This window comes from Triticum aestivum, chromosome 4A, assembly GCF_018294505.1.
Source record: "Triticum aestivum cultivar Chinese Spring chromosome 4A, IWGSC CS RefSeq v2.1, whole genome shotgun sequence".
Taxonomy (NCBI): domain Eukaryota; kingdom Viridiplantae; phylum Streptophyta; class Magnoliopsida; order Poales; family Poaceae; genus Triticum; species Triticum aestivum.
The window spans coordinates 521,403,332-521,475,420 of record NC_057803.1 but is presented as its reverse complement, the minus strand read 5'-3'; positions in this window follow the sequence as shown (position 1 = coordinate 521,475,420).

The window sequence follows — 72,089 nt, the reverse complement described above, 5'->3', positions numbered from 1 at the left end:
TGTGAAGGACCGCGTAGTATAGCTAGGCTTTCCAAGCCTCTTTTATTTTCCTAGTTGTCTGTACTCAGACAAGTTACTTCCGCTGCTGGTTTGTATGACTGTATGACTTGAATGCTGGGTCGTGTGACCCGTACCTTTGTGTATGTTATGTATGGCTCTCTGAGCCTTAAATGAAGTACTTGTGTCATAGAGTCATGTTGTGATGCCTTGTTGTGTTTGCACATATCGAGCATATTGTGTGTATGATTGAAATGCTTGGTATGTGTGGGATCTGACTACCTAGTTGTTTATCCTTAGTAGCCTCTCTTACCGGGAAATGTCTCCTAGTGTTACCACTGAGCCATGGTAGCTTGCTACTGCTCTGGAACACTTAGGCTGGCCGGCATGTGTCCTTCTTCGTTCCTGTGTCTGTCCCTTCGGGGAAATGTCACGCATTGAGTACCGGAGTCCTGTTAGCCCGCTACAGCCCGGTCTGCTAGCCCAGTGCTACAGCCCGGACCCACTTGCTGATGACCGACACGTTCGTTGCTGGGTCATGGATGCCTGTCCCTGTAAGCACTGTGCCACTTTGGGTTCACGACTAGTCATGTCAGCCCGGGCTCTTTATCATATGGATGCTAGCGACACTATCATATACGTGAGCCAAAAGGCGCAAACGGTCCCGGGCAAAGGTAAGGCGACACCCGTGGGGATACCGTGCGTGAGGCCGCAAAGTGATATGGGGTGTTACAAGCTAGATCGATGTGACATCGAGTCGGGGTCCTGACAGCGTTGGCATCAGAGCCGGACTGCCTGTAGGTTCTCCAAGCCAAACTGGTCGATGTTGAGTCTAGAAATTCTTTAGTTATATGTAGGGGAATTGTTTGTGGGTTGGAACGTAAGGCTCTTTTTACTCCTTTATCTTATGACATTCTGATCTGAGTCAGTCTATTCTTCCACCGGGGGTTAAGGAATTAGGATCTATTCTCTCTATCAGGATCACGTGTTACTAATCAGTAGTACCTTATAGGTTTGATGGATACAAGCCTAGTTAAATTCTACTACCACATTATGTTGCTAGGATGGACTCAGAACTTTGATATGATGATGTTGAGTGTGTATGAAATCCTTTGTCAAATGTCTCAAAATCCTTCTTGAGCATTTACAGCTGTTATGCTGCCGAAATTTTGTTAGAAATTCTAATGCCTTTGCATTATGATTGTGTTTTCAGATGGCCACTCGCGACCTCAATCAAGTGGTTCGCCTGACTCGATGCCTAGATGTACCCGGCCATACTGCCATGTTGGTCAGGGTAATGACTGAGGCTGGATACCGTTGGTATCCTGAGTACACGGTCGAAGAGCAATTCCGAGACTTTAATCAAAGCCAGTATCTCTGCACTGTCAGGATATTTCCATCTTATCCTGGGTCCACCGAGCCCCTTCACTGCTCCTATGGACTCGGGGTTACTATTGAGATGGCTGTGCAGGACGCCGCCTACTCTATGATGACCATCATGCGAGTCAGGTCTGGCCTATTTCGGGACTCTGATTTCCGGTATATGCCAGGATCACTTCCGGGAGCACAAGGGTATCTCCAGGCTATCTATGCTGACCCCACCCAGGAGGATTCACGGACTCGCACTACTGCTGAGATGCTCGAGGATAAGGACCGTGAAAATCGGGCCTTGAGGTTAGAGCTCTTCAATACCCGTGCTGACCACTGGGCCACATTGACTCGGTTTGCACCGGCGGTGCAAGCTGGATATTCAGATATGCGCGATCTCTATCCTGTGAGATCTGCTCTGCCAGACGTGATGGGTTAGCGTGATGTAGGAGGCATCGCCCCACCTCGCGGTCCCCGCAGGCCACCGTCTGTTGGTCCAAGACCTCATCCTAGTCCCTATGGTCCACAAGCTCCGCGAGATCGTCTGTTTCCGGATGATCATGTTGAGCTTCCAGGCTATGGAGGTGACTTCTACGAGGACTACTACGGATCGGTCTGAGTTAGTGGTAGTATCACTAGTTCGTGTTAGCTGTGTCGTCTATCGTCCTGCGTGACTCGTGGGATATGACCTAGTTGTGTCGCATTCCGGAGGTGTAGAAAAATAATGTATAGGAGCTTGGAATGCCTCCGATGAGATGTAATCCTCTTTTCACCGTAATAGTACCTTGTTTGGTCTTGTACTAAACCCTGTATGGTGTGTATGACGATGGAATAAAGAAGCAGTTTCTGTATCTACCATGTCATACGGATGATCATCTTGCATTCCGAGTTATTCCTTACATTCTGTATTCCATGTCGGAATTTTATCATTCTGACTAAATCATTGTCTTGTTTACCTAGGATGGTCAACACGCGCACTAACCCTGCTCCTCAAGAGCAGGCCGAAGGCAGTGAAGTCAGGAATGCAAATCTGCCTCATCCTCCTTCCCTAGCCGAGGTTATGATGGAAGCCGAAAGAAACAAGCGGGAGACCAACCGTTTGTTGGAGCGTATTGAACAGAACACAGCACACCATCAGAGGACTAACGTGGTGTCACTCAGTGATTTCATCAAGTTACATCCACCCACGTTCCACCACTCCGTCGAGCCTCTCGACGCTGATGACTGGCTTCGCAGTATCTCTCACAAGCTGCGTTCCGCGCTAGTAGCTGAGGCCGACAAGGTCACCTTTGCTGCATATCATCTTGAAGGCCCCGCCAGTCTGTGGTGGGAGAATTATGGAGCTATGCGTCCAGCGGGCCATGTCACTACTTGGGCTGAATTCAGCGAGGCTTTCCGTGAACATCACATTCCGGAGGGTCTCATGGACCGTAAACGTGAGGAATTTTGCAGTTTCACTCAGGGCCGACTCTCTGTGGATGCTTACAGCAGGGAGTTCGGTAACCTCGCACGATATGCAACTGAGGAAGTTTCTACTGATGCCAAGAAGCAAGCAAGGTTCCGTAAGGGACTTAGTCCTGAGCTTTGCCGCGACCTCCGTCTGCATGAGTGCACATCTTTTCAGAAACTTGTTAACAAGGCCATCAGTGCTGAGACTGGTCAGACTGATTATGACGCAACACGCAAGCATGGCCGTGACATGGGTTCCTCATCCGGTGCTGGTCCTCAGAAGCGCCGCGTGTGGGTGCCCAACACCGCCCTGCCACCCAGGTTCACACCGAGGCCATCTTTCCAGGCGCCTCGCCCTGTTCAACAGTCTGCACCAGCCAAGCCCTATGGGGGTCCAACCAACAGTGCTCCTCCATGCACCAGTTCCGTGACTTGTTTCAAGTGTGGGGAATCTGGCCACTATATGCGTGAGTGTCCCCAGACCAACCCCAACCATTCTGCTAAAGCTGTTGGCCGTGGCAAGCCGACAGGGAAAGTGTTCCACGCCAAGCCGGCCACCGCTACACGTGGCCACGTCAACTGTATCTCTGCCGAAGAAGCTCAAGAGGATCCCAACGTCGTTCTCGGTACGCTCCTTGTTAATTGCCACCCGACATCTGTTCTTTTCGATACAGGAGCCTCTCATTCATTTATCCGAGAACTATGCTCGTTTGCATAGCACCGCATTATGTGACATGCCATCCACTATGGAAATTTCTACTCCCGGTTCTAGATGGCAGACCTCCAGGGTAAGTTATGGAAATGAAATCCAAGTCGACAGACTTGTTTTCCTTGCATCTTTGATAGCTCTCAAATTTCAGATATTAATATCATTTTGGGTATGGACTGGATGTCAGCTCATCATGCCAAAATTGATTGCTTCTCTAGGACTGTCCAACTCACTCATCCTTCGGGCAAGATAGTCAATGTCTTGACCCGGTTAGCCGAGCGACAATTATATTCTCTTAACGCCAGCCCTTTGCCAGACCTTGAGGATGTTCCGGTAGTCCGTGACTTCCCGGATGTCTTCCTAGAGGAATTGCCAGGTGTTCCACCTGACAGGGATGTTGAGTTCGTAATAGACCTCATTCCAGGAACCGTTCCGATTGCTAGAAGACCCTATAAGATGGCACCACTAGAACTAGCCGAGCTTAAGAAACAACTCGATGAGTCCTTGAAAAAGGGTTTCATCCGACCTAGTTCATCTCCGTGGGCTTGCCCCATCCTCTTCGTCAAGAAGAAGGATGGTACGGACCGGATGGTTGTAGATTACCGACCTGTCAATTTGGTCACAATCAAGAACAAATATCCACTCCCTAGGATCAACGACCTGTATGATCAGCTCGCTGGATCCTCAATCTTCTCCAAAATGGATTTGAGGTTGGGCTACCATCAAATCAAAATCAGAAACGGGGACATTCCTAAAACGACCTTTGTTACTCGTTATGGCCAATACGAGTACACCGTCATGTCCTTCGGTTTAACCAACGCTCCAGCCACCTTTTCTCGGTTAATGAACTCAATCTTCATGGAGTATTTGGATAAATTCGTCGTAGTTTATCTCGATGATATACTCATCTACTCCAAGAACGAGGAGGAACATGCCGAACATCTAAGGCTAGTGTTGAAGAAACTTCGAGAGCATCGCCTTTATGCCAAATTTTCTAAATGTGAATTCTGGTTGTCAGAAGTGACCTATCTGGGTCATGTAATATCTGGTAAAGGTATTGCTGTTAACCCTGAGCGAGTTCAAGCCGTCCTTAATTGGACTCCACCTGAATCGGTCAAGCAAGTTCGGAGTTTTCTAGGCTTAGCGAGTTATTGCCGTCGCTTTGTCGAAAACTTCTCCAAAGTTGCTAAACCTCTAACCGAACTCCTCAAGAAAGATAAAAAGTTCGAATGGACTCCACAATGTGAGCACAGCTTTCAGGAACTGAAAAGACGCCTGACTTCTGCTCCCGTACTGGTACCGCCAGACTTCTCTAAGGACTTTGTTATCTACTGCGACGCCTCGCGACAAGGATTAGGTTGCATTCTCATGCAAGATCGACATGTAATTGCTTACGCTTCACGGCAACTGCACCCACATGAGGAGAATTATCCTACTCATGATCTAGAGCTTACAGCCGTAGTCTATGCACTTAAGACCTGGCGACATTACCTCCTCGGCAACCGTTGCGAAATATTCACTGACCACCAAAGTCTGAAGTACATTTTCACCCAACCGGATTTGAATCTCAGGCAAAGACGTTGGGTTGAGTTGATCACATATTTCGACTTAGGAATAACTTACACCCCAGGGAAAGCCAACGTCATGGCTGATGCGCTAAGTCGTAAATCTTATTGTAACAACCTGATGTTACAACAAGGTCAACCGCTTCTCCATGAGGAATTTCGGAAGCTTAACCTTCACATTGTTCCTCAAGGATTTCTTTCCACCTTGGTAGCGAAACCTACTCTTACGGATCAAATCATCGCTGCCCAAAAGCGAGATAAGGGAATATCTAAAATCAAAGAGAACATTGCTAGCGGAGGTGCTAGTTGTTTCTCCACAAATGATCATGGTGTTGTGTACTTTGAGAACCGTCTAGTGGTTCCCAAGAACCAGCATCTACGACAGTTGATCCTTAAGGAGGCTCATGAATCTCCTCTCACCATTCATCCCGGTAGTACCAAGATGTATCAGGACCTACGTCAGAGGTTCTGGTGGACTAGGATGAAGAGAGAAATTGCTCAGTATATTGCTAATTGCGACGTATGTCGTCGTGTAAAAGCAGAGCATCAACGGCCTGCTGGCACCCTTCAACCCTTAGCTATTCCTGAATGGAAATGGGATAAAATTGGTATGGATTTCATTACCGGTTTTCCCAGGACCAAGAGAGGGAATAATGCTATTTTCGTCGTTGTCGATCGTCTTTCCAAAGTAGCCCATTTCCTACCTGTCCGTGAGAATATAACCGCTAGTCAATTGGCAGACTTATACATCTCCCGGATAGTGTCTCTCCATGGTGTTCCTTTGGAAATTAACTCGGATCGAGGAAGTCTTTTCACCTCTCGATTTTGGGAAAGTTTCCAAAATGCTATGGGAACCCGCCTTTCCTTTAGCACCGCTTTTCACCCTCAATCGAGTGGTCAAGTGGAACGCGTCAACCAGATCCTAGAAGACATGCTTCGAGCCTCTGTTATCTCATTCGGAATGGATTGGGAGAAGTGCCTTCCATTTGCCGAATTCGCTTACAACAACAGCTATCAATCTAGCTTGGGTAAAGCCCCTTTTGAAGTTCTCTATGGACGACGGTGTCGAACACCCCTTAACTGGTCAGAGACCGGGGAAAGACAATTCTTTGGCCCGGATATGATTCAGGAAGCAGAAGAGCAAGTTCGCATCGTTCGTGAAAAGTTGAAAACAGCCCAATCTCGTCAAAAGAGTCAATATGACCGAAAACATAAGGCTATGACTTTCGAGGCTGACGAGAAGGCTTACCTTCGGGTTACCCCTCTGAAGGGAACCCATCGTTTCGGTATCAAAGGCAAATTGGCTCCTCGTTACATTGGACCTTTTCGCATTCTCGCTAAACGAGGAGAAGTTTCCTACCAGTTGGAACTACCTCCGCACCTCTCCAGAGTCCATGATGTCTTCCACGTTTCTCAACTCATGCGTTGCTTCTCGGATCCTATCCGTGGAGTGGACTACGAAACACTTGATCTCCAAGATAATCTTACATATCGAGAGTACCCCATTCGTATCCTCGATCAGGCCGAGCGTACCACTCGACGTCATAATATCAAGTTCCTCAAAGTACAATGGTCGCACCATTCTGAGGATGAAGCAACTTGGGAAAGGGAGGATCGTCTTCGACTCGAGTATCCCGCCTTCTTCCCGGAGGAACCTAAATCTCGGGACGAGATTCTTTTGAGTGGGGGTGAGTTGTCACACCCTAGCTAGTCATGCATTAGAGTGTTGCATCATGTTTATTCTTTCACCAGAAACCTGAAATGGGGATGACAGAACCCCCAGTCCCCTCTGAAACCAACTAGGGTTTACTAAAAACTTTTTCAATGAACCTGAAATGCCCTTCTAAAATGCCCATCATTTTTGTCTTGGTTCAGAACCTCTGCCAAAAGTGATGCACATTTTCCTAGGCCATCTTAGGGTTTTTGAATTAAATCATAAATATTTGAATTTGGGCATTTAAAATTATATAAAATATTTAAATGCTCAAGTATCTCCAAACTAAAATGTTTCATGTTGGAAATAATCCAACTATGGACCAGGAGTAGTTTGGTGATTTTAGGAGTTGCCTAAGTATTTTATTTAATTCAACAAAGTTGCAGAAGTATTAAAAAAACAGAAAACAGAAAGAAATGGAAAAACTTACCTGGCGCCCAGCACCCGGCCCACCTGCCGGCCCAGCCCAGCGCCGCTCCAGCGAGCTGCTTGCCGGCCAGACAGGCAGGCAGGTGCCCGACGGCGACCACAGCGCGCGCCACGCACCTGCTCGCCGCCTCGCCGCTCCCCGCGCCCGGTGACGTCGTGGATCAGCCTCTCTCGCTCCCCCGAACCCCCCAGACACCCCCTCTCCTCTCCAGCTCCTCCCCCTCGCGCTCCCCCGCCATGGCCGACGCCACCATCACCGTGCCTTCGTCGTAGCCGTGCTCCCCGTCACCCGTGCGTCCTCTCATCGTGTCCAGGAGCTCCACCACTGTCCACTCCATCGAGCAAGCCGAGCCCCGAGCGCTCGCAACACCCGAGTCCACCGCAACGACCTCGCCCGAACCGCCGTCGCCGGAGATCCCCTTCAACGCCGCCGTTGCTCCGGTCCATCCCCGGCCGCACCAAGGGCTTCGTCGCACTCACTGTGAGCTTAGCCATCTTCCCCCCCTTCTTTCCTTGCTCCCGAGCCGTGTAGCAACCTCCCGGAGCTCAACCGCACCCACCGCCGTGGAGCTCGTCGCCGACGTGCTCCCGGTCACCCTCCGACCACTCCACGGTGTCCATCATGCTCACCGTGTCACTTAACACCTAGCTAGCTACTCCCCGAGCCTCACCGACCCCTCTAGCGTCAAGTTCGTCTTCGGCCGAACCCCGGTGGCCGCCAAAGTCGTCGCCGGTGCCAACTCCGGCCACCCCGACCCCAACGGACTCCGCCTAGAGCTGCGGCTCGTCCTCAGCTCCACTCCGGTGGTCTCCGCGACCCATTTGGTGGCCGAAACAGCCAAAACCACTTCCGCCGCCGCGTCGGGCTCGCCGGCGGCTAAACGCCGGTGCAGCCAACCCGGGTTTGACCACGGGTGGGCCCTGGTTGACTCCCCTGAGTCAATGACAGGTGGGGCCCAGCCCTGCTAATTAAACAGGCTTAGTTTAATTAAATTCTAATTAATCTAATCACACTGACACGCGGGACCCACTGTCAGGTTTGACCTGGACGTGTCCCGTTGACCTGCTGACGTCACACTGACGTCAGGCTGACGCAATAATTGATTTTCTGGAATTAATCTAATATAGGAAATTCCAGAATATAGTTTAAACTTTAAAAATTCATAACTTTTATTCTGTAACTCCAAATCAGACAAGTTATATATGAAAAATGATCAGAAAAATCCAATCTATCCATCTGTACTATTTTCATGCATGATTAAACAAGTTAACCTGATGTTTAATGCAGAACAAGGAAAAGCACTTTAAAAGGCCATGTTTGAGTTTGAAATTTGAATCTTTGATTCAAATTGGTTCAAACCCTTCTGGTCTTAGTTGCATTAGCCCAACACACTCATATTGCTATGTTTCATGCATGCATCATATTGTTGCACATTGTTTGGTGATGGTTGTGTATCGGTGTTCTTGCGGCAGGTTCTGTCTCCGAGGAGTACCGTGATTACCCTAACGAAGAACCGTATCAGTGCATCGAACCATCAGGCAAGCAACCAACCATTTGATCATATCGATACAATCCCATGTTCTCGCTCCTGCTCTCTTTTACTGCATTAAGACAACGCATTTCAAACTGCTGTATGCTACGGTAGTTGAACCCATTTCCTCTGCATTACCTGTCATTGCCATAGTAACTAGATGAAACCCACTAGCATGTGTAGGAGTTGATTGAGCCATATGTATGTGTTGTTCCTACCTTGCTATGCCTGCTATGCTTAGAGTCGTGTCAGGTCTGGTTCATCTGGGTGATGGCTAGAGTGAAATGATTATGTCGGTAATGAGAGTGGTGTGGTGAACACGATTTGGTAAAGGTATCGATGAGAGGCCATGTAGGAGTACATGGTGGGTTGTTTCATTGAAGCCGACCTTAAGCACTGAGATCTGTATGTGTGATTTAAGATACAGCTACTACCATGCATTGGGCCCTGAAATATGACCCCGCTCGACTTCTTATTCACCCTAGCTCTCTGTCCAGGAGTTGCAAGTAGTTTCTGGTGTTTGTAGCCTACTGGAGGCCGTGGACAGCGCTGACCGTAGGGGTGGGCTGTGATGCGGTAGGTACGTGGCCGGGTGTACCGAATACCCGTTAGGTATCTCGGGAACCCTGTTCACATCGTTCGGGGCCGTATGGGAAACCTCGACCGGACTCCCTGCGGATGGAACCTGGATAGGCGATAAACCTGGACTAGAGGCTTAAGTGTTTAGGTAGGTCGTGGTCTACACCCACGTCGGCTTTCGCTTGAAGTCTGCCGAGCACATGTCGTGTGCAGACGCTAAGTGGTGGAAACATGTATGAAGAAGTACACCCCTGCAGGGTTATCATGATCTATTCGAATAGCCGCGTCCGCGGTAAAGGACTACTTGGTTGCCTATATAGTTCATAGACAAGTAAATGGAAACTACTAAAAGCCTCAAGATAAGTGTGAGTGCCGATGATGGCTCTTCCGTAGGAAGATGGGGGTGGATCCTCGGTAGTGTATTGAAGTGGTTAGTAGTGGACTCGTGTACGCAAAACCATTTTCAAGTTGGAGTCTCGTAAGTTAGCCTAGCCAAGAGTCAAAGCTGGCTTGCTGCAATAACTCCACCAACCCTTCTTGATAATATGCATGTATGTAGGATCTGATGTAAGTCTTGCTGAGTACCTTTGTACTCATGTTGCTATAATTTACATTTTCTATAGAAGACGCTGCAACCCCTTCTGATGGGTTCTACGTAGACGTTGACATCAATGAGTAGGCTAAGACCCAGGTGGTGATCCTGAGCTTGTGAAGGACCGCGTAGTATAGCTAGGCTTTCCAAGCCTCTTTTATTTTCCTAGTTGTCTGTACTCAGACAAGTTACTTCCGCTGCTGGTTTGTATGACTGTATGACTTGAATGCTGGGTCGTGTGACCCGTACCTTTGTGTATGTTATGTATGGCTCTCTGAGCCTTAAATGAAGTACTTGTGTCATAGAGTCATGTTGTGATGCCTTGTTGTGTTTGCACATATCGAGCATATTGTGTGTATGATTGAAATGCTTGGTATGTGTGGGATCTGACTACCTAGTTGTTTATCCTTAGTAGCCTCTCTTACCGGGAAATGTCTCCTAGTGTTACCACTGAGCCATGGTAGCTTGCTACTGCTCTGGAACACTTAGGTTGGCCGGCATGTGTCCTTCTTCGTTCCTGTGTCTGTCCCTTCGGGGAAATGTCACGCATTGAGTATCGGAGTCCTGTTAGCCCGCTACAGCCCGGTTTACCGGAGTCCTGCTAGCCCAGTGCTACAGCCCGGACCCACTTGCTGATGACCGACACGTTCGTTGCTGGGTCATGGATGCCTGTCCCTGTAAGCACTGTGCCACTTTGGGTTCATGACTAGTCATGTCAGCCCGGGCTCTTTATCATATGGATGCTAGCGACACTATCATATACGTGAGCCAAAAGGCGCAAACGGTCCCGGGCAAAGGTAAGGCGACACCCGTGGGGATACCGTGCGTGAGGCCGCAAAGTGATATGGGGTGTTACAAGCTAGATCGATGTGACATCGAGTCGGGGTCCTGACATCATGCTTAGCATGACAACCCAAAGAAAGGAACCGATAGCGGGACTATTTTCTTTGGAATACATTTCTTCTGTTAAACAATAATATAACATATCTCTCTGCGTATCTTTGTTTATAAAACCGTGTGGCCAGATTGCCTTGTTTGTCGTAAATCTTTTCCCTCATATAGGCTTTATAAAGTAGGACAAACACTCCTCGGCTACTGGCCAAGGAGGTGGAAGCCGATGGTCGGTCAACAAAGTTTTGTACAATGCGGATCCAAGCATTAATGACGTAAAGTACTTGGATACATAGAGTCATTACACATAATTTGTGATTTTACTATGGATATTGATCCTTAATTCGGCCACCCGTGCCCGCATTAAGGCTCGGGGGCTACTGGGCTTCGGGCTTATTATTTACAAATATTAAAGGGGCACATCGATCCCCTGATCTGGTGTTGCCACCCGACCAGTGTCTCGGGGGCTACTGCATTGCTTGTCCAATGCAGAAAATTTTATGTGCAATATAGTTTCCGAGGAGATTTTGATCCTCAGGTTGGTCGGCCGCAACCAACCTGAGTCTTGAGGACTGAGCACGCCGCTTTTGTGTCCCGAAGTATTCTGCCGAGCTAGGACTTGATCCTCAGGTTGATTTTGCAAATCAACCTGAGTCTCAGCGGCTACTGGGATCAGCGGTCTTATGTCATCCTTCATGTGCATCTCGGGTTTTAGACCGATACACACCTTGAAGGCTACTGGCTATATATCTCGGCAGAGAATAAATTGCACAAATAAAAAATATTGACAAAAAATTGGCCCATAGTCGGGGTGGTGCACCACCTCGAAAGCAGTCCGGCATAAAGCTCAGGCGCTAGTGGCTGGCTCCATAGAGGGCATTTCCGGCATTAAGCTCGGCTAAACTCCTTCAACTTTTTTGAACCAAGGTGATATGACACCTCGGATATAGTCCGGCATTGGAGCCTGGACACAGTCCGGCGTTGGAGCTCGAATATATTTCGGCGTTGGAGCTCGGATATACAGTCCGGCATTGGAGCTCGGATACATAGTCCGGTGTTGGAGCTCGGATACATTCCGGCGCTAGAGCTGGGAAGCGGTCCGGCGTTGGTGCTCGGCTGCAAAAGATACCTCGAATGCAGTCCGGCGTTGGAGCTCGGACGCAAGAGGACCCTGCCTCCCTGGAACAACTTCAAACCCGAGGTGCGGCATAAAAATAAACAAGACATTGATAAAGGCCGGAAACTTAAAGGGGCTCCTCGGATACCCGACGTGTAAACTCGTCGAATGCATTTCGGCGATCCTCAAGATCGAAGATAAAGAAGATTTGTTGAACCAGTTTTCAAGACCGGCAACTGAAGATGAAGAACAGTTCGGAAGAATCGAGGAGTGTCCCTAACTTGAAGACCGGTTCAGGGGCTACTGACGGTGTCCTGGACTAGGGGGTACTCACCATGTTGTCTCCCGATCTATTAGATTGGGCCGAGGACCCCCGTGGCCGTATACTCATGGGCCAGTTCGGACGGCTACCGCATACAAGGAAGATTCCACAAGACTTGGCGATCAAGACAAGGACTTCTCCCCACCGGCGTATTCGGCTAGGACTCTTGTTATCCTAGGCCTCCGGTGCATTATATAAACTAAGGCCAGGCTAGTCGATAGATATACAACTCCATATACAACAATCATACCATAGGCTAGCTTCGAGGGTTTAGCCTCCTTGATCTCGTGGTAGATCTACTCTTGTACTACCCATATCATCAATATTAATCAAGCAGGACATAGGGTTTTACCTCCATCAAGAGGGCCCGAACCTGGGTAAAACATCGTGTTCCCTGCCTCCTGTTACCATCCGGCCTAGACACACAGTTCGGGACCCACTACCCGAGATCCGCCGGTTTTGACACCGACGCCCTCCGTGATGGAGGAGACCATCCACCTGCCTCCCGCTCCGGACATGGTTGGAGAAGGTTGAGGTGGGAAGTGCGGACTTGGGCGCTAGAGCTCGAGTGTGCGAAAATGGATGAGAAAAGGAGGAAGACGGCGTGGATAGAAAGGTGAATCCTTATCCCTTTATATGGGCGGACGAAGCTAAGTGTCCCCACTTGCCTGGTAAAACTCGCTTATCCCCCAAGTGCCATAATTGATGGCGCGGTTGGGTTACCCACGCCCGTATTGATGAGAATCCCGTAATAAGGGGACACGATCTCTGCCTTGACAAGACGTGTCGAAAAACTGCCTCGCGTTATGTGCGGGGCTGGTTAAAGGAAACGGTTCGAATAATCACTGGGCCATGACATAACGTCATACTGTCAAAACAAGTCAGCAAATTAGATTTGCGAAAATATTATTCTCTCTATGGTGGTATGTGGAACTTATTTTGCAGGGTCGGGCACTATCCTCCTATTCAAATTCTTCTGTGATGTATTCGGAGAAGGAACCCGCCTTGCAATGCCGAAGACAATACTGCGCGCCGGACTCATCGTCATTGAAGCCTGGTTCAGGGGCTACTAAGGGAGTCCTCGATTAGGGGGTCTCTGGACAGCCGGACTATCTCCATTGGCCGGACTGTTAGACTATGAAGATACAAGATTGAAGACTTCGTCTCGTGTCCGGATGGGACTCTACTTGGCGTGGAAGGCAAGCTAGGCAATACGGATATGGATATCTCCTCCTCTGTAACCGACCTTGTGTAACCCTAACCCTCTCCGGTGTCTATATAAACCGAAGGGTTTTAGTCCGTAGGACAACAACCACAACATACAATCATACCATAGGCTAGCTTCTAGGGTTTAGCCTCTCTGATCTCGTGGTAGATCTACTCTTGTACTACCCATATCATCAATATTAATCAAGCAGGACGTAGGGTTTTACCTGCATCAAGAGGGCCCGAACCTGGGTAAAACATTGTGTCCCCTGCCTCCTGTTACCATCCAGCCTAGACGCACAGTTCGGGACCCCCTACCCGAGATCCGCCGGTTTTGACACCGACACATAGTATAAACAGTTTCTTGCAATTTTTATCATATTGGAAACATGGAGAGGTGGAGATGTAGTTCCTCTCTCATAATAATTGCAAGTAGGAGCAGAAAGCACATGCATATTATATCTATCAAAATCATCATGTGTAGTAGTAAAACGCAACCCATCAATATAATCCTTAATAAGGGCAAACTTCTCTGATATAGTGTAGTCGGGAGAATTCAAAAAGATAATAGGACTATCATGCGTGGGTGCAATAGCAACAATTTCATGTTTACATAAGGAACTAAGCAAGTTCATCTCCATAAGCATAATTCATATTGGCATCTTGGCCACAAGCATAGTAAGCATCATCAAAAAGGGATATTTCAAAAGAATCAATGGGATCATAACAATCATCATAGCAATCATCCTTCGGCAGGCACGAAGGGAAATTAAACAATGTATGAGTTGAAGAGTTACTCTCATTAGAAGGTGGGCATGGGTAGCTAATCCACTCTTCCTCCTTTTGTTCTTCGCTCTCCTCATCATCTTTTTCATCCAATGAGCTCACAGTTTCATCAACTTTTTCTTCCATAGACTCCTGCAAAATATTAGTCGCTTCTCGGACAGCAGAGACTTTCTCAATAAATTCATCAATATCATAATTGTATTTATAATTATCATAGCAATATTTAAGGATAGCTAAATTTTCAGGTCTATAAACTGAATCATCAAAATCTTCAAACTCTTTAAACAAAGATTCAATTTCATAAGCACCCATAAAAGCAACAAATTCTTCTATTTGTTCCACATCATAATAATCATATATACCATTAGCATAAGAAGCCAAGGTTTCATCATCATTAAATTCACATGAAAAGGGAAGGTGTGGAGCCTTCATCCTAGAGCAACAAGTATAATCATATCTCAAGCATAGTTTCCGAGCATACCAATGCAACATATAAATTTGATCCCATAATAGTTTCCCTTTTTGAGTCAAGCGATAATCCCTAAAGTATTCACGTTGATCCAACATTACTCCCATTATAAAGTTGAATGGGGTTTTCTTAGGATTATCAAAGTAGTACATAATATCTTTCACATAATGAGCATCGAGGGTCTTAGGAGGTTCTCCATCTCCATGAGTAGCAAGTAAACCTAATTTTTTGGTATTTCGTGTTCCATATCCATAACTAAAGATAGAGAACAACTTAGAACAGCAAATAAAAATTACTCAGTGATAAAGCAAACAAACACACACGAGAATATTCACCCCACGCTAAAACTCCCCGGCAACAGCGCCAGAAAAAGGTCTTGATAACCCACAAGTATAGGGGATCAATTGTAGGCTCTTTCGATAAGTAAGAGTGTCGAACCCAACGAGGAGCTAAAGGTAGAACAAATATTCCCTCCAGTTCTATCGGCCACTGATACAACTCTACGCACGCTGAACGTTCATTTTACCTAGAACAAGTATGAAACTAGAAGTACTCTGTAGGTGTTGTTGGATCGGTTTGCAAGATAATAAAGATCGCATAAATAAAAAAGTAGGGGCTGTTTATATGAAGACACAACTAAGTTAGTTTTAGTAGAGAGTTTGTTGTCACACAAGAAAGTTATTTGTCCCTAGGCAATCGATAACTAGACCGGTAATCATTATTGCAATTTTATTTGAGGGAGAGGCATAAGCTAACATACTTTATCTTCTTGGATCATATGCACTTATGATTGGAACTGTAGAAAGCATCCGCAACTACTAAAGATCATTAAGGTAAAACCCAACCATAGCATTAAAGTATCAAGTCCCCTTTTTCCCATACGCAACAATCCCCTTACTCGGGTTTATGCTTCTGTCACTCCAGCAACCCACTATAAGCGAATCATGAACGTATTGCAACACCCTACAACGAGAATCCCTCAAGCTTGCGTGACACGGAGAGCACCATAGGACAGCACCAATAATAAAACATGCAACTCAAACCAATCACGATCATCAATTAACCCATAGGACAAAACGGATCTACTCAAACATCATAGGATAGCCATACATCATTGGGAAATAATATATAGCGTTGAGCACCATGTTTAAGTAGAGATTACAGCGGGTAAAAGACAGGTTACACCGCTGCATAGAGGGGGGAAGAGTTGGTGATGAGGGTGGTGAAGTTGTTGGTGTAGATCGTTATCGCGATGATGGCCCCGGCGGCGTTTCGGCGCCACCGAGAGAGAGGGGGAGAGAGCCCCCCTTCTTCTTCTTATTCCTTGATCTTATCCCTAGATGGGAGAAGGGTTTCCCCTCTGGCCCATGGTCTCCATGGCATGGGAGGGGTGAGAGCCCCTCCGAGATTGGATCTATCTCTCTGTCTCTCTCTGTTTCTGCGTTCCTGATTCTGGGCTTTAACCGTTTCTTAAATTCCCGGAGATCCGTAACTCCGATTGGGCTGAATTTTGGACATGATCTCTATCTGTATATTAGCTTTCTTGCAGCGAAAGAAGGGCATCAACCGCCTTACGGGGTGTCCATGAGGGCCCAGGGCGCGCCCCCTTGCCTCGTGGCCCCCTCGGGCATCGTCTCGCGTAGATTTTTCTTCCCAAAAATCACATATATTCCAAAAAAATCTATGTCAGTTTTTATCCCGTCTGGACTCCCTTTGATATGGATTTATTGCGAAACAAAAAACATGCAACAAACAGGAACTGGCACTGGGCACTGGATCAATATGTTAGTCCCAAAAATAGTATAAAAAGTTGCCAAAAGTATATGAAAGTTGTAGAATATTGGCATGGAACAATCAAAAATTATAGGTATGACAGAGACGTATCACCATCCCCTTTGCCTTGGGGGCCAAGGCTCCCGGGGGTGGGAGGCGCCCAAAACCCATCTAGGGTATCCCCCTGTGGCCGCCGCCCCCCTAGATGGGATCTAGGGCGCCCCTCCTCCTCCCTTCTCCCTATATATAGAGAGGTAGAGAGAGGGCAGACGCACCCTTGAGCACATCTCCACACCACGATGCTGCCCCTCCTCTCCTCTTCCTCTCTGTAGTGCTTAGAGAAGCTCTGCTGAGATTCCGCCACCATGCCATTGTGCTGCCGGAGGACTCGAGCTACTACTTCACCATCGCTCGCTGGATCAAGGAGGTGAAGGCATCATCAAGCCGTACGTGTGTTGAACACGGAGGTGCCATCCGTTCAGCACTTGGACCGAAGTTCGCGGGACGGATCATGATTGGATCGCAAAGACGTTCGACTACATCAACTGTGTTTCTTAACACTTCCGCTTAGCGATCTACAAGGGCATGTAGATGCAATCTCTCCTCTCGTAGATGGTCATCTCCTAGACTGATCTTGGTGAGCATAGGAAATATTTTGTTTCCCATGCAACGTCCCCCAATAGACACCCCCACGTTGGACCAAGTTGTAAAGATTTCAGAATTACATGCATATAATCATGCTTAAATTTGATTGCAACAAACTTCTACAGACCATCACATACCCTATTGGCTCTCTAGTCGAGTACATGGAGAACTCCAGTTTTCTGAGTTTTTGTTATGTACAAATAAGGGACATTCATGTAAGATAAATACAACTCTAAAGTTGATAAATACAACTCCTGAATTAAGCACAATACACATGTGGTTATTGCTGGATTGCATGGTTGAAGGTTTAATGTTCCAAGGAGCTCAGTGGTTGATAACCCACAAGTTAGGGGATCGCAACAGTTTTCAAGGGTAGAGTATTCAACCCAAATTTATTGATTCGACACAAGGGGAGCCAAAGAATATTGTAAAGTAGTAGCAGTTGAGTTGTCAATTGAACCACACCTGGAAACTTAATATCTGCAGCAAAGTATTTAATAGCAAAGTAGTATGATAGTAGTGGTAACAGTGGCAAATGTAACGATATTGGTTTTGTAATGATTGTAACAGTACCAACGGAAAAGTAACTAAGCAAAGATCAACATGTGAGAAGCTCGTAGGCAATGGATCAGTGATGGATAATTATGTCAGATGTGATTCCTCATGCAACAGTTATAACATAGGGTGACACAGAACTAGCTCCAGTTCATCAATGTAGCGTAGGAATGTATTCCGAATATAGTCATGCGTGCTTATGGTAAAGAACTTGCATGACATCTTTTGTCCTACCCTCCCGTGGCAGCAGGGTCCTATTGGAAACTAAGGGATATTAAGGCCTCCTTTTAATAGAGTATCGGACCAAAGCATTAACATTTAGTGAATACATGAACTCCTCAAACTACGGTCATCACCGGTAAGTATCCTAATTATTGTCATTTCGGGGTTAACGGATCATAACACATAATAGGTGACTATAGACATGCAAGATAGGATCAAGAACTCACATATATTCATGAAAATATAATAGGTTCAGATCTGAAATCATGGCACTCGGGCCCTAGTGACAACCATTAAGCATAGCAAAGTCATAGCAACATCAATCTCAGAACATAATGGATAAGAGGGATCAAACCCTAACAAAACTAACTCGATTACATGATAAATCTCATACAACCCATCACCGTCCAGCAAGCCTACGATGGAATTACTCACACATGGCGGTGAGCATCATGAAATTGGTGATGGAGGAAGGTTGATGATGACGATTGCGATGGATTCCCCTCTCCGGAGCCTCGAACGGACTCCAAATCGGCCCTCCCGAGAGATATTTGGGCTTGGCGGCGGCTCCGTATCGTAAAATGCAATGAATCCTTCTCTCTGATTTTTTTTGTCCCCGAACATGAATATATAGAGTTGGAGTTGAGGTCGGTGGAGCACTAGGGGGCCCATGAGGCATGGGGTGCGCCCCCACCCTCATGGACAAGGTGTGGCCCCCATGGCCTTGATTCTTTTGCCAGTATTTTTTATAGATTCCAAAAACATTCTCCGTTGATTTTCAGGTCATTCCGAGAACTTTTATTTCTGCACAAAAATAACACCATGGCAATTCTGCTGAAAATAGCGTCAGTCCGGGTTAGTTCCATTCAAATCATGCAAGTTAGAGTCCAAAACAAGGGCAAAAGTGTTTGGAAAAGTAGATACGATGGAGACGTTTCAACTCCCCCAAGCTTAAACCTTTGTTTGTCCTCAAGCAATTCAGTTGATAAACTGAAAGTGATAAATATAAACTTTTACAAACTCTGTTTGCTCTTGTTGTTGTAAATATGTAAAGCCAACATTCAAGTTTTCAGCAAAGATTATGAACTAACTATATTCACAATAACATTTAGGTCTCATGTTTACTCATATCAATGGCATAATCAACTAGCGAGCAATAATAATGAATCTCGGATGACAACACTTTCTCAAAATAATCATAATATTATATAACAAGATGGTATCTCGCTAGCCCTTTCTGAGACCGCAAAACATAAATGCATAGCACCCCTGAAGATCAAGGGCTGACTGGAAATTGTAATTCATGGTAAAAGAGATCCAGTCACAGTCATACTCAACGTAAAATAATAGTAATGCATGCAAATGACAGCGGTGCTCTCCAACTGGTGCTTTCTAATAAGAGGACGATGACAAAACATAAAAGTAAATAGATAGGCCCTTCGCAGAGGGAAGCAGGGATTTGTAGAGCTTCCAGAGCTCGATTTTGAAATAGAGATGAATAATATTTTGAGCGGTATACTTTCATTGTCAACATAACAACCGAGAGATCTTGATATCATCCATGCTACACACATTATAGGCGGTTCCCAAGCAGAATGGTAAAGTTTATACTCCCCCACCACCAAAAAGCACCAATCCATGGCTTGCCCGAAACAACGGGTGCCTCCAACTAACGACAATCCTGGGGGAGTTTTGTTTGCAATTATTTTGATTTGATTTGAGCATGGGACTGGGCATCCCGGTGACCAGCCATTTTCTCATGAGTGAGGAGCGGAGTCTGATGAACCACAAGTGTAGGGGATCTATCGTAGTCCTTTCGATAAGTAAGGGTGTCAAACCCAACAAGGAGAATAAGGAATGATAAGCAGTTTTCAGTAAGGTATTCTCTGCAAGCACTGAAATTATCAGTAACAGATAGTTTTGTGATAAGGAAATTTGTAATGGGTAACAAGTAATAGAAGTAAATAAGGTTCAGCAAGGCCCAGTCCTTTTTGTAGCAAAGGACAAACCTGGACAAACTCTTATATAAAGGAAGTGCTCCCGAGGACACATGGGAATTATCGTTGAGGGAGTCCTGGATTAGGGGGTCTCCGGACAGCTGGACTATCTCCATTGGCCGGACTGTTAGACTATGAAGATACAAGATTGAAGACTTCGTCTCGTGTCCGGATGGGACTCTACTTGGCGTGGAAGGCAAGCTAGGCAATACGTATATGGATATCTCCTCCTTTGTAACCGACCTTGTGTAACCCTAACCCTCTCCGATGTCTATATAAACCGGAGGATTTTAGTCTGTAGGACAACAATCACAACATACAATCATACCATAGGCTAGCTTCTAAGGTTTAGCCTCTCTGATCTCGTGGTAGATCCACTCTTGTAACACCCATATCTACAATATTAATCAAGCAAGACGTAGGGTTTTACCTCCATCAAGAGGGCCCGAACCTGGGTAAAACTTCGTGTCCCTTGCCTCCTGTTACTGTCGGAGTAAATAGCCATGGGTAGCCTAGCCGGCTTCCCCTGGCCCTTCTGAAAAAATTACGAGCCCGACCGGCTCTCAGGAATCCAAGACGTGGGGCCGCCTTCCCCTTGCTGGCTGTCACCCAGGCCAGCTCGAAGAAGGCGGCCCGACTTTACCCCTCATGAAGAAAACCATGGGAGGCCGACTCGAAGAAGCCGGCTCCAAGATGCCGACTCCAAGAAGCCGGCCATGAGGAGGCCGACTCCAAGAAGCCGGCTCCCATAAAGCGGTCGAGACCGTACCCTCAAAGTTTGCATCCACCTAGCGGCGATGAGACGGGGCGTGGCTGCAGTAAAGCCTGCCACCCCCGAATCCCGGAGCACGCCCCATAAAGCGGTCGAGACCGTACGGAGTGGCCATGACCCGTCCGGCGCGGCACTGTTGCCATGTTGACCCTGATGTCATCCACGACGGGCTATCAGTACGGCCCACGGGCGGTGGGCCCCTTCGGGCAGAGAGACACCCGTAGGCGGCCTGGTCTCCCCCAGTCGGCCCGAGACGGGGCCGGCTCCCCGCAGCCGGCTCGCTTCCCCCCTCGAAGAAGACGCCCCATTAAGGAGACAAGACTCGCTAAGGCTACGGTAATCGCCCGTCGGACGGCGGCACTGTAGCCATGCTTACCTCGACGAAGCACTCGTCATCAGGATGAGGCAACAGTAACCAGCCATCGACAAGACCCTTGGCAGTGGGGCCTGCCTGTTGCCAAGGAGTTGGTAGCCGGTGGGACCCACCAGCCGGCGGGCCCCAGCAGTTGGCGCAGAAGCCGGCGAGCGCGGTCACAGACAGCTGGGCCCCGCGCCCAGTCGGATTACCATTGTACCCCCGGGGGGTAGGCCTATATAACCCCCCCGGGGCACCCATGCAAAGGGTTCGACCCTCAGCTAGATCTAGACACACACAAGGAGGGGAAGCAAGCCAGTCGTGCCCTTCTTCCTCCTCCCACCGAACAGCTCAAGGAGCATTGTGTAGCTACTTGTTCATCTAGTGATCATGCGGAGACCCCGCAGAGCAGCAGTAGGGGTGTTATCTCCACGGAGAGCCCCGAAGCTGGGTAAGATTCGCCGGCGTGCATGTCTTCGCCTCCTCCCGTTTCCAGGCACCAGCGACGTCTTACTAGCTCCCACAATGATAAGCCACCCGTTGGCATATGTCGCACCTACCACCCGACATTTGGCGCCCACCGTGGGGCCAGGTGCACCGTCGTCCGGAGACCTGTTCTGGACGGGAATCCTCTTCCTCCCCAGCGAGCGTAGCCAGCCCGGCACGCTCGATGGCGCTTGCCACGACGCGCTGCAAGACGTCACCAGCATTCGCGCGTCAAGCAGCCTCGCCGATCTCCCCGACGAAACCCTCATCTCCGACGAGCTCGCCTCCGATGCGGGCACCGATCATCTCGCCAACCTCCTCGGCCCGCTGTGGATCTGGAGTCGGTTGGCTCCACCGACCCGATGCCTGTCGACTCCGACACGGCCTCCTTCGACACCTTCCCCACCAACGTCGCGATCTACAACGACCCTCTTCCTCGGACCGACGGCCGCGCTACCATCACCACCGAAGTGATGGTCATCGGCCACGGCGGCCCGGCCGGCGAGAGCGCCCACGACGTCCCGCACGTGGCGGCCCATGACTTGTCCACCCCACTCCCGGCTAATGCCGACGATGAAGCACTGGAGGCACGCCGCCTCGCCCTCCTTGTAGAGGGCCGGAGGCTGGCTTCCGTGAGACGCCTCACAGAGGCCTACTAGCGCGAAGCTGACCGCGCCGCCTTCGGCACGCCGGCCCCAGGCGGGCCAAGCCGGGCCGGCCTTGTCAAGCAACGCGGCGCCGTCATCGCCGACACGCTGGGAGTCGACCGCCCAGTCTACGCCACTCCACTCGAGAACCTGCGCGCCGCCCAGGCGGTCGTGGACGAGTTGGACGGCTTGGAGGCCGAAGACCTCCCCCACATGACCCGGCGCATCCAGCAGCTGATCGATGCAGCCGCACAGCGGCACGAACCCGACGCCCGCGCGGGAAGCCCTCCCCCGCGCCGAGATCACGGCGCGACGTCCCGGATGCTGACTACGAGCAACACCCGCGCGCAGCGCGAGAAAGAGCCGGCGGCCACCGAAGCCGGACCCGAATCTCCATCGAGCGAGACGCGGACGGCCATCCCCGAGCCAAGGAATAGCGGGGCAACCCGCCTCCGCCTCGACCCCGTGGAGAGAGATATCCCACCCCGCCGCCAGTGGCACACCCGACTCTCAGCGGCCGACTAGGTCGCTGCGAAGGAGTCGGCGAGAACGACGCCCGCGATCCCTGGCGCTGGAAGAAGAAGACTATGTCGGCCCGCCTTGTTTCGGCCCCCGCATCCGTGACGAGCCTTTCCCCAAAGGGTTCTCGCTCCCAAGAGACACGCCCAAGTACAACGGCTCCATGAAGCCGGAAGATTGGTTGATCGACTACTCCACGGCGGTCAGCATAGCCAACGGCAACCGGCGCGTTGCCGTAAACTACGTGCCCCTCATGCTGCAAGGCACGGCGCGGACCTGGCTCAACAGCCTCAAGCCTCTCAGCATCAACAGCTGGCTAGATTTCACCGAAGCTTTCATCCGCAACTTCACCAGCACCTACAAGCGGGCCCCCAAGCCCAGGCAGCTCTCCCTGTGCGTACAGGGCCCGGCCGAGTCCACTCGCGACTACCTCACGCATTGGGCCGAGCTTCGCAATTCTTGCGAGGGGGTGCACGAGGTGCAAGCCATAGAATAATTCACAGCCGGGTGCAGAGAAGGTACCCTCCTCAAGCACAAGCTTCTCTGCGACGAGCTGGCTACCCTCGATGAGCTTCTGGATATAGCGGACAAATATGCGACCGCCGACTCCTCAATGAAGACCGAGCTTCGGATAGACACGTCCGGAAAAGTACTCAACCGGCGCCCAAGACACCGGCTGGGGATCCCGGCCGACGCACACACCCGAACGACCACAAGCGCAAGGGCCCCGCGCCGCCTCCCGCCAGTCGGCAGGTGGCCACAGTTGAAGACGTGCCGCCTGAAGGGCGGCCCGCGCCCAAGAAACCAAGGGCGGCCGACCGGCTTGGCAGCCGGCCTTCTCCTACGAGCAAACTCTCGACGCCCCCTACAAGTTCCACAGCGGCGCGAAGCCGTCCAACCACACAACCCGAAAGTGCCATTGGCTCACCCGAATTTCCAAAGGCGAGGGGCTCGCGCCGCCTCCGCCTGCCGGCCCGCCGCCTCCGCCTCCGCGGCCTCCGGCGGCTCGACCCACAGTCGGAGCCGTGCATGACGAGTTCCCTGACGAGCAAGCAACCTACATCGTCTTTACGAGCCAGCCCGAAGACCGGCGCAGCAAAAGCTGAGAGCACCAGGAAGTCAGCATGGTCGCTGCCAACCCCGCCGAACACATGCATTGGTCAGAAAAGCCCATCAGCTGGAGCTGGGCCGACCATCCAGAGGTGATGTTGTCTCCCGGCTCTTATGCGCTGGTCCTGGAAGCCACCCTCGCGACGGACAGACGCGCTGCCCGCTTCTCCCGCGTGCTGATAGACGGCGGGAGCAGCATCAACATCCTGTATCGTGATACCCTGGAGAAGCTAAATGTCAAGACGAAGCAACTCATGCCTACTCAAACAGTGTTCCATGGCATCGTACCCGGCCTGTCTTGCGCCCCCATTGGCAAAATCAAGATTGATGTACTTTTTGGGGACAAGGAGCATTTCCGCCGCGAAGCGATCTGGTTTGAAGTGGTGGACCTGGAGAGCCCTTACCATGCATTGCTTGGCCGACCTGCATTGGCCAAATTCATGGCAGTTCCCCACTATGCATACCTCAAGATGAAGATACCAAGCACCAAAGGCGTCATCACCGTAGCCGGCGATTACAAGAAGTCCTCTGAGTGCGCGGCAGCCAGCAGCCGGCTGGCCGAGTCCCTTGTGATTGCCGAAGAAAAGAAGATGCTGGACCGAGTCGTGGCCATAGCCGGCAAGCAGTCGGCCGTGTCCCCCGACCCCAAGGAGCACGATGCTCAAGGATCCTTCCAGCCGGCCAAGGAGACGAAGAAGATACCTCTTGACCCCGAGCATCCAGAGAGGTTTGCCGTCATCGGGGCAAGCCTGAACAGCAAATAGGAAGGCGAGCTCGCCGATTTCCTCCGTGAGAATCGGGACATCTTTGCGAGGTCCCCCAAGGACATGCCGGGTGTTCCGAGGAAATTCGCCGAGCACAAACTACACGTCCAAGAAGACGCAAAGCCAGTAAAACAACCCCTTCGCCGACTGTCGAAGGAGAAACGCAGGATTGTGGGAGAGGAAATAGCCCGGCTTCTGGCAGCCGGCTTCATTATGGAAGTTTTCTTTCCAGAATGGCTCGCCAACCCGGTCCTTGTGCTAAAGAAGAATAACAAGTGGCGCATGTGTATAAACTACACGAGCCTCAACAAGGCTTGCCCCAAAGATCCCTTTGCCCTGCCAAGGATTGACCAAGTGATAGACTCCACGGCCGGATGCGAGCTGTTGAGTTTCTTGGATGCTTACTCAGGATATCACTAGATAAAGCTAGATCCGGACGACCGCCTGAAGACCGCCTTCATCACGCCATTTGGAGCCTTCTGCTACCTGACTATGACATTCGGCTTAACAAATGCCGGTGCCACTTTTCAGCGTTGCATGTAGAAGTGCCTCCTCAAGCAACTCGGCAGAAACGCTCAAGTCTACGTGGATGACATTGTGGTTAAGACGGAGAAGCGCGGCACTCTGCTGGGAGACCTCAAGGAAACGTTTGAGAACCTACGCCGGTTCCAAATCAAGCTCAACCCCGAGAAATGCATGTTCGGAGTGCCAGCCGGCTAGCTCCTAGGCTTCCTGGTCTCCGAACGCGACATCGAATGCAACCCGGTGAATATCAAGGCCATCGAGAGAATGGCGATCCCCACCAAGCTTCGAGACATCCAAAAGTTCACCGGATGCTTGGCCTCCTTGAACCGCTTCATCAGCCGGCTCGGAGAGAAGGCTCTCCCCCTCTACCGCCTCATGAAGAAGAGCACTCACTTCGAGTGGAACGACCAGGCCGACAAAGCTTTTCACGAGCTGAAGAAGATGCTGGCCACGCTGCCCGTCCTGGCGGCGCCGACTGAGAAAGAGCCCATGCTCCTTTACATTGCCGCAACCAGCCGGGTGGTCAGCACCATCATCGTAGTCCAACGCCCAGAAGAAGGCCGAGCCCAGCCGGTCCAGAGGCCGGTGTATTATTTGAGCGAGGTGCTGTCCACTTCAAAGCAGAACTACCCGCACTACCAGAAGATGTGTTACGGCGTGTACTTCACCGCCAAGAAGTTGAAGCCCTACTTTCAAGAGCACCCCGTCACGGTCGTATGCACCGCCCCGCTAGCCGAGATCATAGGCAGCCGGGACGCATCCGGCCGGGTGGCGAAATGGGCCATCGAGTTGGCCCCTTACACGATCTTCTACCAGCCCCGAACCGCCATCAAGTCCCAAGCACTGGCCGACTTCCTCGTCGACTGGGCCGAGACCCAGTACCTGCCGCCGGCTCCTGACTCCACCCATGGGCGCATGCACTTTGACGGGTCCAAGATGCGCACCGGCTTGGGAGCCGGCATCGTCCTTACCTCTCCCAAGGGCGATAAGCTTAGATACACGCTGCAAATTCACTTTGCCGCCTTCAACAACGTGGCCGAGTACGAGGCGCTCACACACGGGCTCCGGCTTGCCAAGGAACTCGGCATCCGCCGGATCCTATGTTATGGCGACTCGGACTTGGTGGTCCAGCAATCATCCGGCGACTGGGACGCCAAGGACGCAAATATGGCAAGCTACCGCTTCCTGGTCCAACAACTCAGCGGATACTTTGAAGGATGCGAGTTCCTCCACGTACCGCGAGCCGACAATGAGCCAGCCGATGCCCTGGCTCGAATAGGCTCCACTCGGCAAGCAATACCAACCGGCGTCGCTCTACAATGCCTCCTCAAGCCGTCCATCAAGCCGTCTCCAGAGTCCGATTCCATCTTCGTGCCGCCTAACCCCGACGCGGCCGGGTCCGGCTCGAAGAACCAAGTGGGCGACCCCGGGACTTCAGTAGTCGGCCCGGGGGCTTTGGCAACCGACTCGGGGACTGCATTAGCCGGCTCGGGGACTGCGGTAGCTGGCCCGGGGACTGCACCAGCACAACAGCCGGCGGCCGACTCCAGCATTTCACCACCCAGCCTGCCCACCCTGGTGGCTATAGCCACATTGGCAGTGGGAGAAGTCGCGGCTCCGTCATGGGCTCAGTCCATCGTCAACTTCCTAGTAAACCAAGATCTACCGGCTGACGAAGCAGAGGCAAGACAAGTCCAACGCCGAGCCAGAGCATACACAATCGTCAACAGAGAGCTCGTCAAGCGCAGTGTCACTGGAGTTCTCCAGCGATGCGTCGAGCAAAAGAAGGGCATTGCAATCCTCAGAGACATTCACCAAGGAGAATGCGGCCACCATGCGGCCTCAAGATCACTCGTCGCCAAAGCCTTTCGCCATGGTTTCTTTTGGCCGACTGCCTTGGATGACGCCAAGGAATTAGTTAAATATTGCAAACGGTGCCAACTTTTCAGCTCCAAGCAACACATGCCGGCTTCGGCACTCAAGACCATTCCGCTCACCTGGCCCTTCGCCGTTTGGGGACTGGACATGGTGGGCCAATTCAAGACGGCGCGCGGCGGCATGACGCATTTGCTCGTCGCCGTGGACAAATTCACCAAGTGGATTGAGGTAAAGCCGATCAAGAAGCTGAATGGGCCGACTGCTGTAACATTCATCGCAGACATAACAACTCGGTACGGCGTGCCACACAGCATCATCACCGACAATGGCACGAATTTTGCCAAAGGATCCTTGGCACGTTTCTGCGCAGCCCAAGGTATTCGGCTGGACTTAGCGTCCGTCGCCCACCCGCAGTCAAACGGCTAGGTCGAGTGAGCCAACGGCCTCATCCTCTCCGGCATCAAGCCCCGACTGGTCGTACCTCTGGAGCGTTCAGCCGGCTATTGGCTCGATGAGCTGCCGGCTGTCCTCTGGAGTCTGGGCACCACACCAAACAAGTCAACCGGCTTCACCCCTTTCTTCCTTGTGTATGGTGCCGAGGCGGTCATCCCAACTGACATCGACTTCGACTCGCCTCGAGTAACCATGTACACTGAAGCGGTGGTCAAGGAAGCACGAGAAGACGACGTAGACCTGCTGGAGGAAAGCCGGCTGTTAGCCCTCAGCCGGTCTGCCATCTACCAGCAGGGTTTGCGCCGCTACCACATCCGGAAGGTCAGGCCAAGATCTTTTCAAGAGGGCGATCTTGTGCTCCGGCTGATCCAGCGAACAGCCGGCCAGCACAAGCTCTAGGACCCTTGGGAAGGCCCCTTCATCATTAGCAGAGCCCTAGGCAACGACTCCTACTACCTGATCAACGCACAGAAGCCGAAGGCACGCAAGAGAGACGACTCCGGCAAGGAGTCGGAATGACCATGGAACGCCAACCTCCTTCGAAGATTTTACAGTTGAAATGCAGTATGTATCACGCTAACTTTTGTATTAAGTATGAGACAATAGGCCCCCCGAGGAGGGCTCGGGGGCTGCCATCTCTTATCTATGAATGAAAAATATCATGCTTATGACTTTGTCATTTCATTTACTTGTTCCGTCCGGCACCGGGTTCGACTAGTCGGCCCGGGGACTGGCCGACTGGAGTTATATTAGAAGTCCTACCCACAGTCAGACAAGTAGTGTGCCGGCTCCCAAGCTTTCTCTTGCCAAAAGTTGCAGTTCGAAGAACCGGCTGTCCGACTGGCAAGAGTTAAAGGTAGGAACGGGCGCCCACATGAAAAAAGGCTAGGGACTAACAGACTAATATAACAAAATCCGGTTTTTCTCCCACCGCCGAATGGCTACCAGAGTAGCCGGCCGACCGGTTTCCATTCACTTCACTTCAATCCAAGAAAGCTCAAGTACTTGCCTCCCCAAAGAGGGAAGGTGGGAAAGGAAAAAGCCTAAGGATAAAAAGCATACGCGAATGGAAACCAAACATGCACGTAATAATATTTACATAAAAGACCTCCGAGAGGCCAGCATTCAACATAGTTTGGATACACCCCCAGTGGGTGGAACTGCGAAAACTTAATGAAGATTGTTCAAAAGACAACAAGCAGGAAAAATAAGGACGGTAGGTCAAGCCAGCGGAGCGACCGACGAGCCGGGCTGGTTGGCGGAGACAATTGTGCCGGCTGAAGGAGCGGCCGGCTGGCGAACCTTGGCTTGGTCACCGCCTCCCGCAGAAGGCGCGCTTCCACGCGCCTCGTTGCTGGAGGCACGGTCGGCCTGAGGTCGGCCGGTTGTTCCACCAGCCGGCTCGACGTCTTCGCCGTCCTCCTCCTCGTCATCCTCGCCCTCATCGCTGGAGGCAATCTCCTCCGCCGAGTCCTCGCCCACCGCCGGGTTCAGCCCGAACCACTCCTCCGGCTGGGCAACACTGTCATCATCGATCTCGCGTGCAAAAACGCTGATGTCGGTGCACTCGACGATCGTTGAAGCCCGCTGGGCGATAGCCGGCCTCACCTCTTCCAGCTCCGCGTCGGCCTCCATCCGCCAAGTGCGCAGCTGGTCCAGGCTCAGCCCTAGGTACCAAGCCCGAACGAACTCCAACGCCCGCTCGGCTCCGAGGCGGGCCGCCGACGCCTTCCAAGCCTCAAAGCGACCAACTGCGACCTCCAGCCAGTCGGCAGTCCGGCTTGGGGTGCGGGGGATTGTCTCGCCGGGCCAGAGGGTGGCCAACACTTGCGCCCCGGCACGTTGGAGCCGGCGAAGCATCCGATGAGCCGGCTGCAACCGTGCCTGGACAGCCAAGAGCTGCTCCTCAAGCGTCCGGTTCGCATCCGGCGCGATGTTGGCCCCCGCCTGACGGCGCGCCTCGCGATGGTCCTCGATGCTTTGGGCGGCAAAGGCGGAGTAGCCGGGGAAGTAGTCTGCACCAAAAAACAAGCAGCAGCTCAAGTTAAGCCAAAGACGGCAAGGAGCAGGAGAGGGGCGAGGAAGGCGGCTTACCGTCGATCAAATCCTCGATCCGGCCGAAGCCTTCATCCAGGGCTCGCCGGTCTCAGCCCAGCTCACCGCCTCGGTCTCATAGTCTGCCTTCAGGGCGGCTTCGCTATCCTGCACCGCCTGTAGGGCCGCCTTGTGGCTCTTATCCTAGTCAGCCAGCTTCTTGGCCAGGTGATCACGCTCCTTGACCAAGGCAGCGTACTCGGCATCCTTGGTATGAAGGGCGGCCTTCGCTTCGCCAAGCTCCTTCCTCAAGTCGGCGTTGGCCCCTGAAGACAAAGAAAAAGAAAAACCAATAAGAAAAGAGTCGTCAAGAAAGATCCGACCCGACTGCTCAGCAGTCGGCCTGAATCTCGGGGACTACACCCAGTGGGTGCGCTGACGCGCCCCCACAGGAGACAGACAAGATCGAGTACTTACTTCGGCTGTCGGCCCGGTCGTCGGTCCTTCGACTCAACTCCCGAGCCTGGGAGTTGAAGGCGGCAGCACGGAGGTTGTGATATTCCTGGAAGTTCAGACAAGAGACAAAAATAAGGTAGCCATCAAGAAAGATCCGACCCGACTGCGCAGCAGTCGGCCCGAATCTCGGGGACTACACCCAGTGGGTGCGCTGACGCGCCCCCACGGAAGAAATTAAGAGAGCAAAGCGGCCAAGAATGAAGGACTCACCGGGATGGTGGCTTGCGTCGACAGGAACTCCTGGGTGAACTGTTGCAGCAGGGCGGCCTGAGCTTGCAGCCGGCTCCGGACCCCTTGAGCCGCCACATTCAGCTCGCCAGTCCCCCCGCTGGGAGTCCACTCGGTCGTGGCGGTGCTGGCCGCCTCCAGATCTTCCGCCGACTGGCCTGCGCCCGTGACTCGGCGCAACTCCGACGGAGCGGCGCCTCCTCCTGCGCGCCGGCCCGTCGCTGGCTGCACCTCAAGGCCGGCTCTGTTCCCCGGCTCACCCCCGGTCGGCCCCTCTGGCGTCGCTGACGATTGGCCGCCTTGGGCCACTCCGGTTGGCGCTGCTGGCGGCGCTTTCCTCGCAAAGGCCACGGTGTCCTCCCCCCTCTCCATCAGCGGCGGGTCTTGGACGATCTCCTCTGCCAAGGGCAATGGGGTGTCGGGGGCCACGGCTCGGAGGGGAATGGCGAGCAGCGGAGGCTTGTTGCACGAACCCTACGCCTCCGTCTCCGCGGTCGCTGCCTCCATCTGGGCCTTGGCTGCCACGTCGGCCTGCTCCCTCGCCGCCTGGGCGGCCGCTTTCTCCACTGCCTCGCGCTCCTCCCGCGCTTCACGGGCGTTCGCTTTGTGGCCTCCCTGAGGTCGGCGCGGGGGTCCACGCGGCGGGAGCTTGAAGAACCTCCAGCCGGCCCAACTACGGAGCCGCCCGGACCATGCTCAAGGGAAAGCGGCGCCCTGTCCAGCAAGCGGAAGAAATTAAGAAGAATGCTCGAATAGGAAGAGAATGATGTAGAGCATGCGACAAGGCAATTGACGACTTACACTGAGTCCGCCTGAGGCTGCTTCACCGCCTTGCGGAAGCGGGCCGCTTTCGCAACCGCCTCGTCTCGCTTGGTTGCCGCGGTGGAGGCTTTGGACTTCTTCGGCCGACTGCCGAAGAGGCCTGAAGCGGCCCGGTGCTTCTGTGCACCACCGCCGGCAGCCGGCGCGATGGACGAGCTCGCGCCCTGATGGTCGGCCGCCGGCTGGCGACGCGGGGCGACTTCGGTTTCGAAATCATCCGGCTAGTCCTCGAAGCTGGCGGTGAGCCTTGTGCCCCCGGGCTCGGCGTCGTCCCCCACGACGGCGTCTTCCATGGCGGCCGCCCCCAAGTCCGGGTCGTCGACGTCGTCCGCCGTGCGGTCGGGGGCGTACTGGCGTTCTATCCCCGCCGCCCCGGTCGTCGGCGGGAGAAGAGGGTTCTGCTAAGAAGAACCGACTGATCAGAAGCCGGCCATCGTGAAGCTGGCCACCAACAAGAACAAGAAAAGGAAAACTTACCACGGGCGGAGGATTGGCGCGAGAGTAGGGCGCCTTGCCGTATCGCCAGTCATCGGCGAGCTTGCAATTGGAGTTGTAGTTTACCATGTACGATACCTCCGCATGAGGCATCTCCCTGGTGCTCAGCCGGCATGGGTCGAACCGTCCGCTCATCTGGCACATCATGTGGGGCCGGCTTTGGAGAGGAGATATCCGGCGCTCCATGAAGGCGGCCACCAAATCGGCCCCGCTCAGACCTTCCGACTGGATCATCACCCGAAGCCGGGAGACGGCAGCATTCCCGGCCTGAGACAGTGACCGGGACCGGAAACTCCATGAGGGCTGCCTCCCAGCCGGCGGGCCGGCTACGTAAGCCGGCAGGTTGACGTGGTCTCCTTGCTCGGCGACGTTCTTCACGTAGAAGTATGACTTCTGCCAAATCTTCACCGACTGGATCAGGGGGATGGGCGGGAACGGGTTGTTCTCGCCCGCCCTCCTCATGGCGATGAAGGCCCCGCAGGGGGCGGGCACGCCGGCGACAACAGTGCCGAGTTTGCTCTGGAAGAACTCCCCCCAGAGCTCCAGCGTGGGGAGCAGCCCCAAGAAGCCTTCGCAGAGGGAGACGAAGGCCGACAGCAGCATCACCGCATTGGGCGTGAGGTGATGCGGCTGAAGGTTGTAGAACTCGAGGAAGGAGCGTAGAAATCCGCTTGCCAGAAGGCCGAAGCCGCGTAGGAAGTGCGAGCGGAAGACGACCCGCTCGCCCTCCTCCGGTGCCGACGAGATCTCCGTCTCCGGTGCCAGGCGGACCCGCACGAGGTTGGCGTCGGGCAGGCGCCGAGTCTGGCGGAGGAACGCAACATGGTCCTCATGGACGTTGGAGCTGTACCATGAGCTCGACAGCGCCATGGGAGCAAGACGATGTGGCGGCGTGGCGGTGCTGAGACGGGAGGTTGCGGCGGCAACGAGAGGAAGAGAGGAGGACGAGAAGGGGCGGAGTGAGAGAGAGCGTGCAAACCTCTGTCGCTCCCCCTCCTCCCCCTACTTATAGGCCCGCGTGGCGGAACCGAGGAGGCGCGGCGTGGGGAAGTGTGGGGATCGATCGTGCCCACTCCCCCACGTCCCGCGATTACTGTGCCATGATGGCGGAACAAAACCGCCGCGGGAAGGCGAGCGGTCCATGTGGGCCACCGAAGATCCGCGCTCGGACCGAGGCCTGCGAGTGGCGGGCCCGGGCCTGCGGCGACGTCCCGTCGCGCGCGTGCGTTGGCAGGATTTCCTCGCCATGTGGTCCGCATTCCCGCCTACGAGAACCGGAGCTCTCTGAAGTCGGCGTGCACAAGCAAAGCCGGCTCTTCAGGATAGGAAGCTGACCAAGCTTCTCGTCCCTCTGTCCGCCTCGAAGCTCAATCAGCTTCGGGGACTACTGTCGGAGTAAATAGCCATGGGTAGCCTAGTCGGCTTCCCCTGGCCCTTCTGAAAAAATTACGAGCCCGACCGGCTCTCGAGAATCCAAGACGTGGGGCCTCCTTCCCCTTGCTGGCTGTCACCCAGGCCAGCTCGAAGAAGGCGGCCCGACTTTACCCCTCATGAAGAAAACCATGGGAGGCCGACTCGAAGAAGCTGGCTCCAAGATGCCGACTCCAAGAAGCCGGCCATGAGGAGGCCGACTCCAAGAAGCTAGCTCCCATAAAGCGGCCGAGACCGTACCCTCAAAGTTTGCATCCACCTAGCGGCGATGAGACGGGGCGTGGCTACAGTAAAGCCTGCCACCCCCGAATCCCGGAGCACACCTGGCACAGTGCGCCGTACGGAGTGGCCATGACCCGTCCGGCGCGGCACTGTTGCCATGTTGACCCTAATGTCATCCACGACGGGCTATCAGTACAGCCCACAGGCGGTGGGCCCACCCGAAGGCGGCCTGGCCTCCCCCAGTCGGCCCGAGACGGGGCCGGCTCCCCGCAGCCGGCTCGCTTCCCCCCTCGAAGAAGACGCCCCATTAAGGAGACAAGACGCGGTAAGGCTACGGTAATCGCCCGCCGGACGGCGGCACTGTAGCCACACTTACCTCGACGAAGCCCTCGTCATCAGGATGAGGCAACAGTAACCAGCCATCGACAAGACCCTTGGCAGTGGGGCCTGCCTGTTGCCAAGGAGTTGGTAGCCGGCGGGACCCACCAGCCGGCGGGCCCCAGCAGTCGGCGCAGAAGCCGGCGAGCGCGGTCACAGACAGCTGGGCCCCGCGCCCAGTCGGATTACCAATGTACCCCCGGGGGGTAGGCCTATATAAACCCCCTGGGGCACCCATGCAAAGGGTTCGACCCTCAGCTAGATCTAGACACACACAAGGAGGGGAAGCAAGCCAGCCGTGCCCTTCTTCCTCCTCCCACCGAACAGCTCAAGGAGCATTGTGTAGCTACTTGTTCATCTAGTGATCATGCGGAGACCCCGCAGAGCAGCAGTAGGGGTGTTATCTCTACGGAGAGCCCCGAAGCTGGGTAAGATTCGTCGGCGTGCATGTCTTCGCCTCCTCCCGTTTCCAGGCACCGGCGACGTCTTATTGGCTCCCACAATGATAAGCCACCCGTTGGCATATGTCGCACCTACCACCCGACAGTTACCATCCGGCCTAGACGCACAGTTCGGGACCCCCTACCCGAGATCCGCTGGTTTTGACGCCGACATTGGTGCTTTCATTGAGAGTTCCTCTGTGTCGTCGCCATTAGGCTTGATGGCTCCTTCTATCATCGATAGCGATGCGGTCCAGGGTGAGACTTTTCTCCCCGGATAGATCTTCGTACTCGGCGGCTTTGCACTGCGGGCTAATTCGCTTGGCCATCTGGAGCAGATTGAAAGCTACGCCCCTGGCCATCAGGTCATATTTGGAAGTTTGGATTACACGGCCAATATCTGTGGGGACTTGATCTTCGACGGATTCGAGCCACAGCAGGGCGCGCCGCACTGTCGCGATGGGTATGACCTAGCTCTGCCACCGGACGGTACTCCAGAGGCCACACCCGCATCAGCTCCGACCCTTAGACCGGAGCTAACTGCGCCAATCAAGGACGGGTGGCTAGACCACCTCAGGGGCTGCAGTCTCGATGGCGATCGAGCCAAACACCAGCATAATCCTCTGCATGACCCGTGACTCCAAGGTGCCGGACTCTCTTCCAGACCCCGAACCATACGTGCCCCTACCAATCGAATCCAATTGGGCGCCGATCATGGAGTTCACCGCCGCGGATATCTTTCAGCACTCGTCTTTCGGCGATATTCTGAATTCACTAAGGTCTCTCTCTTTGTCAGGAGAGCCCTGGCCGGATTATGGCCAACAGGATTGGGATGCGGACGACGAAGAAATTTGATGCCCACCCACCACCCACTTTGTAGCCACTGTCGAGGATTTAACCGACATGCTCGACTTCGACTCCGCAGACATCGATGATATGGACAACGATGCGGGAGGCGAAGATGAACCACCGCCCATAGGGCACCGGACGTCCACTTCATCATATGACGTATACATGGTGGACACACCAAAAGAAAGCGACGACGAGGAACGGAAGGACGCACCGAAGGCTTGTTCCCTCGAGAAGCAGTCAAAGCGGTGGCGCAAGCGCCGCCCCAAATCCTGTCTCGCCAGAAATAACGACCACATAGACCCAGTGTTGGAGCAGGGCGAACCGCTGCCGGACCATGGCAATACGAGAATCAAACCGAACAAGCCAATTCTGTCAAAGATAATAGTCCGGACGACACAATGCCGGACAGGCACCCGGAGCAGCAGAATGCCCGTCAAAGGCTTGTTGCCACCGCGAGGAGTCTAAAAAAGCAGAAGCAAGGGCTCAAGGCTGCGCAGGACACACTCGAAATCAGATGGAGTAAAGTACCCAACACAGCAGCGAAGTACGGCGACAATCGCCCCACCAAGAGCTACCCAAATCGGAAGTTGCTACCTAAATTCGATGAGGAGGCTTCAGACCCCTCACAACCAAAAGTCAAAATAGCCACCTGGCCGGATAGACGACCTCACGGCCAACATAGAGCGGCAAACAATGCCACTCACAAGACAATACGCAATTCACGCGGGGGCTTGCACCAAAAGAACAGCGCAACCAGATCCATCTATGGACCACGCAAGCACGCCCCAACATACGATATAACATCCGAACAATGCGGTACACCCATATACAGGGGTGCTGCACACCCCCTATGTTTCACCGATGAGGTGCTAGATCATGAATTTTCAAAAGGACTCAAACCTGTAAACATAGAGGCATACGACGGAACAACAGACCCTGGGTTCTGGATCGAGGACTATATCCTCCACATCCATATGGCTCGAGGAGATGATCTCCACGCCATCAAGTACTTACCACTCAAACTCAAAGGGCCAGCTCGTCATTGGCTTAAAGGCCTCCCCGAAAACTCCATTGGAAGCTGGGCAGAGCTTGAAGACGCTTTTTGGGCAAACTTTCAAGGGACTTATGTCCGACCTCCGGACGCAGATGATTTGAGTCATATAACTCAACAGCCCGGAGAGTCAGCCCGAAAGCTTTGGAACATGTTTCTTACTAAAAAGAACCAAATTGTCGACTGCCCGGATGCCAAAGCCTTGGCAGCTTTCAAGCACAGCATCCGTGACGAATGGCTTGCCCGACACCTCGGCCAAGAAAAACCGAGAACAATGGTAGCATTAACAAGCCTCATGACCCACTTTTGTGCGGGTGAAGACAGTTGGCTAGCCTGATGCAGCACCAGCAACCCCTGTACATCTGAAGTTAAAGATGAAAACGAGAAACCACGGCGCAATAGCAGTAACAAACGCCGAAACAAAGGAGACAGCACGAAGAGCACGGCAGTAAACGCCGGATTCAAAAGCTCTCGGCCAGGACAGAAGCCGCCCTCTAAAGGCGCCAGAGACAAACTGTCCAGCCTGAATAAAATTCTGGACCAAATATGTCAGGTCCATAACACCCCTGGCAAACCAGCCAATCATACCCACAGAGAATGTTGGGTCTTCAAGCAGTCCGGCAAGCTCAACGCCGTACACAAGGGGGAGGATACACCAAGCGAAGATGAAGATGAGCCTCTCAAGGGAGACGCTGGGGAACAAAAGAAATTTCCACCAGAAGTCAAAACAGTAAACGTGTTACACGTGATCAATGGAAGAAACAAAATGGCACTCCCAGAAAAATACGCCCGAAGGCTTATCACCGCAGAGTTCTGCCACTGGTCGTCTCAACCGATCACTTTCGACCATCATGATTACTCAGCAAGTATCCGACGTGTAGGATGGGCTGCCCTGGTATTAGACCCAATAATTGACGGATACCGCTTCGCACGAGTCCTGATGGACGGTGGCAGCAGCCTAAACCTGATATACCAGGATACAATCCGTGAAATGGGGATAGACCCAACAAAAATTCGCCATAGCAATATTACTTTTAAAGGAGTAACGCCAGGCCCAGGGGCTCGTTGCATGGGCTCCCTGCTACTAAAAGTTATATTCGGCTTCCCCGATAACTTCCGTAGCGAACATCTAACCTTCCACATCGCTCCGTTCCAAAGTGGCTATCAAGCACTACTCGGACACGAAGCTTTCGCTCGCTTTAATGTAATACCACACTACGCTTCCCTCACACTCAAGATGCCCGGTCCGCGTGGCATCATTATAGTGAACGGAAATATTAAGCAATTTCTGCACGCCGAAGAGCGTGTGGCTGCCTCGACAGCCGCACACTAAACACGGCCTCACCAACTAAAACATTTAGCAGGTCGTCACGACCTCGGACACGGTTAGACGAGTCCGGTGCAGCTATATGCAATTTATACCGGATCAATGATCACACCCCTGTTACAAATACAAGTGGCAATTCTTACTCAACCTGAATTATACATGATTTATTTACAAAACTATCTTTTTGCACGACAGCTTTTTTACCTAAGCTCCTCTCTTTTACATATAATCATCGTGCTACACCCGTCCAGGATACGGCACAACGGAGACACAGGCGCAGACATGCAGCAGGGACCCGCTCCAAGGATTCTTTTTAGATTAATACCTTGCGTAAACCTTTTTTACTATCTCTTGTTGATACATATCCACCGAATTCTCGGCACAATTGAGAAGGATGCTGATGTCTTGGCATGTGGCCATGTCAGAATAATGCATGTACCTGGACACAAGGGGCTTCTTACAAGCGGCACTATTTCAGCCTGGTTTATACCATAAAGACCGAATACCTTAGGGAGTGTTCGGCGTCGCGAGTTCGGCCTTATATGCATCAGCTCCGAATCATTGTCTTTGGTCAAATGTTGGGTTTGCCCGGCTCTTGTGTTTTGGTGCCTTACGTTCCGCTTTACCGGCTAAGGTAGCACTAGGAGAACTACTGCGATTGTGCCCTGGTTCATCCGGACGAGCGCCTCAGTAGAGAAAGCCGAAAATTGACTGTCATGATATAGTGTGAGACTGGTCAACCACTCGATGACCTATCGGAATGTTAGAATTCCTCCGCCTTAATGAAGGGCCGTTTTTCGGCGAGGCATATACGCACCCCGCGATCGGGAGAGTGCGGAGCCACCAGGGGCTATCTAGTAGCCCCACTGTCAAACTCCTATGGCTAAGTGGAAGTGTTCAAGCATTATAGTGCGGTTGCCTTGGTCGCTGCGCTATCACCTCCTTATCAGGACCAAGACGTTGGATTAAGTGTGAACACGCGTTTTTTGCGAGCACCTCCGCATTATATGCGTGGGGGTTGAAGCCAACGGCTGCAATCTTTCAGGTTATACACATGTATACATAAACGGCCGCACAGGAGGCATCATACTACTTTCAGGCAAAAGTATAAACATAGCCTTTTAAAAACTCCATAAAAGCATTATGTTTACAATGAGAATACATATCACTCAAACATAATATTTTTCGAGCACTGGGCCTCTATCAAACGAGCACCCTCGAGAACTTCCTCGAAATAGTGTTCGGCAGCAACACGGCCTATGGCCGAAACCTGGGCCGCAACAGTGGTAGCGTCGATCTCCGCCCAGTATGCTTTAACACGGGCAAGGGCCATCCGCGAGCCTTCTATGCACGCTGACCTCTTCATCGCATTAATGCGCGGCACCGCATCAAGGAACTGCTGCACTAAGCTGAAATAGCTGTTCGGCTTTGGTCTTTCTGGCCATAGCTGATCCACAACAAACCTCATGGTGAGTCCGGACAACCTATTTAGTTCGGCCCATTCGGCTAGCTGGCCAGTCAATGAAAGCGGACGTTCTGGAACATGGAATTGCATCCAGAACAGCTTGTCCACTTCACGATCTATCGGGCCTTGGAAGTACTTGGCCGCATCGGCAGCACTCGCCGCCAAATCCATATACACATTTGCCGAACTCCATAGCCGATCCAGAGGGGCATACCGAGGATCTCCGAACTTCCTTTGTAACATGAAGGGTTTCCCAGCCGCAATATCCCCGGCTTCCCGCAGCTCCTCCTTCTTCGCTCTCATAGCAGAACGGGTGTCTTTATCCGCCGCCACGGCCTTCTCAAGGTCCGTTGCCTTCGCTCGGTTCTCTTTCTCAAGAACCCGGCAACGGTCGGCAGTGTCTTTCAATTCTACAGCCATCTTGGCCATCTTCTCCTGGCTCTCGCAAGCAGCCGCATTACTAATCCTCGCTTGTTCCTTGGCTCGGGAAAGTTCCGCCCGCAAGGCTTCCACGGTGAAAGCTCCATCTGCAGTCACAACATATTAAAGATACTGGCATTATGCTTCTCTTACTATGTGGTATTCACCGGATAATAACACTTACCCCATGCCTCGTCAAGCCTCTTGTTAACAAGCTCAATGTCGGCGTCTGCCGCATCCAGTTGCCGTTTTAATTGGGCAAACTCCCTAGTTTGGCTAGCCACCGGAGCTCCCACCACCTGCATATAAAGGCAGTTTGGTTATTGACTGGGAATATGATCCTCTGCTCGCCGCCGTTCTCAACGAAAACCAGAGTCTCAGGGGCTACTATAACATGTGCAGTACTATCACATATTATCTCACATACCTCAAAGCCTGTCAATAGACTCATAAAGGCTTCATGTAATCCGCTTTCAGCGGACGAGATTTTCTCCATCACCGTACCCATCAGCGTACGGTGCTCTTCTGAGATGGCCGCTCGCCCCACCAACTCCCTCAAAACGTCCAACCACACAATAGACGGTGTCGGACTCTTTCGTATGCTCTCTTCGGGAGCCGGACACTGGGGACTTTGGGGGTCTACGGGATTATCTTCTGGCCTCACCGGATCTGGAGAGGCCCTCCGCGATGACACTTCGGGGTCGCCCGCTTCTGGAGCGGAGGAGTCCGGGGGAGGCGTTTCGCTCTCCATCATCTCTGGAAGAAGATCCCCTAAAGACGGGCTCATTTGCGAGGGGCTGAGGCCCGCACTGCAAGATAGATGTGGTGGTTATTTTCTCGGAGGAAAAAGATAGCATACCCTTACTACTGAAATATTTTGGATCACTTATGACTCATTGGAGGGCTGATCCCCCGCGGACTGTGTGCGGCAGAAGCAACCCCCAAGGCAGGACCCTCAGTGGGAGACCTTTTCTCCCGTTTGGAGGCTTCAGCTTTTGGATCCTCGGAAGCAGTCCTTTTCCTTCCCCGATCGTCCTCCTTCTTGGAGACACTCGTTCCCTCAGTTGAAGCGGATGGCGATGGGGGCCCGCGTCCGCCCATATTATCTCCCTCGATATCTTCCTTCAAGGGCTCCGGGCAAGGTGCAACCTCGAGCATCTTCTCCAATACCGGATTTTCCAAACCCTCAGGGAGGGGGCCAAACACCGAATCATCTTCGCCTTTGTTAGCCAGTCCTGGTCAAAAAGCAAACTCTTAGAAATAACTTCGAATAAAAGAGAGCGTGTTCGGCTAGGGGATTTCTTACTTGTTCGGCGGCGCGGTTACTGCTCAGGCCCACGTCCTCGGTGATATCCGGACATTCCACTTGAGGTCCGAAGAATGACTTGTACATCTCCTCGTGCATCAGGCCAAGGAAACTTTGAATGGCACGTGGTCCCTCTGGGTTGAACTCCCACAAGCGCAGGGGCCGGCGTTTGCAAGGCTGGACTTGACGAACCAGCATAACTTGTATTACCGCAACCAAATTAAAATCTCCCTCGAAGAGATCTCTGATGTGGCTTTGCAGTATAGGCACGTCCTTGGCTGGGCCCCAGCTCAGGCCCCTGCTAATCCATGACATCAGTTGTGGTGGGGGGCCCGGGCGGAAAGCGGGGGCAGCTGCCCACTTGGCACTTCTAGGAGCCGTGACATAGAACCACTCCCGTTGCCATAATTCGGATACCTCTGGAAAGGAACCTTTCGGCCATGGAGCTCCTACCATCTTGCCTATTGATGCACCTCCGCACGCTGCATGCCGCCCCTCGATCACCTTCGGTTGTACTTCAAAGGTCTTGAGCCACAGGCCGAAGTGAGGGGTCACACGGAGGAAGGCCTCACACACGACAATAAATGTCGTGATGTGGAGAAAGGAGTCTGGAGCTAGGTCGTGGAAATCGAGCCCGTAATAGAACATCAAGCCCCTGACAAAGGTATCCAGAGTGAGGCCTAGACCTCGGAGGAAGTGGGAGACGAACACAACGTTCTCGTTGGGTTCGGGAGTAGGGACGACCTGCCCTCAAGCAGGCAGCCGATGCGAAACCTTAGCGGTCAGGTATCTGGCCTCCCTCAACTTCTTAATGTCCTCTTCCATCACGGAGGAGGGCATCCATCGGCCTTGAAGGCTGGATCCGGACATGATTGAAGATTCGGAGCACCTAACCTGGGCTTTGGGTGTTAGAACTCGAGGCGGGGGAAGGGTTTGGTTGAGCATGAGAGGGAAAAAGCGAAAACCTTGTCCCCTTATAAAGAGGGTCAATATCAAGCGTCCTCTCTATAGCCATTTTGGACTTAGCTATAATCTAGGAGTCCTAGACACGGTTGGGTTACCCACGAACCACATTAATGAGAATCCCGTAATCAGGGGAACACGATCTCCGCTTTGGCAAGACGTGTCAAGAAACCGCCTCGCATTATGTGTGGAGTTGGTTAAGAGAAACGGTTCGAATGATCGCGGGGCCATGACGTAACGTCATGTTGCCAAAACAAGCTAGCGGATTAGATCTGCGAAAACATTATTCTCTCTACGGTGGAATGTGGAACTTATTTTGCAGGGTCGGACACTATCCTCGTATTCAAATTCTTCTGTGATGTATTCGAAGAAGGAACCCGCCTTACAATGCCGAAGACAACTGCGCGCCAGACTCATCGTCATTGAAGCCTGGTTCAGGGGCTACTGAGGGAGTCCTGGATTAGGGGGTCTTCGGACAGACGGACTATCTCCATTGGTCGGATTGTTAGACTATGAAGATACAAGATTGAAGACTTCGTCTCGTGTCCGGATGGAACTCTACTTGGCGTGGAAGGCAAGCTAGGCAATACGTATATGGATATCTCCTCCTTTGTAACCGACCTTGTGTAACCCTAACCCTCTCCAGTGTCTATATAAACCAGAGGATTTTAGTCCGTAGGACGACAATCACAACATACAATCATACCGTAGGCTAGCTTCTAGGGTTTAGCCTCTCTGATCTCGTGGTAGATCCACTCTTGTAACACCCATATCTTCAATATTAATCAAGCAGGACGTAGGGTTTTACCTTCATCAAGAGGGCCCGAACCTGGGTAAAACTTCGTGTCCCTTGCCTCCTGTTACCATTTAGCCTAGACGCACAGTTCGGGACCCCCTACCCGAGATCCGCCGGTTTTGATACCGACAACCGTCAAGCTAGTTTTCATCACGTTCATATGATTCGCGTTCAGTACTTTGATAATTTGATATGTGGGTGAACCGGTGCTTGGGTACTTCCCTTCCTTGGACAAGCATCCCACTTATGATTAACCCCTATTGCAAGCATCCGCAACTACAACAGAAGTATTAAGGTAAACCTAACCATAGCATGAAACATATGGATCCAAATCATCCCCTTACGAAGCAACACATAAACGGTTTAAGCTTCTGTCACTCTAGCAACCCATAATATACTTATTACTTCCCAATGCCTTCCTCTAGGCCCAAACAATGGTGAAGTGTCATGTAGTCGACGTTCACATGACACCACTAGAGGAAAGACAACATACATCTCATCAAAATATAAAATGAATACCAAATTCACATGACTACTTATAGCAAGACTTCTCCCATGTCCTCAGGAACAAACGTAACTACTCACAAATCATATTCATGTTCATAATTAGAGGGGTATTAATATGCATAAGGGATCTGAACATATAATCTTCCACCGAATAAACCAACTAGCATCAACTACAAAGAGTAATCAACACTACTAGCAACCCACAGGTACCAATCTGAGGCTTTGGGACAAAGATTGGATACAAGAGATGAACTAGGGTTTGAGATGAGATGGTGTTGATGAAGATGTTGATGGAGATTGACCCCCTCCCGATGAGAGGATCGATGGTGATGATTTCCCCCTCCCAGAGGGAATTTTCCCCGGCAGAACAGCTCCGCCGTAGCCCTAGGTTGGTTCCGCCAAGGTTCCGCCTTGTGGCGGCGGAGTTTCGTCCCGTGATCTTGCTTATGATTTTTTTCCACGACGAAGGACCTCATATAGCCAAAGATGGGAATTAGAGGGTTGCCAGGGGTCCCACGAGGCAGGGGGCGCGCATAGGGGGGTAGGGCGCGCCCTCCACCCTCGTGGATGGTGGGTGGCCCCCCTCTGGTACTTCTTTCGCCCAATATTTTTTATATATTCTGAAACTTGCTCCCGTGAAGTTTCAGGACTTTTGGAGTTGTGCAGAATAGGTCTCTAATATTTGCTCCTTTTCCAGCCTAGAATTCCAGCTGTTGGCATTCTCCCTCTTCATGTAAACCTTGTAAAATAAGAGAGAATAGGCATAAGTATTGTGACATAATGTGTAATAACAGCCCATAATGCGATAAATATCGATATAAAAGCATGATGCAAAATGGATGTATCAACTCCCCCAAGCTTAGACCTCACTTGTCTTCAAGTGAAAGCCGATATCGATAAATATGTACACATGTGTAGAGATAGAGGTGTCGATAAAATAAAATACGGACATGAGGGCATCATGATCATTCTTATAACAGCAACATATATAAATATTGTCATATGATTTCTTATGCTAAAGTAACAATTCATTCACAATTTCAGGTATGAATCATAAACTTCATTGAGACCCAACAAACTATAATATCAGTCATTGAAGCAATTTCAATTTATCATAACATCAGAAAGAGTCAATATAAGAGCTTTTCAGCAAGTCCACATACTCAACTATCATTTAGTCTTTCACAATTGCTAACACTCATGCGATATTTATGGTTATGAAGTTTTAATTGGACACAGAGAAAGGTAGGGCTTATTGTTTTGCCTCCCAACCTTTTACCTCAAGGGTAATGTCAACAATAATAGTCCATGAAAACTCATATCCAATTAACTATATATATCAGGATCTTTCCAACACATTGTGCTTGCCGAAGGATAAAATGTAAAAAGGAAAGGTGAAGATCACCGGGACTCTTGCATGAAGTATAAGACAAGAATAAAATATAGGCCCTTCGTAGAGGGAAGCAGAGATTGTCATGTGCTTTTGTGGTTGGATGCGCAAAATCTTAATGCGAAAGAACGTCACTTTATATTGCCACTTGTGATATTTACCTTTATTATGCAGTCTGTCGCTTTTATTTCTTCCACATCACAAGATCGTATAAAGCTTATTTTCTCCACACTAATAAATCATACATATTTAGAGAGCAATTTTTATTGCTTGCAATGATGACAACTTACTTGAAAGATCTTACTCAATCCATAGGTACATATGGTGGACTCTCAGTACAAAACTGGGTTTAAGGATATTTGGAAGCACAAGTAGTATCTGTACTTGGTGCAAAGAATTTGGCTAGCATGAGAGGCAAAGGCAAGCTCAACATGTTGGATGAACCATCACAATATAATTTATCTCAGATGTTAGAAAACATAACCCATTACGTTGTCTTCCTTGTCCAACATCTACTCTTTAGCATGTCATATTTTAATGAGTGCTCACAATCATAAAAGATGTCCAAGATAGTATATTTATATGTGAAAACCTCTCTTTCTTAATTACTTCCTATTAATTGCAACGATGACCAAAACTATGTTTGTCAATTCTCAACAACTTTTATTCATCATACTCTTTATATGTGAAGTCAAGATCATAGCAAGATAATCAAGCCCTTGACTCAACACTAATCTTTATTATATATATAGCTCACGGACTCGATTACATAGAAGGATCATAAAGAAAAACTCAAAACTAGATCATACTAAAACTTTATTCTACTAGATCAAGATATTACCAAAAGGATCGAACTAAGAAAACGGTAAAGATAAAAGTGATGGTGATACGATACCGGGGCACTCCCCCAAGCTTGGCAGTTGCCAAGGGTAGTGCCCATACCCATGTGTTTATGTCCCCTTCCTCGGAGGTAGTGATCATGGAGTTGTTGATGATGTAGGCTTGTCGTCCATCTTCCAAGGCATAGGCTCACCATCATAGAAGGATGATCGAGTCTCCGGGATCCTCGAATCTGCAGCCAAACTCATCCTCTTGAATATATATTCATACTCACAGCTTTGATTTTGCAGGTCATAGATCTGGGCTTGAAGATGCTCGATTTTCTCGTGAAGCTTGAAGATGGTCTCTCCGATGTTTCTGGCATCTAGCTTGGCGGTGTTGGTCAACTCCATGATCATTATGTGGTTGGTGTCGAGTCCACGTTCCACCATCTCCTGGCACTTGAAAACTTGTTGCTCCATTGCTTCGAGTCTTGTATCCACGCTTCCGGTCCTCCTTGGTCCCTCAACATCACAGATGTGCAGCAACCCCTCACGCATCTCAGTGGTTCGAGGGTGTTGCAGCACCTCTGCGAGGTAGGGGTTGATGACCTTCTCGAAGAACTTGTCCTTGGTGGCACTTGGAGACGTCATGGTGATCTAGATCTGTCAGAAAAACAACTCGAAACAAAGACAGAGGATATTTGTGTGATACGGTGGTCAAAACCTTTGGGAGATTATATAATGAATTTTTACCAACCAAAAGAAGTATCATGCAAGAAAACGGAGTCTGGAGAGTACACGAGGTGCCCACGAGGCAGGGGGTGCACCCAGGGGGTAGGGTGCGGCCTCCACCCTCGAGGACGCCTCGTGTCCTTCCCAAACTGCTTCTTATTTTCCTATTTTCTTAAATATTCCAAAACAGAGAAAAGTTGCTATTAGAACTGTTTTGGAGTTGGTTTACTTACCGTACCTCATACCTCTTCCTTTTTGAGGTCTGGAACGTTCTGGAAAGTGTCCCTTATGTATTCCTCCGGGGTTACGGTTTCAATAACATTAGTTTCAACATTTATGGGATTACCTGAGATATAATGTTTGATTCTTTGACTGTTCACCACCCTCGGATTTGTGCCTTCGAAGTTGTTGATTTTTATGGCACCGGAACAATAGACCTCCTCAATGATGTAAGGGCCTTCCCATTTAGAAAGTAGTTTGCCTGCAAAAAATCTTAAATGGGAGTTGTATAACAATACATAATCACCTACATTAAACTCATGTTTTTGTATCCTTTTCTCATGCCACCTTTTAACTTTTTCTTTAAACAATTTGGCATTCTCATAGGCCTGGGTTCTCCATTCATCAAGTGAACTAATGTCAAAAAGCCTCTTCTCACCGGCAAGTTTGAAATCATAATTGAGCTCTTTAATGGCCCAATATGCCTTATGTTCTAGTTCGAGACATAAGTGACATGCTTTTCCATATACCATCTTATACGGAGACATACCCATAGGATTTTTATATGCAGTTCTATAAGCCCATAATGCATCATCAAGTTTCTTAGACCAATTCTTTCTAGATCTATTAACAGTCTTTTGCAAAATTAATTTAAGCTCTCTATTGCTCAATTCCACTTGACCACTAGACTGTGGGTGATACGGAGATGCAATTCTATGATTAACATCATACGTAGCAAGCATTTTATGAAAGGCACCATGAATAAAATGTGAACCACCATCAGTCATTAAGTATCTAGGGACTCCAAACCTCGGAAAAATAACTTCTTTAAGCATCTTAATAGAGGTGTTATGATCAGCACTACTAGTTGGAATAGCTTCTACCCACTTAGTAACGTAATCAACAACAACTAAAATATGTGTATGCCCATTAAAGGAAGGAAACCGTCCCATATAATCAAAGCCCCAAACATCAAATGGTTCAATAAAAAGTGAATAATTCATAGGCATTTCTTGACGTCTACTAATATTGCCAATTCTTTGACATTCATCACAAGACAAAACAAACTTACGGGCATCCTTGAAGAGAGTACGCCAATAAAAACCGGATTGCAATACCTTATGTGCAGTTCTATCTCTAGCATGGTGTCCTCCATAAGCCTCAGAGTGACACTTGCATAGGATCTATTCCTGTTCATGCTCAGGTACACAACGTCTAATAACACCATCTACTCCTTCTTTATAAAGGTGTGGGTCATCCCAAAAGTAATGTCTTAAATCATAGAAGAGCTTTTTCTTTTGCTGGTATGTGAAACTAGGTGGTATAAATTTAGCAACAATATAATTAGCATAATCAGCATACCAGTGAGCAGTACGAGAACCATTTAGGACAGCTAGTTGTTCATCAGGAAAGCTATCATCAATAGGTAGTGGGTCATCAAGAACATTTTCTAACCTAGACAAGTTGTCTGCAACGGGGTTCTCGGCTCCCTTTCTATCAATAATATGCAAATCAAATTCTTGTAGCAAGAGAACCCATCTAATAAGTCTAGGTTTAGCATCTTTCTTTTCCATAAGATATTTAATAGTAGCATGATCAATGTATACAATTACTTTAGAATCAACTATATAAGGTCTGAACTTATCGCAAGCAAATACAACTGCTGAAAATTCTTTTTCAGTAGTAGCATAATTTCTCTGAGCACTATCCAGAGTCTTACTAGCATATTGGATAACATTTAATTTCTTATCAACTCTTTGTCCTAGAACAGCCCCTATAGCATATTCACTAGCATCACACATGATTTCAAAGGGTAAATTCCAATCAGGTGGCTGAACAATAGGTGCAGAAATCAAAGCTTTCTTAAGTATTTCAAATGCTTCTACACAATCATCATCAAAGACATAAGGAACATCTTTTTGTAAGAGATTAGTCAGAGGCCTGGAGATTTTTTAGAAGTCCTTAATGAACCTCCTATAAAAACCGGCATGACCAAGGAAACTTCTTATACCTTTAATGTCCTTAGGGCACGTCATCTTTTCAATAGCATCAACTTTAGCTTTATCAACTTCAATACCTCTTTCAGAAATTTTATGCCCCAAGACAATACCTTCATTAACCATAAAGTGGCACTTCTCCTAATTCAAGACAAGATTAGTTTCTTCACATCTCTGCAAAACTCGATCAAGGTTGCTTAAGCAATCATCAAAAGAAGTTCCATAAATAGAAAAAGCATTCATGAATACCTCAAAAATCTTTTCACAAAAGTCAGATAATATAGCAGTCATACATCTTTGAAAGGTAGCAGGTGCATTGCATAAACCAAAAGGCATACGTCTATAAGCAAAGGTACCGAAAGGGCAAGTAAAAGTGGTCTTTTCTTGATCCTCTTTTGACACATGTATTTGAGAGAAACCAGAATAACCATCTACAAAGCAAAAATGTGTATGTTTGGATAATCTTTCTAGCATTTGATCAATAAAAGTTAAAGGGTAATGATCCTTTTTAGTAGCTTTATTTAATTTGCCGAAATCAATTACCATTATATAACCTGTAACAATTCTTTGCGGGATCAGTTCATCTTTATCATTAGGAACAACAGTAATACCTCCCTTCTTAGGGACACAATGGACAGGACTTACCCACTGACTATCAGCAAAGGGATAAATTATACCTACCTCCAGAAGCTTTAGTATTTCTTTTCTTACCACTTCTTTCATCTTAGGATTTAACCATCGTTGGTGATCAACAACCGGTTTCGCATCTTTCTCCAATTTTATTTTGTGCTGGCATAGAGTGGGACTATTGCCCTTAAGATCATCAAGAGTATATCCAATAGCAGCACGGTGCTTCTTCGGAGTTTTCAATAATTTCTTTTCTTCATGCTCTGAAAGGTTAGCACTAATAATAACAGGATATATATCTTTTTCATCAAGATAAGCATATTTAAGAGTATCAGCTAAAGGTTTAAGCTCAAACACGGGGTCACCCTTGGGTGGAGGAGGATCTCCTAGAATTTCAACAGGCAGGTTGTGTTTCAACATAGGCCCCTGTTTAAAGAATACTTCATCTATTTCCCTTCTTTCATTCGTAAACATATCATTTTCATGGTCTAGCAAATATTGTTCTAAAGGATCATTAGGAGGCACAGCAATAGAAGCAAGACCAATAATTTCATATTTACTAGGCAATTCTTTATCATGGGGTTGTCTACGAAATTTAGCAAAATTAAACTCATGAGACATATCCCCCAAACCAATAGAAACAATATCCTTATTGCAGTCTATCTTAGCATTAACAGTATTCAAGAAGGGTCTACCAAATATAATGGGACAAAGTCATCTTGTGGGGAACCAAGAACAAGAAAATCAGCAGGATATTTAACTTTCCCACAAAAGACTTCAACATCTCTAACAATCACAACTGGTGAAATAGTGTCTCTATTGGCAATTTTAATAGTAACATCAATTTCCTCTATCTCAGCAGGTGCAATATCATGCATAATTTCTTTATATAGGGAATGAGGTATTGCACTTGCACTAGCACCCATATCACATAATCCATGATAGCAATGACCTCCTATTTTAACAGAAATAACAGGCATGCCTACAACAGGTCTATGTTTATTTTAGTATCGGGTCTAGCAATTCTAGCAGCTTCATCACAGAAGTAAATAACATGCCCATCAATATTATCGGCCAAGAGATCTTTAACCATAGCAACACTAGGTTCAACTTTAATTTGCTCAGAGGGTGTAGGTGTTCTAGTATTACTCTTATGAACCACAATTGAAGCTTTAGCATGATCCTTTATGCTAAAAGGGAAAGGTGGTTTATGAATATAAGCAGTAGGAACAACAGGATCATTATAAGTGATAGTCTTTTCTTCAACTTTAATAGGTGCAAATACTTTTACTTCAATGGGAGGGTTATATTTAAACCACTTCTCCTTAGGGAGATCAACATGAGTAGCAAAGGATTCATAGAAAGAAGCTACTATCTCAGAGTCAAGTCCATATTTATTGCTAAATTCAAGGAAAGCATCGGTATCCATAAAAGATTTAATGCAATCAAACTTAGGTGTTATACCTGACTCCTTACCTTCGTCGAGATCCCAATCTTCAGAGTTGCGTTTAATTATTTCCAATAAATCCCATTTGAATTCAATAGTCTTCATCATAAAAGAGCCAGTACAAGAAGTATCGAGCTTGGAGCGATTATCGAGAGAAAGCCGAGCATAAAATTTTTGAATAATAATTTCTATTGAGAGCTCATGATTGGGGCATGAATATAACATTGACTTAAGCCTCCCCCAAGCTTGAGCGATGCTTTCTCCTTCGCGAGGCCAAAAATTATATATATAGTTACGATCACGATGAACAAGATGCATAGGATAAAACTTCTGATGCAATTCCAATTTCAATCGGTTGTAGTTCCATGATCCCATATCATCACATAGCCTAAACCATGTCAATGCCCTTCCCTTCAAAGATAAAGGGAAGACCTTCTTCTTGATAACATCCTCGGGCATACCTGCAAGCTTAAATAATCCACAAACTACATCCACATAGATTAGGTGCAAATTGGTACATGATGTTCCATCACCCGTGAAAGGATTAACTAGCAGTTTCTCTATCATACCCGAAGGAATTTGAAAGTAAACATTTTCAGTAGGTTCAGTAGGTTGAGGAGCAACTCTTTACTCTACTGGTTGGGGTGAAGATACCCCGAACAAGCCCCTCAAAGGATTATGTTCCATAGTAGCAAGTGACAGTAAATTTCAGCACACTATATAAATTTTTCCTTACCAAATTCCACCTGCCAAAGGCGCTTCACTCCCCGGAAACGGTGCCAGAAAAGAGCCTTGATGACCCACAAGTGTAGGGGATCTATCGTAGTTATTTCGATAAGTAAGAGTGTCGAACCCAAAGAGGAGCAGAAGGAAATGATAATCAGTTTTCAGTAAGGTATTCTCTGCAAACACTGAAATTATCAGTAATAGATAGTTTTGTGATAAGGTAATTTGTAACGGGTAAAAAGTAATAAAATAAATAAGGTGCAGCAAGATGGCTCAATCTTTTTGGTAGAAAAGGACAAGCCTGGACAAACTCTTATATAAAGGAAGTGCTCCCGAGGACACATGGGAATTATTGTCAAGCTAGTTTTCATCACGTTCATATGATTCGCATTCGGTACTTTGATAATTTGATATGTGGGTGAACCGGTGCTTGGGTACTGCCCTTCCTTGGACAAGCATCCCACTTATGATTAGCCCCTATTGCAAGCATCCGCAACTACAACAGAATTATTAAGGTAAACCTAACCATAGCATGAAACATGTGGATCCAAATTAGCCCCTTACGAAGCAACACATAAACTAGGGTTTAAGCTTATGTCACTCTAGCAACCCATCATCTACTTATTACTTCCCAATGCCTTCCTCTAGGTCCAAACAATGGTGAAGTGTCATGTAGTCGACGTTCACATGACACCACTAGAGGAAAGACAACATACATCTCATCAAAATATCGAACGAATACCAAATTCACATGACTACTTATAGCAAGACTTCTCCCATGTCCTCAGGAGCAAACGTAACTACTCAAAAATCATATTCATGTTCATAATCAGAGGGGTATTAATATGCATAAGGGATCTGAATATATAATCTTCCACTGAATAAACCAACTAGCATCAACTACAAAGAGTAATCAACACTACTAGCAACCCACAGGTACCAATATGAGGCTTTGGGACAAAGATTGGATACAAGATATGAACTAGGGTTTGAGATGAGATGGTGCTGGTGAAGATGTTGATGGAGATTGACCCCCTCCCAATGAGAGGATCGATGGTGATGATTCCCCCCTCCCGGAGGGAAGTTTTCCCGGCAAAATAGCTCCGCCGAAGCCCTAGATTGGTTCCACCAAGGTTCCGCCTCGTAGCGGCGGAGTTTCATCCCGTGAGCTTGCTTATGATTTTTTTCCTCGACGAAAGACCTCATATAGCCAAAGATGGGCATCAGAGGGATGCCAGGGGGCCCACGAGGCAGGGGCGCGCCTAGGGGGTAGGGCGTGCCCCCACCCTCGTGGAAGGTGGGTGGCCCCCCTCTGGTACTTCTTTCGCCAAATATTTTTTGTATATTCTGAAACTTGCTCCCGTGAAATTTCAGGACTTTTGGAGTTGTGCAGAATAGGTCTCTAATATTTGCTCCTTTTCCAGCCCAGAATTCCAGCTGCCGGCATTCTCCCTCTTCATGTAAACCTTGTAAAGAGAGAATAGGCATAAGTATTGTGACATAATGTGTAATAACAACCCATAATGCGATAAATATTGATATAAAAGCATGATGCAAAATGGACGTGTCAGAGTCCACTCCTCTTGAGAATATCCCGCCTAGCATGGATGATACAGATAGCCCTAGTTGATACATGAGCTATTCGAGCATACAAAATAGAATTTTATTTGAAGGTTTAGAGTTTGGCACATACAAATTTACTTGGAACGGTAGGTAGATACCGCATATAGGAAGGTATGGTGGACTCATATGGAATAACTATTGGGGTTTATGGAATTGGATGCACAAGCAGTATTCCCGCTTAGTACAAGTGAACGCTAGAAAGAGACTGGGAAGCGACCAGCTAGAGAGCGACAACAGTCATGAACATGCATTAAAATTAATCAACACTGAATGCAAGCATGCGTAGGATATAATTCACCATGAACATAAATATCGTGGAGGCTATGTTGATTTGTTTCAACTACATGCGTGAACATGTGCCAAGTCAAGCCCCTCGAATCGTTCAAAGGAGGATACCACCCTATCATACCACATCACAACCATTTTAATAGCATGTTGGCACGCAAGGTAAACCATTATAAACTCATAGCTACTTAAGCATGGCATGAGCAACTATAATCTCTAATTGTCATTGCAAACATGTTTCATTCATAATAGGCTGAATTAGGAACGATGAACTAATCATATTTACAAAAACAAGAGAGGTCGAGTTCATACCAGCTTCTCTCAGCCCATCATATATCGTCATTATTGCATTTCACTTGCACAACCGAATAGTGTGGATAATAAATAGTGCACGTGCATTGGACTAAGCTGGAATCTGCAAGCATTCAATTCAAGGGAGAAGACAAGGTAATATGGGCTCTTGGTTAAATCAACAATAATGCATAGAACCACTCAACATTTTCATCATGGTCATCTCCTCTCGACCCCCAAGGAACAAGAAAAGAAACAAAATTATTTACACGGGAAAGCTCCCAACAAACAAAAGAAGAACAAGAAATCTTTTTGGGTTTTCTTTTTAATTATTACTACTACAGGCATGGAAAGTAAACTAGCTAAAAGCTACAACTAATTTTTTGGTTTTTTATTAAGGTTTTTCAAACACACAAGAAGAAAGCTTTAAAAAGAAAATAAACTAGCATGGATAATACAATTAAAAAGTATGAGCACCGATAACTGGCATGAGTGTGTGAACAAGAATGTAATGTCGGTGAGAAGTACGTACTCCCCCAAGCTTAGGCTTTTGGCCTAAGTTGGTCTATGGCCACGGCTGGCCTGGTGGAAATCCAAAGTTGTAACTGGGGTCGTACTAAGATGTAGCAGCTATTGATTCATGAGCTGCAGCTTGGAGGCGGGCTGCCTCCATCCTCCTCTAGTACTCGTTCACCTCCTGACTGGTTATAACATATCTCCCTTTTGCCTGAAAGTCAAAGAAAGCAGGAGCAGGAAGAGCAACATGGATGGTGCGTTGTCTGTCAAAGATTAGTCGGTACTGGAGGTACTAATCATTCCTCTCAACGAACTAATGACGAATCATAGCATTATAATCTAGATAAGCAGGAGGTAACTCAATATCATTCTCATGTATGGGTATCTCAAGAAAATTAGCTACACGAGTTGCATAAATTCCACCAAACAAGTCTCTAGTTAAACTATTAAGATGCAACCTACGTGCAACAATAGCCCCCAAGTTGTATTGTTTATCACCCAATACCGCACTCTTAAGGACACTAAGATCTGGAACACACATGTGGCAAGCCTCATCTTTACCATTAATTCATCTACCCACGAAGAGAGCAAAATAATGTATGGCAGGAAAATGAATGCTCCCTATGGTAGCTTGCGTTATTTCTCTGGATTCCCCCACAGTGATACTAGCTAGAAATTCTTTAAATTCAGATTTGTGAGCTTGTAACGCCCCGGACACACCCGCTGGTTGTCGTTACTCCTGGCGGGATCTAGACTAGCCCCACAGATCAATACTAGTCTTTTCTGCACACTTTGTCCTCACTCGTGCGCACCCGGGAGCAACATCCTGGTCAGTCACCCATCCTGAAACTACTCCAAGCTGAGCACGCTTAATCTTGGAGTTCTGTCAGAATGGGCTCCCGGAAAAGAAGGAATTCCTTAATTTTGGAGCTTGGAGCAAGGAGATTGAAAATGGCAGCAAGATGAGCTAGAACTCGGGTTTGAGCTGGTGGATGATTTTTTCTGGAGGAGATGAAGTGTGTGGGTGCAAGAATAAGTGGAGGGGGCCCACGTGGGGTCCACGAGGCAGGGGGCGCGCCCTCTACCCTCGTGGGCACATGGTAAGGCCCCCTGGTGTGTTCTCAATGCCAATAATTCTTAAATATTCTAGAAAAAATCATATTAAATTTTCGGGGCATTTGGAGAACTTTTATTTTCGGGGTATTTTTTTATTGCAAGGATAATTCGGAAAATAGATAGAAAATACTACTTTTACTTTATTTAATCTAAATAATAGAAAGTAAAAGGAGGGTACAGAAAGTTGTGCTTTCTAACTTCATCCATCGCATGCTCATCAAAAAGAATCCACTAACAAGGTTGATCAAGTCTTGTTAACAAACTCTTTCCGAATAACATGAAACCGGAGAATTTTCGAATAACACTAGGTTACCTCAATGGGGATATGCACATCCCCAACAATAAGAATATCATATTTCTTCTTGATAGTAGGAAGAGGAAATTCAAAACCTCCAATAATAATCGTTGAAATTTTCCCAATAGAATTGATACTGTGGACTTAAGGTTGTTTCCTCGGAAAGTGTACCGTATGCTCATTACCATTAACATGAAAAGTGACATTGCCTTTGTTGCAATCAATAACAGCCCCTACAGTATTCAAAAAGGGTCTACCAAGGATAATCGACATACTATCGTCCTCGGGAATATCAAATCAAGTCTACGATATAAAGAGAGAGGCATAACACTGACACCGGCTCCAAGATCACATAAAGCAGTTTTAACATAGTTTCTTTTAATAGAGCATGGTATAGTTGGTACTCCTAGATCTCCTAGTTTCTTTGGTATTCCACCCTTAAAAGTATAATTAGCAAGCACGATGGAAATTTCAGTCTTCGGTATATTTCTTTTATTAGGTACAATATCCTTCATGTACTTAGCATAAGGGTTCATTTTAAGCATATCAGTCAAACGCATACGCAAAAAGATAGGTCTAATCATTTCAGCAAAGCGCTCAAAATCCTCATCATCCTTTTTCTTGGATGGTTTAGGAGGAAAAGGCATGGGTTTCTGAACCCATGGTTCTCTTTCTTTACCGTGCTTCCTAGCAACAAAGTCTCTCTTATCATAATGTTGATCCTTTGATTGTGGGTTATCAAGATCAATAGCAGGTTCAATCTCTACATCATTGTTATTGCTAGGTTGAGCATCAACATGAATATCATTATTAACATTATCACTAGGCTCATGTTCATTACCAGATTGTGTTTCAGTATCAGAAGTAGAAATATCATTGGGATTCTCAGGTGTGTCGACAATAGGTTCACTAGAAGCATGCAGAGTCCTATCATCTTTCTTTTTCTTCTTCTTAGAAGAACTAGTGCATCAACATCAGTTCTCTGAGAATCTTATTATTCTCTTAGGGTGTCCCTCAGGATACAAAGGTTCCTGAGTCATTTTACCCCCTCTAGTCACAACTCTAACACCATTATCATTTTTCTTATTATTTAATTCATTGAGCAAATCATTCTGAGCTTTACGTACTTGTTCTACTTGAGTGGTAACCATAGAAGCATGTTTACTAATGAATTTAAGTTCACCTTTAACTCTAGACATATAATCACTCAAGTGTTCAATCATATAAGCATTGTGTTTCAATTGTCTACCAACATAAGCATTGAAGTTTTCTTGTTTAACAATAAAATTATCAAACTCATCCAAGCATTGGCTAGCAGACATATTACGAGGAATATCACCTTCATCAAATCTATAGAGAGAATTTACCTTTACTACCTTTGTCGGGTTATCAAGACCATGTATTTCTTCAATAGGTGGTAAATTCTTAACACCTTCAGCTTTAATACCCTTTTCTTTCATAGATTTCTTTGCCTCTTGCATATCTTCAAGACTGAGAAATAGAATACCCCTTTTCTTCGGAGTTGGCTTAGGAGTTGGTTCAGGAAGTGTCCAATCATTTTCATTACTCAACATATTATTCAATAGCAATTCAGCTTGATCAACAGTTCTTTCCCTGAAAACACAACTAGCACAACTATCCAGGTGGTCTCTAGAAGAATCGGTTAGTCCATTATAAAAGATATCAAGTATTTCATTTTTCTTGAGAGGATGATCAGGCAAAGCATTAAGTAATTAGAGAAGCCTCCCCCAAGCTTGTGGGAGACTCTCTTCTTCAATTTGCACAAAATTATATATTTCCCTTAAAGCAGCTTGTTTCTTATGAGTGGGGAAATATTTAGCAGGGAAATAATAAATCATATCCTGGGGACTACACACACAACCAGGATCAAGAGAATTAAACCATATTTTAGCATCACCCTTTAATGAGAACGGAAACAACTTAAGGATAAAGTAATATCGAGTTTTCTCATCATTAGTGAATAGGGTGGCTATATCATTTAATTTAGTAAGATGTGCCACAATAGTTTCAGATTCATAGCCAAAAAAGGATCGGATTCAACCAAAGTAATCAACTCAGGCTCGATAGAGAAATCATAATCCTTATCAGAAATACAGATAGGTAAAGTAGCAAAAGCAGGGTCATATTTCATTCTAGCATTCAAAGACTTTTCTTTCAACTTAGCTAACAGTTTATTAAGATCATATCTATCATTGCAAGCTAAAAAGTCTCTAGCAGTTTCTTCATCCATAACATAACCCTCAGGGACAACAGGAAATTCATATCTACAGGGAGAATCTTCATTATCACTTTCATCAATATTATCAGTTTCAATAATTTCATTCTCTCTAACCCTAGCAAGTTGTTCATCAAGAAATTCACCTGGTGGCACAGTATTATCAAGCATAGAAGTAGTTTCATCATAAGTATCATGCAAAGCAGAAGTGGCATCATCAACAACATGCGACATATCAGAATGAATAGCGGGAGTAGGTATCACAAGTTTACTCAAAACAGAAGGTGAATCCAGTGCAGAGCTAGATGGCAGTTCCTTACCTCCCCTCATAGTTGAGGGAAAAATCTTGGTTCTTTCACCTTTCAAGTTCCTCATAGTGATCCGCAGATATAAATCCCAAGTGACTCAAATAATAGATCTATGCTCCCCGGCAACGGCGCCAGAAAATAGTCTTGATAACCCACAAGTATGAGGGATCGCAACAGTTTTCGAGGGTAGAGTATTCAACCCAAATTTATTGATTCGACACAAGGGGAGCTAAAGAATATCTCAAGTATTAGCAACTGAGTTGTCAATTCAACCACACCTGGAAACTTAATATCTGCAGCAAAGTATTTAATAGCAAAGTAGTATGACAGTAGTGGTAACAGTGGCAAAAGTAACGGTATTGGTTTTGTAATGATTGTAACAGCAGCAACGGAAAAGTAACTAAGCAAAGATCAATATGTGAAAAGCTCGTAGGCAATGGATCAGTGATGGATAATTATGTCGGATGCGATTCCTCATGCAACAGTTATAACATAGGGTGACAGAGAACTAGCTCCAGTTCATCAATGTAATGTAGGCATTTATTCCGAATATAGTCATACATGCTTATGGAAAAGAACTTGCATGACATCTTTTGTCCTACCCTCCCGTGGCAGCGGGGTCCTATTAGAAACTACGGGATATTAAGGCCTCCTTTTAATAGAGTACCGAACCAAAGCATTAACACTTAGTGAATACATGAACTCCTCAAACTACGGTCATCACGGGTAAGTATCCCGATTATTGTCACTTCGGGGTTAACGGATCGTAACACATAATAGGTGACTATAGACTTGCAAGATAGGATCAAGAACTCACATATATTCATGAAAACATAATAGGTTCAGATCTGAAATCATGGCACTCAGGCCCTAGTGACAAGCATTAAGCATAGCAAAGTCATAGCAACATCAGTCTCAGAACATAATGGATACTAGGGATCAAACCCTAACAAAACTAACTTGATTACATGATAAATCTCATCCAACCCATCACCATCCAGCAAGCCTACGATGGAATTACTCACGCACGGCGGTGAGCATCATGAAATTGGTGATGGAGGAAGGTTGATGATGATGATGGCGACGGATTCCCCTCTCTAGAGCCCCGAACGGACTCCAGATCAGCCCTCCCGAGAGAGATTAGGGCTTGGCGGCGGCTCCGTATCGTAAAATGTGATGAATCCTTCTCTTTGATTTTTTTCTCCCCGAACGTGAATATATAGAGTTGGAGTTGAGGTCGGTGGAGCACCAGGGGACCCATGAGGCAGGGGGCACGCCCAGGGGGGTAGGCGCGCCCCCCACCCTCGTGGACAAGGTATGGCCCCCTGGCCTTGATTCTTTCGCCAGTATTTTTTATATATTCCACAAATATTCTCCATTGATTTTCAGGTCTTCCTAGAACTTTTATTTCTGCACAAAAATAACACCATGAAAATTCTACTGAAAACAGCGTCAGTCCGGGTTAGTTCCATTCAAATCATGCAAGTTAGAGTCCAAAAGAAGGGCAAAAGTGTTTGGAAAAGTAGATACGATGGAGACGTATTAGTGGTCTCGATATTCTTGATTTAAAAATGGTTGGGCCTTGTGTTTGTGAATGTGATGGCTAGGGCTGCATAAAATCCAGCCAGATAAACCTTGGGTGGTTCACTATACAAGTTCATCCTTGGTCAAGGTTCTCTTCTCCACCACTATTATCTCAGTGGTGGGTGATCACTGTAACACTCTGTTCTGAATGGACAAATAGTTGGAGGGGTATTCCATAGTTGATTGCACCTTTTTTCCCTCGTCCCTAAGCATCAGTCTAACAGCTGTATTGTCCATGATGCGTTGGTTGGACGTTGTTGGGTGTAGGATATTCAAGGCGCTCTCTTAGTGGTTGCTTTGTCTGAATATTAGATATATGGGATCTTTGTGTCCGAACTGGAAATCGAGAATGATATTCAAGATAAGCATTCTTGGAGATTTGCTGGGGCTGGTCAATATTCGACAAAATCGGCCTATGGAGCGTTCTTTTTGGTTCAGTTGGTCTAGATCATTGGAGGTTATTTTGGAAGTCATGCCACCCCTCCGCCCTAAGAAATGCCATTTCTTCCTATGGTTGGTTGGCCGTAATAGGTGTTGGACGGCTGGCAGTATTTCTTGAAGGGGTTTGCCACATCCAGATTGTTGTCCTTTCTTCAAGTAGGAAGACGAAATGATTTATCAAATCCTTTCCGCTCGTGTGTTTGTAAGAGATACATGGTCCCTCCTGTTCAGACATCTTGGCCATGCAGACTTTGCCCCCAACTGAGTCACCTACTGTTAATTTCTTTGATTGGTGGTACAAAACCATATCTTTGGTGCCAGGCTCTAAGAAGGCTAGGTAAAACTCCTTGTCGGTGTCAAAACCGGCGGATCTCGGGTAGGGGGTCCCGAACTGTGCGTCAAGGCCGGATGGTAACAGGAGACGAGGGACAAGATGTTTTTTACCCAGGTTCGGGCCCTCTCGATGGAGGTAATACCCTACTCCTGCTTGATTAATATTGATGATATGGGTAGTACAAGAGTAGATCTACCACGAGATCAAGGAGGCTAAACCCTAGAAGCTAGCCTATGGTATGATTGTTGTGTATGGAGTTGATTGCCTACGGACTACAACCCTCCGGTTTATATAGACACCGGATAGGGTTAGGGTTACATAGAGTCGGTTACAATGGTAGGAGATCTTGAATATCCGCATCGCCAAGCTTGCCTTCCACGCCAAGGAAAGTCCCATCCGGACACGGGACGAAGTCTTCAATCTTGTATCTTCATAGTCCAGGAGTCCAACTGAAGGTATAGTCTGGCTACCCGAACACCCCCTAATCCAGGACTCCCTCAGTAGCCCCCGAACCAGGCTTCAATGACGATGAGCCCGGCGCACAGATTGTTCGGCATTGCAAGGCGGGTTCCTCTCCAAATCTTGTGTACCTGTAGGAATAATGTCTGATTTTTGTAATGTAGTGCTCCTCGGCTTCCACGCCCAATAATGGCCGTCTTCCACGTGTTCAAACGAATGCGAAAAGTTGGGGTGTTTTTACATCCACACCCCTAGCCATATAAACGAGCCGCCTATTTAACGGGATGGGGATTTAGGTCCAAACCGCATCTTCTCCTTTCCGCGAGTTATCATCAGAGCGCTTCCAGCAAAGGTCCATTCCAACATGACCAGCCGTCGCAGCTCCTCCCCTCGCCCCTCCGTTCCCAAACCCGGGGACTGGGAGAGTTGCACCATCCCGCATAGCGAGCTAGCGTCACTTCAGGTCAAGGGATTTCTCCCTCAGGCATACATGGTCCCAGTCCGAGCCGGTCTCGCCACCTATAATGGCGGAAAACAAGCGGAGAGCACCCCCAATCCTTCTAAACGAGAGCGGGTGTGCCTCGTCCCCTATCTAATAAGGGGACTGGGATTTCCAATTCACCCATTTCTCTGCGGGCTTCTGGAGTTCTACGGCCTCCAGCTGCACAACCTCACGCCCGCCTCCGTATTGCATATTGCGGGTTTCGTCGCCCTTTGCGAGCTATTTTTAGGCATTGAGGCTCATTCCGCGCTGTGGAAGAGGTTATTCTGCCTGGTGCCCCGTTCTAAAGAGGGGTCTATATACCAAGTGGGCGGAGCCGAAGTATGGCGCATCGCCGGGACCGGATACCTATCCGGAACCCCGAAGAAGGCGTCCGAGGACTAGCCTTCGGAATGGTTTTATATAGATGACGTCCCGCTACCGGACCCTATCCGGGTCGGTCTCCCTGAGTTCAACAGTGCTCCATTGAAGAAACGCTTGAGCTGGCGTCTGCGGAGCTCTCAGAGAGAAAACGACAGAGACGTCCTTTACCTAATGGGCCGGATAAGACTGTTGGCTCATTCCGGACTAACCATGATTGGAGTCATGGCCGCATGCATTATGCGGGGGGTGCGGCCACTTCAATATAGAGGCCACCCCATGTGGGATTTCAACGGGGAGGATGACGCCACCCGTTACGGTCGTAAGGGGCCGGCTTCAGCTGCCGCCCTAGTAAAGATCTTATCCTCTTTGTACAAGGGAGAAAAGGAGGAATTCCTCCGCGTCAACCCGCAGGCCGGATTTACTATGTACGATCCTCCAAGTTGGGTAAGTGAACAACCGCGCTTGCCCGTTTGTTTTGCACTCCCACGGTTAGATATGTAGTCTAACGACTTCAATGCAGGAACTGCGCAAGGTGGTAAAGGATATAAACAGCCACCCTCAACAACCCGAGGACCCAGAACGGTCCCTCGATCCGGACTCCGAAGAGGATCCGGACATATCGGTGGAGCTTATCGACGGGGTGTTCCATCAGCTAAGCAAGGACAATACCTTGGTAGCCATCACGGCTGATTACCCAGGGTTAATCCCGGCCTCCCAGGTGACAGAAACTGGAGTCTCATTCCCTTGAGAGAGATTCCACTCTCACGTATTCTGGTGTTTCTGACGACAACCGTGTTTTGCAGGGGAGATTTCCCAGGCAGGAGGCCGAGCCTGTGGCGGCTAGCCAACGAGGGGCCGCAGGGCCCCGTGGGGCAAAAAGGAATGTAGTCCGGACTGAGATGCCGGCGCAAAGGTATAGCGCACCCTCTGCTTCCCTGGTGTTATTCTGTCTGGGCATATTAACGTTCGTGCTATCTTCAGAATGAAGAGATCTCGCCGGACTATATCCGGAGAGGTTGCCAATCGCGCCTCCACCAGCCAGGCTCCAACGTCTGGCCAGGAAGCGGAGGGAAGCACAAGGCGCGCACCGGATGCTCCTCCGACAGAGGATGCGGACAGGCTGTCTGCCACAAATTCTGAAGTGGAGAGTGCCATGAACCACAGGCGTCGCCGGACCGTTCTACGCGACGCTTGTTTCTCCCAAGAGGCTTTAGATGCCTTTAATTTGGGAGATGCGTACCTCCGTGCCGCTCAAAATGGTTTATCCAGAGCCACAGAGCAGTATGTAAAAGACATATGGGTAAGAAAATTTTGGTCAAATATATATATACCCATAGCCCCCGAGACTTGAAACAGTTAGAGCAACTGATTTAAGGATCATTTAATATTCAGGTTCTTACAAAGAAGAATACTGTACTGTCCCAGGAGCTGAAAAAGTGCAAGGCCCAACTAGAAGCCGCACTAGCCGCAGCAGGGGAGTCCAAAGAGACCCCCTCAGGTAAGATACACTTCGAAAGATTAGTATTGTGCGGTGTGGGTGCAAATCTGACAAATCATGTTGTAGATGGCGCCGGACTCGATCAGGAAAAGCAACAACTCTTACGCCGGCTAAAGACCGGTGAGAGTACATTGACAAAGGTGAGGCGAGAGAAGAATGATCTTCAGGATGCCAACACCAGGCTGGACGTCAAACTTAAAGATGTTCGTGGCCAGCTGTCGGACTCCACGAAGGAGAATCAGCGGCTTCGACGCGGCATATTTAGTAAGTGCTTGAACGAACTTTAAAAAAAGAGTTCGGCGAGGAAGTCGACTAACAGAGTAATGTCTGTACGTATGCTCACAGGTCGTCCTGCAGAGGAGATGCCCGGTTCTACGGGTGACCTTCTTCCCGAACTCATGCAACTACACGAGCGAATTCGGCAGACGATGCGAGGTGTTGCCCAAGCCTTATGGCCTGCCCACTCCATGCCCGAGGGCCTTGGAGAGCTTGCAGAGAAGCTGAAGGGAGCTCGGCGGCGCTTCCGGTTGTGGAAGATATCGGCCTGCCGACAAGGCGCTAGGGAAGCCTGGGCCATGGTGAAGACCCGTTTTATGAAGTCTGACCCAAACCACATGGCCGAGGTCGAACCAGTGGGGCCTGACGGGAAGGAGATCCCCGTGAGCTTAGTATACGGCCAAGTAGAGTTGGCCGTGAAGTATTTCCAGCAGGACTGTAAATTAGACAGCCTGTTAGATGGTATAGAAGAGGAATACAATCAGTCAGAATGACTATGTAATTTTGAATTGACATGTGTAATGCCTTCTAGCCGGATTGTAGATCGTTTGTCGTTGCCGACCTTTTCGCTTCAACCTCGGGACTTGACGGTCCGGAGTGTGTCCGAATACCATAGTGGTTATATAAGAACCGTGGTATGCGTGAAGACCAGGCGTAGGGGTCATTAGTGCTTTATCAGACAAGTGCCCAACTAGTTATGTTATATTACATGGTTAGTAAGAAACATCTTCCAGAGAGAATAGTTCCGTTAGGGGTTCCTTTCGCTGGGAGGCATGCCCTAAAGTGCATGTCCGGACTGCGTAAAAAGACGCAGAAAAAAGCATCCGGGGGCGCATAGAATGAGTAAAAAGATCATCTTTTATCTCACCGACCGAATATTCCCTTAAGAACGCTAGCTTTCGGCTTCACCCAGTCTGAGGTACACATCCGGCTGACCCAGCAGTAACAATCACAGAGGTGCTCCCTTTACCGCCTAGCCGAACAATCGGGAACATAGGGGTAAGCACAGGAGCCAGGCAACCCAGCTTGGCCAAAACTTAAGTCATATCGATGCATATAATGGTGAAAAAAAGGGTACATGCGGAAGTTTGACGCATGTGTTGGGCGTGAAGCCCATATAAATAAGCTTCTGTTAAAGAAGCCCCCAGGTTTAATGAGCGCAAGTGGCATGTCACTAGATGAGCCTTTAAGGGCTATAAAAGAAAAGAGGGGAAGGAGATAAATGTAAGACAGAAAAATGCAAAAAATGGACAGAGGAAGGAGACGAACACAGAGTCCGGCGCTAGGCATAGAATCTTCGGAGACGGGTGGCGTTCCACGGGTTCGGCTCGAGTCAGTTATCCGACGCATCTCGCAGGCAGTACGCCTCGCCAGTCAGGACTTGGTCGATTATGAATGGACCTTGCCACTTGGGCTTGAGTTTGTCCTTTTTCTTATCCGGCAGGCGTAGAACTAGTTTGCCAACATTGTAATTTTTGGCCCGTACTTCTCTGCTTTGATATCTTCGGGCCTACTGTTGATAAAATGCGGAACGGGCTTTTGCCACGTCACGCTCCTCCTCCAGGGCGTCCAAGTTGTCCTGCCGATCGAGCTCGGCTTCTATTTCTTCGTACATGCGCACTCTAGGTGAGTCATGAATTATGTCGCAGGGCAGAACTGCCTCTGCGCCGTACACCATAAAAAATGGTGTGTATCCGGTGGTGCGATTTGGCGTGGTCCGCAACCCCCATAGCACGGAGTCGAGCTCCTCTACCCAGTGCATGTTAGATTCCTTGAGGGACCGCACCAGTCTGGGTTTAATGCCGCTCATGATAAGACCATTTGCATGTTCGACCTGGCTGTTGGTTTGTGGGTGATAGACGGAAGCATAATCGAGCTTGATGCCCATGTTTTTGCACCAGAGTTTTACCTCGTCGGCGGTAAATTTTGTACCATTATCGGTTATGATGCTGTGGGGGACGCCATAACGGTGTACAACCCCGGATATGAAGTCTATCACAGGTCCGGATTCGGCCGTTTTAACAGGCTTGGCTTCTATCCATTTGGTGAATTTATCCACCATGACCAGTAAGTATTTTTTCCTATCGATCCCACCTTTAAGGGGTCCGACCATGTCAAGCCCCCAGACCGCAAAAGGCCAGGTGATGGGTATAGTTTGGAGTGCGGTGGGTGGCATATGGCTTTGGTTGGCAAAAAGTTGGCAACCAGCACATCGTTGGACTAGGTCCTGAGCGTCTGCCCGGGCCGTCGGCCAATAAAAGCCTGTACGAAAGCCTTGCTAACAAGGGACCGAGCAGCGCCATGGTGACCACCGAGTCCGGCATGAATTTCAGCCAGAAGGTTCCGCCCTTCCTCTTCGGAGATGCACCTTTGAAGGACTCCGGTAGTGCTTTTCTTATAAAGCTCTCCCTCATGGACTCTATAGGCTTTAGATCGCCGCACTATGCAGCGGGCCTCGTTTTGGTCCTCCGGGAGTTCCTGCCTAGTAAGGTAGGCTAGGAATGGTTCTTTCCATGGGACGATGACCGCCATTATTACGTGGGCTGAAGGTGTAATTTCATTGGCAGAGCCTCCAATTGTGTCAGATTGTTCGGCGTCGAGTGGTGCGGCTGGGTCCAGGCTGTTATTTGCGGGTTTCCCCTCCCATGCTACGGATGGCTTGAACAATCTTTCCAAAAAGATGTTGGGGGGACTACATCGCGTCTTGCTCTGATGCATGCCAGGACGTCCGCTGCTTGATTGTTTTCTCGGGCTATATGGTGAAACTCCAGCCCTTCGAACCGAGCTGACATTTTTAGGACGGCTTTGCGGTAAGCTGCCATTTTTGGGTCCTTGGCGTCGAAGTCTCCATTTATTTGGGATATCGCGAGGTTTGAATTCCCGCGTACCTCTAGGCGCTGGATACCCATGGATACTGCTATCCGGAGGCCATGTAGGAGGGCCTCATATTCGGCTGCATTGTTGGAATCCATGTACATGATCTGGAGCACATATTGGACTGTGTCTCCTGTGGGGGACGTCAGGACGACGCCAGCCCCCAGTTCGGCCAACATTTTGGAGCCGTCGAAATGCATAATCCAGTTTGAATATGTGCCGTACTCTTTAGGGAGCTCGGCCTCCGTCCATTCTGCGACGAAGTCGGCCAAAACTTGCGATTTAATAGCTCGCCGTGGCTTATAGGTTATATCGAACGGGAGGAGCTCGATGGCCCATTTTGCAATCCGGCCCATTGCGTCGCGGTTGTTGATAATATCGTTGAATGGTACTTCCGAGGCTACTGTTATGGAACACTCTTGAAAGTAGTGTCATAGCTTCCGGGATGCCATGAATACCGTGTATGCAATCTTTTGATAATGCGGGTACCGTGATTTGCATGGAGTGAGGACGGTGGATACGTAGTAGACCGGCCTTTGAAGGGGGAATTTGTGTCCATCCGTTTCCCGCTCGACAACGAGTACTGCGATGACAACTTGATGTGTTGCTGCAATGTACAATAACATTGGTTCGCCGGTGTTCGGCGCGGCCAGGACTGGGTTTGTTGCCAATATGGCTTTTATTTCATCAAGTCCGGCCTTGGCGGCCTCCGTCCACTCGAAGTGTTCGGTGCGCCGAAGGAGGCGATAGAGGGGTAGTGCCTTTTCTCCCAAGCGGGAGATGAAGCGGCTTAAAGCCGCCACGCATCCGGTTAATTTTTGTATTTGTTTGAGGTCCTTTGGGACATCCAATTGTGACAAAGCTCGGATCTTGGCTGGATTTGCTTCAATTCCTCTACCGGATACAATGAAGCCCAAGAGCTTTCCGGCTGGAACGCCGAAGACGCATTTTTCCGGGTTGAGCTAGATGTCATATTTTCAGAGGTTATCGAATGTAAGCCTCAAGTCGTCTATTAGAGATTCGACATGTCTTGATTTGACAACCACATCGTCCACATACGCCTCCACTGTTTTGCCGATCTGATTTGCCAGACATGTCTGGATCATGCGCTGATATGTTGCGCCAGCGTTTTTTAGCCCGAAGGGCATTGTGTTGAAGCAGAATGGGCCGTATGGTGTGATGAATGCTGTTGCAGCTTGGTCTGATTCTGACATCTTGATTTGATGGTAACCGGAGTATGCGTCGAGGAAACACAACAAATCGTGTCCTGCGGTGGCATCGATAATTTGGTCGATGCGGGGGAGGGGGAAGGGATCCTTTGGGCAAGCCTTGTTAAGGACTTTAAAGTCGACACACAGGCGCCAGGATTTGTCCTTCTTTGGTACCATCACCAGGTTTGCTAGCCAGTCCGGATGATTTATGTCTCTGATGAATCCGGCCTCCAATAGCTTGGCTAGCTCCTCTCCCATAGCCTGTCTCTTGGGTTCGGAAAAACGCCGAAGGGCTTGCTTGACAGGTTTAAATCCTTTTAGGATATTTAAGATGTGTTCGGCCAGCCTGCGTGGGATCCCTGGCATGTCTGAAGGGTGCCAGGCAAAGATGTCCCAGTTCTCTCGTAGGAACTCTCGTAGTGCAGCGTCTGCATCAGGGCCCCGATTGAAGCTGTTTTATTGGGGTCCGTTGGATGGACCTGGAATTTGACTATTTCGTCGGCTGGCTTGAAGGATGTGGATTTGGATCTCTTATCGAGTATCACATCATCCCTGTTAACCGTGGAGCGCAGCGCAGTCAGTTTCTCGGCCACTAAGGCTTCGGATAGCGCCTCAAGGGCTAATGCAGCCGTTTTGTTTTCGGTGCGGAGTGCTATGTCCGGATCACTAGCTAGAGTGATAATTCCATTCGGCCCGGGCATCTTAAGCTTCATGTACCCGTAATGGGGTATTGCTTGGAAGATTGTGAATGCTTCTTGCCATAGTAAAGCGTTATATCCTCTCTTAAACGAGGCCACCTGAAACATGACTTCTTTGGACCTGTAATTATCCGGTGTGCCGAACACCACATCTAGTGTGATTTTTCCTGTGCAGCGCACTTCCCGACTGGGGATTATTCCTCTAAAGGTTGTGCTGCTTCGCTCGATGCGGTTCCAGTCTATTTCCATTTTTTGAAGGGTTTCCTCTAAAGGTTCAGTCCGCTGCCTCCATCCATGAGCACCTTGGTGAGGCGAAAGCCGTCCACTATGGGACTGAGGACCAATGCGGCTGGTGCTCGGGCTGTTCGGAATCTAGGTTCATCACTTGTGTTCAAGGTAATAGCAGTGTCGCTCCATGGATTTATTGTTGCAACTTGATAGACTTCGGCGAGGCTGCGGAGTGTTCTTTTTCGCATATTGTTTGATGCGAAAGTCTCGAAGACTGTGAGAACGGTACTGGTGTCCTTGGGCTGGCTTTCTGCGGCTTCCATAATTAAGAGGTCCTCGCCAATTTTGGCCACCTGCCGGAGTATCCAACATGCTCTAAGGCTGTGAGTTGGTGTGGCGTCCTCTGTACTGTGAATTCTACAGGGTCCATCAAGCCACCTTTCCAGTACGGTTCCATGCCCTGTAGAGGGTTTTGGTTTTTTGGTGTTTATCCCGGGTGTCCTATGATGATGCACCCTCTTAATTCGGACGGGATTACTATTCAAGGCCGGATTATCCCAAAACTTTATTTCGGTTTTCCAGGCGCTTTCCGTCACACAGTATTTTTGTACTATGGACGCCAAGTCAGCGAAGCGTGTAATATCACGACGACTTACGGCATTAAGGATTCCCTCGTCCGTGCAATTACTGCAGAAAATTGAGATTGCGTCTCCCTCGCGGCAATCCTTTATCCTGTTCATAACCAGGAGGAATCTGGCCCAGTAATGATGTACTGTTTCCTCGGGCCTCTGCCTGATTTGGGAGAGATCGCTTATGTTCGGGTGGGCGGATGTCGTTGAATCTGAAACCTCACCCAATCCAAGATTCGAAGGCCGAAGAGTTTCCGAACTCTGAAGTTCGGATTCTTGGATGTTGTCCAACGAATCTAGCCCGTTGCCTGATCCTAAGCTCAGGTCTTGAGTTACATCCTCCTCTCCGCGGTTATCCGGCTTGGAGGAGTTGGGAATTCAGACGTAGCTAGTCCTTAAAATAGATGAAGGGTCGCCGCACTGCGCCTCTACCACGGCAACGTGGTGGGTGACTTGGGGAGAGTTAATTTCTCTTAGATCAGGTTTAAGCCCAACCTGGTCGTAATCCGTAGCGGCCCCCAGGGCGGCGATGCGATCCAAGAGCTCGTTTACGGAAGAGAGCTCCATTGGATCTAGCTGCTCGACGAGCTCCAAGCTGACGTGTAGGTTGCTTTTGATGACCCGAGAGGTCACCGTCGGTGCAACAGCCGAACAGGCGGTCATGAGGAAACCACCTAGCCGAAGGGTTTGGCCGACAGCCAAGGCTCCCTTAGCAACGGCACCGTCTTTAAAGGCGGGAGGAGGCATCCTTCCTGATTGTGATGGCACAGAGGAACTCTCAATGAAAGCACCAATGTCGGTGTCAAAACTGGCGGATCTCGGGTAGGGGGTCCCGAACTGTGCGTCAAGGCCGGATGGTAACAGGAGACGAGGGACAAGATGTTTTTTACCCAGGTTCGGGCCCTCTCGATGGAGGTAATACCCTACTCCTGCTTGATTAATATTGATGATATGGGTAGTACAAGAGTAGATCTACCACGAGCAAGGAGGCTAAACCCTAGAAGCTAGCCTATGGTATGATTGTTGTGTATGGAGTTGATTGCCTACGGACTACAACCCTCTGGTTTATATAGACACCGGATAGGGTTAGGGTTACATAGAGTCGGTTACAATGGTAGGAGATCTTGAATATCCGCATTGCCAAGCTTGCCTTCCACGCCAAGGAAAGTCCCATCCGGACACGGGACGAAGTCTTCAATCTTGTATCTTCATAGTCCATGAGTCCAGCTGAAGGTATAGTGCGGCTACCCGAACACCCCCTAATCCAGGACTCCCTCACTCCTTAATCACTCTTTGTTCTTGGATGATTTGGAAGCCTTGAAATTATTGTCTTCAATAGGAGTCTCCCTAATGTCCAAATGGTGTTGCTGGCCATTAAAGATGAAGCATATCTTTGGTCCTTGGATGGGCTAAGCTCTTGGCTAGATTGATCAGGGGAGGGTCTTAGTCGTGGTCATGGTTTTTGACTCACATCATCTTTGCTCTTGCTTCTGGCGCATCCGTTTAGCTACTTAGTGGGGCTTGCAAGCACGTGCAATGATGCACAACTCTCCTGCATTTTCGAGAAAAAAGCCACAATATACTTCCAAATTTTTCCTATTTGAGGGTTTCATTTTGGGTTTGCTTTGTTTCCATTTGCTTTGCCTTTTCATTGCTTATCATTTTCTCTATGCCATCTCATGTTGCATTTGGTCATTCATGTTGTTGCCATGAGCAGCATGTGCATTACCCCTTGTCACCCTCTCAAACCTTTGAACCATCACCCCCATCTCCTTCCCTTTCTTTTCTTTTCTTGCAAGTGCCATATTGCACTACTCCATTAATGTTCTTCTTCTCCCTATAAATCTGGCACCATGCCTACATCCTCTCTGCTAGTTTTCAACTCATTTGAATCTGTTTTGGTTAGGTTAAAAATTGACTCTAGTTTGAATTTAATTCAAACTTGATTTAATTTTCTTCCTTTAAAAATCCCCAAAGCAATTTATTCAAATGGCCCATAATTCTAGGAGCTTGAGGCTATTTTTATTTCTGCCAAATACCTCTCCTACCTCCCTGGATTTTTCCATTTCTACAGCAGTATTTAAATTCACAGATCTAAAGAAAAGGGAGAAGCCTCCCAATGCATCCACCTGGGCCTCCACAGCCAGCAACCCACCTAGGCACCGGCCAGCCCAGCCAGCGCAGCCCATCCAGCCTGCTTGCGACAGGACCGTCGTCTCCCCTATACGGCAGCTCATCCATAGGAGCCACGTCGGCGTCCGGTCGATTTGACGGCCGGAGAAGCTCCCTAGCCCCCTATAAACTTGTCCCCCACGTCCTAGGGATCCTCCTCGACCGATCCCCCTCCTCTACCTGCCTCACCGCCACCTAGTTTAGCGTCGCGCGCTGTGCCCTCGCCCTGCCCGCCATGGCCTCGCCGAGCAAGAGCTCGAGCTCAGGGTAGCCGTCCACGTCGTCTCCGACCCGCCTGCTGCCGTGGAGAGGGCCGTCAAGTACCTCTCCATCCCTTACCTGCACGCACGCGACGCCACGGCCCCTGGATCTACCTCCCCGTCATCCTCTTCCTCCCCTGCTTCATGGACAACAACCCGTCAAGTTCAGAGCTCCCTCGCGTCGTCTCCGGCTCGCCTCCGTCGACCTCATCGTGTCCTAGGGTGAGCTGGGTAAAGCACCTACCTCCCCCTTTCTTTCCATGGCATTTAGGACCCCGTAGGGCTCGGTCGATCCGTGTCTTTGCTATGCTACCGGTGCTCTGGCGAGGCATGTTTTCTTTTCTTGTAGATGTAGTTGTTGTCACTGCCGTAGCATGCCCGTGTGCCCTCGCTCGGGATCCCCTCTGTCGCGACCGCGGCTTGCATGACCCGCTTCGCCGCGTCTCCTGCTGCAGCTCTCCCGCGTCCGCGTAGCTTGCTTCCTCACGGCGCCATCGTCGCCATGCCGCGCTCGAATCAAGCGCGAGCTCAAGCTCGAGCCGCTGCATATGCGCGCCCCGTAGCTACACCGTCTCATGTTCCCGCACGCCCACCGGAGTCCCTATGCCCCGCTGGTTGCCGCCGTTGCCCGCCGGCGACGTCGCCATCTTCTCTGTGTAGGAGCAAAGGGAAGGGTTGGCCTTCGCGTCTATTTCAAAGGGTCTAGCCCCCCCCCCCCTTCTTGGTGCAAGCACGAGCGCAGCCGAGCTGGTAACCCAGGCACGCACGCACCCGGGAGGTCTCGGGTTCGAACCCTAGGTTCCGCGTATATTTTTGGGGTGTGGTGTTATCCGCGTATCACTGACAATCAGGGCCCACCTGTCATCCTTCCATAGCCCCATGTTTTTCCTTTTCTTTTATTCCATTGATTTCCATTTCTAGAATATGCTAGCTTTCCTTTTCAGGCAAGTCCAGATCTGGATATTCCAAATATGGAAATTGCCAATTCTGTCAGATTCCATTTAGGGCAGTTTTCATCTTATTGCACTTGTGATGATTTTTCTACTGCAACCCCAACATATTATATATGTTTCTGGGGTAGAAAAATCCAATGAATCCAGTGGTGGCATTAGTTTCTGCATTTGAGCAAGTTCACAAACATGTCATTTTACATCATGATGTTGTTTTGTCCTTTTTGTGTGATTTAATGCAAGTATGCTATGAGGTCGCTTTGCACATGGATAGCTTCATTTTCATGCCTACTCCATGCTAG